The 72,089-nt window shown below is 39.0% G+C and overlaps 2 pseudogenes; both read right to left on the bottom strand.

The window, feature by feature from the left end:
• Positions 1-21,247: 21,247 nt before the first annotated feature.
• Positions 21,248-22,066, bottom strand: LOC148002595 (large ribosomal subunit protein eL8 pseudogene; annotated as a pseudogene).
• Positions 22,067-35,318: 13,252 nt separating this feature from the next.
• Positions 35,319-36,804, bottom strand: Pgd-ps1 (phosphogluconate dehydrogenase, pseudogene 1; annotated as a pseudogene).
• Between the last annotated feature and the right edge of the window lie 35,285 nt (positions 36,805-72,089).

Below are 72,089 nucleotides of genomic sequence, written 5' to 3'. Positions count from 1 at the left end.
TAGGTTCAGATTCAATGGAGTGACTACTTTGCAAGATCATTTCTCAAATGTGAGTTAGCCCCGTCACAAATGTGCATGTAGGTAGTACATTTTTGCTCACAAGGTAGACATCATAAGGGCTATGCGTGTGTATCACAAATTCTAAGTATTTACTATAGTATTCATAAAGTCTCCTACCCTGTTCATTGGAATCTTTGACAAAAGTGAATTGAATTTTTTGTTATTTAAAGCTTGTCCCAGGAGGCTTTTCCACTTATGACATATGTAGACACAGAGTTGCTAAGTATAGAGGGCATTCCTTGTCCCTCCAAAGGATTTGTTGTGTCTTCTGATGCCATGGTATCTCAGCTAAACACTGCTCAAGCATTACACGTGTAGCTACAGTTGTCGAGGGGTTTTATTATGACGATATTTTAATACCAGCTCCCAAAGGGGAACATTCCTCAGAGGAAAGCATTAAAAATAAACCCCTCTATATAATCACAGCTAAAAGGCGATACTGGATATGGTTTCATTGCTGAAGTATGAAATAGTTTTCCCTTGAGGTAGAGAGAGTGTGGCCTCAAGAAAGTTCCAGCAAATGATTCCTTTATGGGCACTCTTAGAATTTATTCAGTTGTAAAGCCATGCCTCATGCTGTTTCTCCTCTGGGGAAACCAATGTGTTTTTCTTAAGCATCTCTGAAAAGTGGCCCCAGTCCGCATGATCTTATTCTTGTTGGAAGGAACACCCTTACTCTTTTTGGCCTTTCAGTCTTTCTATGGTTAAAACTCATGTCTTGACTATGGGTTTCAGTTTAAAGCCAAGTACATGTGACTGCTGCAGTCATGTTAGTAAGACTCTAATGCAAGAATGAGGACCAGTACTCCTGAGATGGCATCCATGTCTGCTGTATGAACACCACTTTGAGGTTTACTTGTACGAATCTCAGTCATTTAATATTCATGAGTAGGGCAGAGAGAGTAGTGTGCTTAGCTCCATGGAAAGGCTGTGGAATAAATGCTGTTGGGAACTAGATTCTTTGGAACCTCAGTAGAAAGTTGTCCTGGAACTTCTCTGGTTCTTGGGGAAAGTATCCTGATAAACTGACATGCCATTAAGATTTCTATAGTCTGTGAACATTAGTACAGGACCCAAAGACAGAGATAGAGAAAGAGAGAGAAAGAGTGATAGAGAATTGAGAGAAAGAATCTTCTCCTGGAATAATGATAATAATGATAATGATAATGATAATAATAATAATAATAATAAATAATTATCATGGTTCAGCCTTGTAGGAAAGAGGTTATTAGGACTCATAAGCTAAAAGAGTCAATTAATATGCACTGTGACTGCTATAAGATATTTCCATTTTCAATACTTCCAGGCTACAAACTCATATGTTTGGTTCTAGTTCTTGATTATTTTTAGATACTTCCTTTGTGATTGTCTGAATGAATAGACATAAGAACATGGCTAAGTTTACTTGCCTAACAAGTATTAGTTGTACAATTACATTCTAGAAGCCATTATTCTGGCCATTTGAAATACAGGAGTGAACAAATAGAAAGTCCTTTACCCTTAACAGATTGGTATTCTTGTGGTAATTAATAAAACTACAATTGTAAAAACCAAAGTATATTTTATGAGATATTTAATATCATGGCTAACAACATCCATGGTGCTATGTAGTGTCATGAAAGTAGAATATGAATACAATCTCATGAAGAAAGGAACATCTGAATAAATGTTTCATTGTCATGAAAGCCATTGAGAAGACCGTCAGTGCAAAGGCCCTATTGTGGGAGAGCCTGGTGAATACAAAGCTGAAATTGAACCACAATGGCAAGAACAAGGAGGGATGTCATAAAATTTTTTCAAAATAAAAGTTAATTTCAGAAATGAAGAAATTATTGATACTGAAATTGTCCTTAGGTTGATAATAAAAATGAAATTGCACTAGTGAAACATATTTTCACATATAAAAAAGAGATGATTGACTTATTTTAATTTTAATGCTAATTAAAGTATTTCTTATATCTTAAAAGGCTGGAAGCTGCCTTGTCACTCTTCTCATGTGTGTAATCTAAATCTATGAAGGTAGGGAGGTAGGTAGATAGGTAGATAGATGGTAGATAGGACATTCCAACACATATGCATGTCTTCTGGTACATGGAAAGGGGAACTAGGCCATTCGAGCATGCAGCTTCTACAAACACTCCTAGCATCTTGCACAGAGGCTAAGTTATCTCATTATCTTATTTGTGTGAATATAGTCAGCTAAATGGAATAAAATTCACTTCGGGGATTAAATTACCTAGAGTACTGTCTGCAATGATTAGATCAACTCTGTAATTACCAAATAGTCACTTCATTTTAGGCTCCTTAAACACGATGTCGGCACCACATTCCATGAGTGAATCCCTTTAATGAAATCATTTATGTGGTTAAGAGCTGAAAAAATATCCTTGCAAACCTTTGTTTTGTAAGTAAGAAAATGAGGTTGGTAGGTAGGTATGACAATTTGATAAACAATTTTCATTCAAAATTCTTTTCTGTACTCTTCTGTGTTTCAATTAGTGGTGGAAGAGACTATGTCAAAGCAGAGGAAGTCAGAGTATTTGTATGCTGAAGGCTATTATGAATATGTTGGAAAGCAACAATATCCTCCATGGAATTGGGCTTGAGTCCTCCATGGAATTTGGCTTGAGAAGCAACAGGATGTAACTACCATCTCTGATGATCAAGAAGACTGGGAGTGATTGCCCTGGCTGGGAAGAAATGAAGAGTTCAGTTTTGATACATGAGTATGGGATGACTGTTATGATATTCCTGTGAAATGTCAGTAAACAATGAGTTTTACATTCTGGAAGGCAGAAAGAAGTTCTGAAAAAGAAAGAATTTGTAGGTACAGAGATGGAATTTTAAACTGTGAGATGTCCTGAAAGGCTAAGGATGGACTGTGTTTGTTTGCTGTAGTTGTCATAGCAAAGGATCACAAACAGTGTGGTTTAAACAGCAGAAATGGTTTGTCTCCTAGATGAGGAGCTTGTGAGTCCGAGATCAAACCATCGTAGTCAAAGTTGGCTCCTTTGAACCTCGTGAGGCAGAGTTGAGAACCTGCTCCATTCTTCTAGCTTCAGGGATTTGTTGGCAACTTCTAGGCTGCTAACTTGCATTTGTATCACACCAATATCTGCCTTCCTGCTCACAGGTCCCTCTCTGTGTATGCATATGTGCACGTGTGTGCGTTTTCTTTATACCTACACGTCTCCTTTGGCTAAGCACATGAGCCACACTGGAACAATCAACTTCCAACCTTCTTATGACTGGTTCTTGACTGGTTCTATTTGCAACAATGCATTTTCCAATAAGGACACATTCCTAGGTATGGGTAAATAAGTTTCTACATAAGAGTTCTGTCATGACGCAGATCTCAACCAACTTCAGACACTCGCTAATCACGGATGCTTAAAAGGACAAAGGAAAGAGTGTCAAGAATCCTGTGTGAGATGCTTGCTTCCCCTTTAGACAGTAACAAAAGAGTATAGTAATGATGAGTAGAAATGAGGAAATGAATAAGTGAAAAAGAGCTTTTGTCTTGGTATCAAGGGAAGACGCAGAGCTTCTATTCTTTTAGTATGAATGGTCCATTGCTCAGTGCTGGTTTATGTCCGTCAGACTGCAGACTCCAAGAGGGTCAGTTTTTCCAACTTAAACAGCTTAATCAGCATAGCAGAGCACGTGATGCGTGCGTCCAGCATGTCAACTGTGAGAACTAAAACTGAGAGGATTTCAATTCCATGTGCTTTACAGTTTGCTCCACAAGACACTTAAGTATACTAGGGTCTCTGGTTTTATTAGCAGTAGAACCATAATGTCCTGCAACATATATGTCTACATTCTTTATTCAAGTTTTAACCTTTTCTAATGAATCCATTTAATTCCTTACATGGAGATTTTGTCCCTTGCTTTGCCTTGCAGATGCTTTCTATCCTTTAATAGATTCCATGAACAATAAAATCAAGGACTCCATCCTTCTCACTATCCTGGGGGCATACAATTGAGTAGCTCTCTTCCTTCATCTCCTATGTTAGATTCATAATAATTGAAAATAATTATTTGACAATTCATTAGCACACGACTCACACATGCGTTTTAGAGAGAACCCAGCTGTCTTTTCTAACTTCATGGATGTACAAGTCTCTGGGATCATCCCCCGTGACTATAAGAAGTCAATATTTCCATTTAACCAGGTAAAATCCAAAGCATAGCCTTCAGGATCTTGTTGACAAATAACATCCAGAGAGGTCTCTTCAGATTCAGCCCACACATCTCTTTTAGAAGTCCAATGTTCATTGGGCGATCTGGGCTTGAGAGTCTTGTGGAATGTGGAAAAGGCAATAAGGATGGGGGCAGGCAGCCAGCAACTGCAGAAACCCTCTTCACAAGCAGTAGGGGATAGTGTGAGATGGTCAGGGCACGAAGTTAACATTTTCCTTTTTAATGGAGGTTAGTTGTTTTATCTATCAAAATGTGCCAGTGGAAATATCTGATGTTCTTCAAAGTACAACAGTAAAATACCAATTAATGGCTGTTTGCTCCAAATCTTGACAATAAAAGGAAAATATCACTGAATGACTTGGACTGGCAAACCCAGCCATACTTAGGAGAGAATGCCTCATACAGAAATTTTTTATTTGCTATGAAAGCCTCCTCCAAATCCATGACAACAGGTCTCACTGATTTGCAGAAATTCTTGTGCTAGAGTTTCACTGAGTTCTCTGTTGGCAGAGAGAAGTAATCATCTTCTTCCAAAAGCATTTACAAAAAAATTTTGGTGCTTTTGATAGACGTCTTTTTTTTTAACACCGTGGAAATGGGGTGTGTCTGACCACCTAGGAAGACTGTTTAATGTGATGTTTATGGTGTACACGTTTTTGGAGAGAACTATAGTAAAAAGAAAAATGTATGACAACAGGATAATTAGGGGACAAAATTAAAATGAACTCATGGTGATCTATTGAAAATTATATACACAATTAAATTTTTAGAAAAGGAGAGAAAAATGATGTAGAAAAATATTTAAAGAACTGATGGCTGGGCTAGGGAATGTGGCTCAGATGCTAGAGTACTTCCCAGGCATGCACAAGGCCATGGGTTCTAGTCCCAGTGCTGCATAAACCAAGCCTGATGTCTTAGCACTTGGGAGGGAATGACAGGAGAGCTGGGGGTGGGGTGGGGTTCAAGGTCATCTACAGTCACATCACAAGTTTGAGACTTACCCATGCAATCTAATGTACAAAATTTTTCTAAATTTGGTAAATATATTAACCTATAAATGCAAGAAACATGACACATAACAAGATATCTATATTGTTCCACATTGCATCCAAACTGTGCAGACTCAGGACAGTGGGAAAATAAATCAGGAAAATATCTAAGACAGAAAAACCACATACAGGTAACAGTAGCAAGAAAGATGTCTTTATTGATGGAGGGAAGGGAGACAGTAATCTGCTTGGACTATGCATTCAACTGAATACATCCTTTTAAATGAGGAAGAAATGCGTTTTGAGATAAAAGAAAGCCGCCAGCCCACTCACACTGCATGATGCTGCTTCAGTAGAGAGAAATGACAGCAGAGGGGAGTTCTGCACCACAGGAAGGGGCAAAGAATGGGGGAAATCACAAATACATCAGCAAATCCAAGCGACAATCTTATATTTTTCTTTCGTTGACAGCAGATGGTTAAAAACAGCAATAAAAATATTTTCACGCCATTTGTAATTTAGACACAAAGAAAATACAAGGCAACAGAAACACAAAGGATGGGAGAAAACAGAATCCTATTGTGTCTGCATGTCATAATCTCTAAACAGCCAGGTGAAATGATAATTAATATTGAAGACACGCATAGTGAACAAGTTAACAAAAAGACAATAAATCGGAAGACTGAAAATAAAAAGATTAAAAACAAAAGCAACTTTGATTTGTCCTGTGGTGGTCCTTTTTCTCTTTAACTCACAGCCAGTCTGGCCCAATTGTTTATGAGTCCTAGTTCCTTTATTTTCATATTATGCACAAAAGCTGACTGCTTTTCCCATTCCTGCCACCACCCTAGTCTGAGCTACTCTTCTCTCCACAGAGTCACAGAACTGTCCTCCTGCATCTGTCTTTGCTCCCACAGGGATCATACACTCCGCACACAGGAACACTGAGACAGACTAAACACCCAGGTCCTGCCATAGCCTTTTAGGGTTCTAAAAGGCATCCTGTGCTTTGGTCCAGGACTTCATTGCTGCCCTCATCTGCTAAATTTCTTTCTTCTCTTTCTTTTTGGTCACACAGCTCTCTTACCCATTCCCAGGGCAAGTCAAATGTGTCTCACATAAGGTTTTATGCACTATTTGCTCTTTCTGACTAAAGCCACTATATCTAGATGCCTACAAGGCTATTTCCCCACCTTCCACTCAGTCACTCAGAAAGACTGACACTAACTGACTTATTAAAAATCACAATATAAGCTGGATGGGTGTCTGTATTCCTACCTAGGAGGCTGAGACAGGAGATTCCAAAGTTCAAGCATACCTGGCCTCACTTAGCTAAACAAGACCCCCAGGAAAAGGAAATCAGAATTGAATTTGAGTCCTTCTCATCATGTCCTCCCTCCATCCTTGCTTCTTCCTCGTCTTTTCCCCTTTCCTTTCCTTCCTTCTTCTGTCCAAAACCCTCCCTCCACCCCCTTTCTTCCCCCTCCTTCCTTCTGTTCTTTACATTTCTTTTCATTCGTGCTCTGACTCTCAACACATAACGTCTTCTAACCTACTTCCCTTTAAGAGTCACGAGATGAAAGCATGCATTATTTTCCATTCATTCATTTTAATTGATTTATGTGCAGCATGTGGAAGAGTTTCTCAATGTATTACTGCTGCCAGATGAATGAATAAAGAAGCAAAACTCTTTCATTCATTTAGAATCTATAGTGTTTATTCTGAGTTCATAATATAATATCTGAACATAATAGCTATTTAACAAAAATAAAAAAATTTCCATATGGAAGGAAACTGGGTATTCTCAAAACAGAATGCAGTTCTGCAAGTGTTGTGAGCCAATTATGCGATATTACTTCCTCTATCCAATTTTAAATTTATGCATGACATGAATCAAAAATATGGTGAATTAAACTATTTTTTTTTGCTTTTATCACTGATATTGTTGAACTTGACTTTGACTGCAGGTTCTCTGTTTGCTAATAGAAAACCCACAAATGGACATAGTCACTTGTTTCTCTGTGATGAGGCAACCGTATCACATAGATGCATACATGCTAGAAGCCTGAAGAATTGCAGGAAGAAGGAGCATGTGTACTCTGTGCCCGAATTCGACAGAGAAAGAATATGCTCGCCCAAGCATTTCCAGGTGGTTCTTCTAAAGTTAGCATTTGACAATCTTTCCTTCTACGAGGATATAGATGTGGTGATGGAGTAGCTGGGGGATGTGTAGTACAAGTAAACATCTCTTTTCACAAGGAAGAAAGAAGAATGGGTGAGGAGTAGGTAAAATGTTTTCCTCATAGCTAACCAGAAACCACTTCAGAAAATCAGCATGATGATGGGAATCACATGTGAGCCATGACAATTTAAGGACACTAGGGGACCAGAAGAGCTTGGGAATGGTGTGAGAGGCCACCAGTGCCTCAGAGGAAGAGAAGGAGTTGCTAGCAGGAAGGGAGGACAGTTCAGGAACTCATAGTCAAAAGTATTTGAACAAGGACTGTTTTTAAAACCTTTCAATGTAGCTGAGAACCAAGCCAAGGAAAGAGTAACATGGGTGATTCTGCCGTATTGACTAGGAGACAGATCAGTGTGGAACTGAGACAAAGAATACAGACAACTGCTTCTAGTGGTTGATAGCTGAGCATTTGGGTAGTTAAAGGGGAAAGGAGAAAGGAAGAGCATAGCAGGAGGCTGCACAGTGAGCCCACAGCTGAGCAGCCTGAACAGAATAGAGACACAGACCCAGGACATGATAAGTATTAGAGTAGGGCCAGATTGCAGCCATTCTTGGAACTCAATAAGGGAACAGTAGAAGGAAATCGATGGCCAGGAGAGGCTTTGACAGTTTGATATGACATGTATGCATCAGCCACCACGGACATCTGGCAACTCAGCTATGACTGGTACATTGCTCTGTGAGGTAAATATGTTTAGCTGTTTTTATAAAATTGAGACACTGTGCATTTATATAGCTCAATTCCAAGTTATTCTCCATCATTCACGAGAATGCACTCAGATTAACTTACAGGAGGAGGTGTGTACTGCAGGGATTCATGTGCAGTTGTAGGGTAGACTTTCCCAGAAACATGAGAACTGCAAACAAACCCGTGCCCCAAATGCTCAGAGCTGACTCATTCGATCTCTGCTTCATGGTACTTCTTGGTAAAGAACCAGAGCGTTGACAAGCTCACTTTATATTTTCTGATAGCCAAAAGACTGAAATCATGGGAAGGCACTCCACTGGGGCTATGTTTACTTGCACAAGATGTGGGAGGCAGAGCAGTCAACCTCCTGCAGCTCTATCAAAGGGTGTTTTAGGCCTGCAGTTTATAGGAAGCTGCTCTCCATAAGCTTCTGCTCTGCAGGCTTCTCTCTGCTGCCAGGCAGATGTGTCTTCTTCCTTCAGGAAAAGCTCTATTTGTGGTCTCAGTGGCAGCACCCCTATGCCATGTTTTGGAAAGGTGTTCCCCAGAGGGACACAAGCTAAAGGTTTGATCTCCAGCTCATTGTATCATCAGGAGGTGTAGTTGAGGCCTAGTGGCAAACGTTAGGACACTAGGCACACCTCCTCATTCCCTTGATTCCAAGCCAACATGAAGTGAGCAGCTTCCTTTACTCATGCTTCTCCTATGATACACTGAGCCACCACAGACCCCAAAGCAATAGGGATAAGTGATTATGCACCAAAACCTCTTGATATTCAGAACGAAAACCCTTTTCTCATATTAAGCTGTTTGTCTCAGGTATTTTGTTATAGTAGTAGAAAGCAAACATACTTCTGTAGATGATTGGATCTCTGTCCTCTAGGAAGGCATTCAGGAATGCATATCTAGACCAAAGGTAAGGCAACATTTTTGTAAATGGAAGATAGTAAACAGGTTTTGTTGGCCATGTGGCCTGCTTTGCAATTCTTAAAATCATAGGTTTGAAACTAGCCATAGACAACAGATTAAAAATAATGGACATGGTAGTGTCTTAATAAAACTTTATTGACAGGAATAGGCGAAAGGGGTAATGCTGATCTGTAGAGCACACCTTATGCCCCACCCACACCATTCTCAAGCCTCTCAATGGTTTGAAGTACTTAGTTCGCTTTGTTGACAAACATTCCTGCTAAAATGATACACATATTGTTTTCTGATTTTGCTTCTGTTTCTGATTAATATGTCTGTGAGTCAGTCAGAGTAGGGTAGGGTAGGTTATATTGCAGTAACAACAGGCTCCAAACTACAGAGTCAGTCTGGCAAAATATTCCTTCTCTACACTAAATATCAGAATACCATGACATACCACCTCACATTGGGCTGTGGGCTGAACAAATTAATGATCACCATGATACAGATCGAAAGAGTCAATGGCAAACCACACACTTGTTCTTCAGGCTTTTGTGAGGAAATGACATGGCATCCATATTTTATCAGCTGTTATAACTCTTACTCAGGCCTAACTTGAAAGGGTAGAGAAGGGTATTCCTATTACATAAGAGAACAGGGACAATCATAAAAGTCCGAGTCCTAATCACTCTCCCACGTGGAAGCTACAAGCCACAGTAAGTTAGACAGAGACAGGGAAGCTAACACATTTCAAAGCAATGTTTGTGAAGTCATTGACAATGAATTCACAAGTTCTCAACAATGGCTTGCTCACAGTAGGAGTAGGAAAGCAATCTCAAGGCTGAGAAATGCGACTTAATCTTTGCAGAATTTAGTACTGATTCTCTGTTATTTCTATATTTTTTTATTATTGTCTTGTAAAACTAGTTACTCTTATTACATTTGGTTTTGGATTCTGAAAAATGCCCTAGGCTAAATTCTGCTTACAACCCTTTGAGGTAGAATGCCCTTAGATATATTATATATCCCCTATGACTTCCACATCTCTTGTAAAATGGGTTCAATGTGACTAGCTACCTTGTAGGTCAAGAGTAAAATGAGTGGAGCCCAAGCATATGGTATAGAAGCTCATGAAAACAGCTTGCGTGGCCTTTCTCCTATGTCTTTTTCTTCTTATCCCTATTCCATCCCATCGTGGTTACGTTTGATCAATATGAAAACTCTTCATTACTTCTAAGCACTTAATCAGTGACATTATTGAATGATAGACTTTATAGCTAGGAAAAATAACTTATTTCCTCAAGATCAAACAGATTTCAAAGTGGTGCAAAAACTGCAGACTTCCCTCCCTTACTCTATACTGTGTGTCCCTTACACAAAGCCTGGCCTCTTTGCAAGCAAATTGGAGCCTTGTTCCTCTAAGCATTGCAATGTTTTCATTGCCGATAGCTCAGTTTTAGTTTCCTTTCCTGTCTGTGCTCATTCCTACCCATCGTTACTTTGCTTCATCTCCCCACAGAACGGGCTGGCTTCTATAACTCCACGTTGTCTTCTGAGAAAGGTTTTTGCTTCTTCCCAATAATTTTTCCGATGTGTACTGAGAGGAGAGGGAGCAGGACTCCCCAGGATTAGTGACTATTCTAACCTGAGGCCTTAGGGGAGTTCACTTCAATGACAAGCTAACCGGTTCCCCCACCCCCACCCTACCCCCACCCTGACTCTGCCCAAGGTTTGACAGAGAACAGCCTGAGGCCCTCCATTGCAGTTCACAGCTGAGAAGAGTGCTCCAAGGTAGGGCGGCAACGGGGCTTTTTCCACAGGCACTAAAACTCCTAGTCTCTACAGAAGCACTTGGAGAAGAGTGGAATTGTGTCCTTATTCACTTTCTAGCTGTGATAAACACTGTGGCCAAAAACAACCGGGCAGGAGAAAGTTTATTTCGTTTTATACTTTCAAGTCACAGTCTTTCCTTTTTTGCGGGGAGGTGGGGGGGGGGGGACCAGGACAGGAACTTAAGGCAGGAACCTGGGGTCAGAAACTGGTGTGGAGATAATAAGGAATGCTGCTTACTGGCTTGCTCTCTGTGGCTTGCGCGCAGCCTGTCTTTATAATGGCACCACCCACGACGGATCGGGGCCTCCTTTATTACTTATTGATTAAGAAAATACCTCCAGACATAGCCACAGGCCAATCTGAAGGAGGCGCTGCCTCAGCCAAGCTTCCCTCTTCCCAGGCCAGCCTCATTTGTATTAAGTTGATAGAAACTAACTTGAACAAGCTGCTTCCTACATTTGAATGACACCTACCACAAGCCGTGACTTCACCTCAGAATAGTGCATAGTTCGTGAAGATATCTCAGTTATTAAGTACTGGCGGCAGCACCCAAAAGCAGCATGACATTCACGAGTATCCTATCCAAAGTGCTTAGCCTTAGGTGATGGGCAAAAATCAATATTTGCCTAAAAGAAGAGGATGAAATTTGTGGGTGGTTCTGTAATTCAAGATGTAATACAGAGGTGCTTCAGAGATGAATTGCAAATAAAAGGGCAGGAAGAATTTCATGAGTGTCATTTTAAAAGGCTTCATGCTAATAAGAGCCAAACTCATCCTTTGATATTTTCAAGCTTGCTGAGTAAATAACTCATAAAACTTCCCATAATGATTATATGTGTGCCACTGGTGTGCTTCCAAGTCTGACTTTTTTTTTTGTAGGTTTGTATCAGAACCTTAGAAAGCTGTGCCAGAGTCTCAGGGTCCCAGCTAGCTCCTTGACTCGCTACTCAGCCAGCAGAGGTGTCATTTGCATGAGGCAACACTGATACTCCTCCTGACGTCTGCTTGAATGGTATCGTTTTTCTTGTTTTTCTTTCCTATGAATATATCGTATACCTTTTCTTTCCTTAGGGACATAAAGGGAAAGGAGGTGTGGTGTATTAGATAATGCTCGTGGAATTCCTCGCCTCTCACAAAAGAGCTTACAGATGAGGTATAGAAAATACCTCAGTGATTTGAGACCGGATGACTTGGGAAATAAATGGGAGGCAGGTAAATAAACAGGTGTTGTAAAGTGCTAGTGTTGGGCTGGGGAGGTGGCCTTTTCTGTAAAGGTACTGGCTAAGCAAACCTGGCAACCTGATTTTCAAATGAAATACCACACACACACACACACACACACACACACACACACACACACACACAGAGAGAGAGAGAGAGAGAGAGAGAGAGAGAGAGAGAGAGAGAGAGAGAGAGAGGAGGGCGCGAGCACACACACACACAGAAGCACACACATGCACACACACACTAAAATTTAAAAAACCAAAAATAAGTAAATAAACGTGCTCATGTAATTACAGGGTGAATTTCTTTATTGCCTGCTTTTCTACCTGTTTTGAGCATCTTGCTCTGGTCAAGCACACATTATTAGTTGTAATTGATGTGTAGACAGACATGAGAGACAGGATAGGAAGGGCTTCTTAACAACAGGCCTAACAACAATGCCAGCCTCTGCCACAATGCTCCGAGTTTGCCTGGTTTGTTTCTCAGTGTGAAATTTTATGTATTCCAAGCAGCTGTACCATTTTAATTGCAACATTTCCTCGAGGTAGCATTTTATGTGAGGCTCGTTAAATTCTTTCTCAGAGTAGAAGCATGATGAATGTGGCTAGAGTCCTCAGTTCTACTTTCTACATCGATAATAAAACACTAATATTAAACTGTAATAAAGAATGATGGCACTAAAATCACCATTTAATAATCATATGACCAAGCCCATTGAAAACAATAATTTCACAGATGGAAGGCCAAATTAATTTCAACCAAATGCCTCTATGCAAGGTAGAAGTCTGTAAATGAGTATGCCATATATATTTTTACAAGATGCTTATTTTCATTTTAAATGTTACAGATAGACAGTCCTCTGTTCGTGGTGTCCAGGCCACCAAGGGCAAAGCTGTGGGGGAAGCCTAGAGTGTGCTCTTTGCTAGGTTGTTTTAGGGGCCCGACAGTGAGCTCCCACTTCCTTTTCGCAGTCTCTTATTTCAGTTTACACTTTGACCATCCTGTTTAGGAAAAGAAAATACCCCTATCTGAAGCTATAGTAAAAGTGTAGTTGCTTTGACACTTTTTGTCAGCTAACCCAGGGTCTACAGTTAGGGATACAGGACTTTGCCTGGAGCCGATAAACAAAGTGTGGCTTTGTGGCTAGGAGAAGTTTAGTTTCTGCATGAACTTTGGTGACTTCTTTTTAACAATTTTTGACCTGCCTAAGGGGTAGTCATGTTTTCAACTACAGATCATCTGTGGATTTCTCCTCCTCTTCTGGCTTTTCAACCTTGAATTGTAGAGACCCTACTTGATACATTGTCCCAGCTTCCGGTGTTTCTCATTACATTGAAACTACAGCTTTCCTTTGACTCTAGAAATGGTTTTCTGAATGAAATCTACATCTTAGGGAAGCCTTTTGGCATTTGATAAAATAACATTAGCACAGATATGTCAGTGAACCGTCCATCTCCAGTCATTTCATTTACTTTAAATTAACACAATATTTTTATTATTTGGAAATTCCACATAATGCATCCCAATCATCTTCACTTTTCAGTCCTGGAAGATCTACCTCTCACCTTTGGAACTGCCACCAAACATAAAAAGAAAAATTTCCTTTCTTCCTTCCTTCCTTCCTTCCTTCCTTCCTTCCTTCCTTCCTTCCTTCTTTTTTCTTCCCTTCTTTTTTCCCGTCTTCCTTTCTTTTATTGGCTAGAGGAGGTGCGGGGGGATTGTCACAAAACCTTTCTATTTCTCTTATTCTTAACTATGTGTCTGCCATCATTGATATGAGTACAAGAGAAGCTTTCTTGCCCTTCAGTCAGTGGCAACACAGAACATGGACTTCTATATGGTTTCTGGCTACAGCATGGGCCATGGATATCAACATGGCTTCAGGCAGCCTCACAGAACACCAACATCAATGTAGCCTTTGGTGGTAAATGGACCACGGACATTCACATGGCATATGGCCACAGCAGGATCAAGGATAGCAACATGGCCCTCAGTGGCAGCACTGGCCATGCACATCAATGTGGCCCTCATTGGTAACAGGGACCATAGACATAAGCATGCAAGCAGGTGGCGGTACAGACCATGGGCACTCCCATGGCCTTCAATGGTAAAACATCCCATTTGGTTATTAAAATTATTGTCCAAAGTTCACAAAGGACAAAACTTGGTTTCAGCCAAGTTGAATAACTTACTAAAGATAGGTAATTATTCGTATGATTGAGCTTAGACTCATGATATATGAAATGCTAGACTATAAGGTAATTAATAAATACCAGTATTCAAAATAGGATATAATTTACTCAGGTGTATGCAAATGACCCACCCTCTCTTTTATGTAGCCTCTACTTGCTAAATATTCTCATTTCTTTTTTTTTGGAAGATAATTTTGTAATTATATTTATGTACAGAAAACATAAGTGTACATTTAATCCAGTTTAGTGGCGAATTCTTTTTTTTTTTTTTAGGGATTTTAAAAGTTGTTGAGTTTTATTTGATACTTTTCTCTATCAGGTGAAATGGTCTTTAGTTATTACCTCCCCTCGTTTTGTTAATGTACACACTGAATTACGTAAGGTTATATTAATTTTTTTGAGGGTATGAGTCTTTTTTTTTTACTTTTTTTTTTTATTAACTTGAGTATTTCTTATATACATTTCAAGTGTTATTCCCTTTCCCGGTTTCCGGGCAAACATCCCCATCCCCCCTCCCCTTCCTTATGGGTGTTCCCCTCCCAACCCTCCCCCCATTGCCGCCCTCCCCCCATAGTCTGGTTCACTGGGGGTTCAGTCTTAGCAGGACCCAGGGCTTCCCCTTCCACTGGTGCTCTTACTAGGATATTCATTGCTACCTATGGGGTCAGAGTCCAGGGTCAGTCCATGTATAGTCTTTAGGTAGTGGCCCAGTCCCTGGAAGCTCTGGTTGCTTGACATTGTTGTACTTTTGGGGTCTCGAGCCCCTTCAAGCTCTTCCAGTTCTTTCTCTGATTCCTTCAACGGGGAACCTATTCTCAGTTCAGTGGTTTGCTGCTGGCATTCGCCTCTGTATTTGCTGTATTCTGGCTGTGTCTCTCAGGAGCGATCTACATCCGGCTCCTGTCGGTCTGCACTTCTTTGCTTCATCCATCTTGTCTAATTGGGTGGCTGTATATGTATGGGCCACATGTGGGGCAGGCTCTGAATGGGTGTTCCTTCAGTCTCTGTTTTAATCTTTGCCTCTCCCTTCCCTGCCAAGGGTATTCTTTTTCCTCATTTAAAGAAGGAGTGAAGCATTCACATTTTGATCATCCGTCTTGAGTTTCGTTTGTTCTAGGGATCTAGGGTAATTCAAGCATTTGGGCTAATAGCCACTTATCAATGAGTGCATACCATGTATGTCTTTCTGTGATTGGGTTACCTCACTCAGGATGATATTTTCCACTTCCAACCATTTGCCTACGAATTTCATAAACTCGTTGTTTTTGATAGCTGAGTAATATTCCATTGTGTAGATGTACCACATTTTCTGTATCCATTCCTCTGTTGAAGGGCATCTGGGTTCTTTCCAGTTTCTGGCTATTATAAATAAGGCTGCGATGAACATAGTGGAGCACGTGTCTCTTTTATATGTTGAGGCATCTTTTGGGTATATGCCCAAGAGAGGTATAGCTGGATCCTCAGGCAGTTCAATGTCCAATTTTCTGAGGAACCTCCAGACTGATTTCCAGAATGGTTGTACCAGTCTGCAATCCCACCAACAATGGAGGAGTGTTCCTCTTTCTCCACATCCTCGCCAGCATCTGCTGTCACCTGAGTTTTTGATCTTAGCCATTCTCACTGGTGTGAGGTGAAATCTCAGGGTTGTTTTGATTTGCATTTCCCTTATGACTAAAGATGTTGAACATTTCTTTAGGTGTTTCTCAGCCATTCGGCATTCCTCAGCTGTGAGTTCTTTGTTTAGCTCTGAACCCCATTTTTAATAGGGTTATTTGTTTCCCTGCGGTCTAACTTCTTGAGTTCTTTGTATATTTTGGATATAAGGCCTCCATCTGTTGTAGGATTGGTAAAGATCTTTTCCCAATCTGTTGGTTGCCGTTTTGTCCTAACCACAGTGTCCTTTGCCTTACAGAAGCTTTGCAGTTTTATGAGATCCCATTTGTCGATTCTTGATCTTAGAGCATAAGCCATTGGTGTTTTGTTCAGGAAATTTTTTTCAGTGCCCGTGTGTTCCAGATGCTTCCCTAGTTTTTCTTCTATTAGTTTGAGTGTGTCTGGTTTGATGTGGAGGTCCTTGATCCACTTTGACTTAAGCTTTGTACAGGGTGATAAGGATGAATCGATCTGCATTCTTCTACATGTTGCCCTCCAGTTGAACCAGCACCATTTGCTGAAAATGGTATCTTTTTTCCATTGGATGGTTTTGGCTCCTTTGTCAAAAATCAAGTGACCATAGGTGTGTGGGTTCATTTCTGGGTCTTCAATTCTATTCCATTGGTCTATCTGTCTGTCTCTGTACCAATACCATGCAGTTTTTATCACTATTGCTCTGTAATACTGCTTGAGTTCAGGGATAGTGATTCCCCCTGAAGTCCTTTTATTGTTGAGGATAGCTTTAGCTATCCTGGGTTTTTTGTTATTCCAGATGAATTTGCAAATTGTTCTGTCTAACTCTTTGAAGAATTGAATTGGTATTTTGATGGGGATTGCATTGATTCTGTAGATTGCTTTTGGTAAAATGGCCATTTTTACTATATTAATCCTGCCAATCCATGAGCATGGGAGATGTTTCCATCTTCTGAGGTCTTCTTCAATTTCTTTCCTCAGTGTCTTGAAGTTCTTATTGTACAGATCTTTTACTTGCTTGGTTAAAGTCACACCGAGGTACTTTATATTATTTGGGTCTATTATGAAGGGTGTCGTTTCCCTAATTTCTTTCTCGGCTTGTTTCTCTTTTGTATAGAGGAAGGCAACTGATTTATTTGAGTTAATTTTATACCCAGCCACTTTGCTGAAGTTGTTTATCAGCTTTAGTAGTTCTCTGGTGGAACTTTTGGGATCACTTAAATATACTATCATGTCATCTGCAAATAGTGATATTTTGACCTCTTCTTTTCCGATCTGTATCCCCTTGATCTCCTTTTGTTGTCTGATTGCTCTGGCTAGAACTTCAAGAACTATATTGAATAAGTAGGGAGAGAGTGGGCAGCCTTGTCTAGTCCCTGATTTTAGTGGGATTGCTTCAAGTTTCTCTCCATTTAGTTTAATGTTAGCAACTGGTTTGCTGTATATGGCTTTTACTATGTTTAGGTATGGGCCTTGAATTCCTATTCTTTCCAGGACTTTTATCATGAAGGGGTGTTGAATTTTGTCAAATGCTTTCTCAGCATCTAATGAAATGATCATGTGGTTCTGTTCTTTCAGTTTGTTTATATAATGGATCACCTTGATGGTTTTCCGTATATTAAACCATCCCTGCATGCCTGGGATGAAGCCTACTTGATCATGGTGGATGATTGTTTTGATGTGCTCTTGAATTCGGTTTGCCAGAATTTTATTGAGTATTTTTGCGTCGATATTCATAAGGGAAATTGGTCTGAAGTTCTCTTTCTTTGTTGTGTCTTTGTGTGGTTTAGGTATAAGAGTAATTGTGGCTTCGTAGAGGGAATTCGGTAGGGCTCCATCTGTTTCAATTTTGTGGAATAGTTTGGATAATATTGGTATGAGGTCTTCTATGAAGGTTTGATAGAATTCTGCACTAAACCCGTCTGGACCTGGGCTCTTTTTGGTTGGGAGACCATTAATGACTGCTTCTATTTCCTTAGGAGTTATGGGGTTGTTTAACTGGTTTATCTGTTCCTAATTTAACTTCGATACCTGGTATCTGTCTAGGAAATTGTCCATTTCCTGAAGATTTTCAAGTTTTGTTGAATATAGGTTTTTATAGTAAGATCTGATGATTTTTTGAATTTCCTCTGAATCTGTAGTTATGTGTCCCTTTTCATTTCTGATTTTGTTAATTTGGACGCACTCTCTGTGTCCTCTCGTTAGTCTGGCTAAGGGTTTATCTATCTTGTTGATTTTCTTAAAGAACCAACTTTTGGTTCTGTTGATTCTTTCTATGGTCCTTTTTGCTTCTACTTGGTTGATTTCAGCTCTGAGTTTGATTATTTCCTGCCTTCTACTCCTCCTGGGTTTATTTGCTTCTTTTTGCTCTAGAGCTTTTGGGTGTGCTGTCAAGCTGCTGACATATGCTCTTTCCTGTTTCTTTCTGCAGGCACTCAGCCCTATGAGTTTTCCTCTTAGCACAGCTTTCATTGTGTCCCATAAGTTTGGGTATGTTGTACCTTCATTTTCATTAAATTCTAAAAAGTTTTTAATTTCTTTCTTTATTTCTTCCTTGACCACGTTATCATTGAGTAGAGCATTGTTCAGTTTCCACGTATATGTGGGCATTCTTCCCTTATTGTTATTGAAGACCAGTTTTAGGCCGTGGTGGTCCGATAGCACGCATGGGATAATTTCTATCTTTCTGTACCTGTTGAGGCCCGTTTTTTGACCAATTATATGGTCAATTTTGGAGAAAGTACCATGAAGAGCTGAGAAGAAGGTATATCCTTTTGCTTTAGGATAGAATGTTCTATAAATATCCGTTAAGTCCATTTGGCTCATGACTTCTCTTAGTCTGTCGACATCACTGTTTAATTTCTTTTTCCATGATCTGTCCATTGATGAGAGTGGGGTGTTGAAATCTCCCACTATTATTGTGTGAGGTGCAATGTGTGTTTTGAGCTTTAGTAAGGTTTCTTTTACGTATGTAGGTGCCCTTGTATTTGGGGCATAGATATTTAGGATTGAGAGTTCATCTTGGTGGATTTTTCCTTTGATGAATATGAAGTGTCCTTCCTTATCTTTTTTGATGACTTTTAGTTGGAAATTGATTTTATTTGATATTAGAATGGCTACTCCAGCTTGCTTCTTCTGACCATTTGCTTGGAAAGTTGTTTTCCAGCCTTTCACTCTGAGGTAGTGTCTGTCTTTGTCTCTGAGGTGTGTTTCCTGTAGGCAGCAGAATGCAGGGTCCTCGTTGCGTATCCAGTTTGTTAATCTATGTCTTTTTATTGGGGAGTTGAGGCCATTGATATTGAGAGATATTAAGGAATAGTGATTATTGCTTCCCGTTATATTCATATTTGGAAGTGAGGTTATGTTTGTGTGCTTTCATTCTCTTTGTTTTGTTGCCAAGACGATTAGTTTCTTGCTTCTTCTAGGGTATAGCTTGCCTCCTTATGTTGGGCTTTACCATTTATTATCCTTTGTAGTGCTGGATTTGTAGAAAGATATTGTATAAATTTGGTTTTGTCATGGAATATCTTGGTTTCTCCATCAATGTTAATTGAGAGTTTTGCTGAATACAGTAACCTGGGCTGGCATTTGTGTTCTCTTAGGGTCTGTATGACATCAGTCCAGGATCTTCTGGCCTTCATAGTTTCTGGCGAGAAGTCTGGTGTGATTCTGATAGGTCTGCCTTTATATGTTACTTGACCTTTTTCCCTTACTGCTTTTAATATTCTGTCTTTATTTTGTGCGTTTGGTGTTTTGACAATTATGTGATGGGAGGTGTTTCTTTTCTGGTCCAATCCAATTTGGAGTTCTGTAGGCTTCTTGTACGTCTATGGGTATCTCTTTTTTTAGGTTAGGGAAGTTTTCTTCTATGATTTTGTTGAATATATTTACTGGTCCTTTGAGCTGGGAGTCTTCACTCTCTTCTATACCTATTATCCTTAGGTTTGATCTTCTCATTGAGTCCTGGATTTCCTGTATGTTTTGGACCAGTAGCTTTTTCCGCTTTACATTATCTTTGACAGTTGAGTCAATGATTTCTATGGAATCTTCTGCTCCTGAGATTCTCTCTTCCATCTCTTGTATTCTGTTGGTGAAGCTTGTATCTACAGCTCCTTGTCTCTTCTTTTGGTTTTCTATATCCAGGGTTGTTTCCATGTGTTCTTTCTTGATTGCTTCTATTTCCATTTTTAATTCCTTCAACTGTTTGATTGTGTTTTCCTGGAATTCTTTCAGGGATTTTTGTGTCTCCTCTCTATGGGTTTCTACTTGTTTATTTATGTTTTCCTGGAATTCTTTCAGGGATTTTTGTGTCTCCTCTCTATGGGCTTCTACTTGTTTATTTATGTTTTCCTGGAATTCTTTCAGGCATTTTTGCGATTCCTCTCTGTAGGCTTCTACTTGTTCTCTAAGGGAGTTCTTCACATCTTTCTTGAAGTCCTCCAGTATCATGATCAAAAATGATTTTGAAACTAGATCTTGCTTTTCTGGTGTGTTTGGATATTCCATGTTTGTTTTGATGGGAGAATTGGGCTCCGATGGTGCCATGTATTCTTGGTTTCTGTTGCTTGGGTTCCTGCGCTTGCCTCTCACCATCAGATTTTCTCTAGTGTTACTTTGTTCTGCTATTTCTGACAGTGGCTAGACTGTCCTATAAGCCTGTGTGTCAGGAGTGCTGTAGACCTGTTTTCCTCTCTTTCAGTCATTTATGGGGACAGAGTGTTCTGCTTTCGGGCGTGTAGTTTTTCCTCTCTACAGGTCTTCAGCTGTTCCTGTGGGCCTGTGTCTTGAGTTCACCAGGCAGTTTTCTTGCAGCAGAAAAGTTGGTCTTACCTGTGGTCCTGAGGCTCAAGTTCGCTCGTGCGGTGCTGCCCACGGGCTCTCTGCAGTGGCAGCAACCAGGAAGACCTGTGCCGCCCCTTTCGGGAGCTTCAGTGCACCAGGGTTCCAGATGGTCTTTGGCTTTTTCCTCTGGCGTCCGAGATGTGTGTGCAGAGAGCCGTCTCCTCTGGTTTCCCAGGCTTGTCTGCCTCTCTGAAGGTTTAGCTCTCCCTCCCATGGCATTTGGGTGCAGAGAACTGTTTATCCGGTCTGTTTCCTTCAGGTTCCGGCGGTGTCTCAGGCAGGGGTCCTGCCGCTCCTGGGCCCTCCCCCAAGGGAGCACAGAGGCCTTATACAGTTTCCTCTTGGGCCAGGGATGTGGGCAGGGGTGAGCAGTGTTGGTGGTCTCCTCCGCTCTGCAGCCTCAGGAGTGCCCACCTGACAAGGCGGTTGGGTCTCTCTCTCAGGGGGTCTGGGAGCAGAGAGCTGCTGCGGGCCGGGATCCGTGGGTAGTGGTGAATTCTTTAGCCTTTGCCTTTTCCAGCTTGGCAAGTCGAGCCACAGACTTAGGACCCAGGATGGTGCCTCCCGAGTGGCGGCAGATCTCGTAGTATCTGTCATTATAATTGGTCCTAATAGCTTCCACCAGCTTAGCCAGAGCACCCTTGTCTTCAGAGTTAACCTGTGTGAAGGCAACAGTGGTGCACATATTCCTGTAGACCCGGCGCCCCAGCCTGGCCTTTCCTTTGATGAAGCAGTAGGGCACCCCCATCTTTCAACAAAGGGCAGGCAGGAAAACCACCAGCTCAATGGGGTCTACATCATGGGCAATCACCGCCAGCTGAGCCTTCTTGTTCTCCACCAAGGTGGTGACTGTATTGACCTCTGCTCGGAGGGCAGGTGGTCTCTTAGTTGGGACGTCCCCTTTGCCAGCAGCTTTTTTCTCAGCATGAGCCAGCAGCCATTGCTTCTTCTCCTGCTTTGTCTCTGGCCTGTACTTGTGGGCAAGCTTAAGCTGGGTCGCTGTTTGCCTGTCCATGGTCTGGGTGAACTGGTTAATGGCAGGAAGTACTGTGAGTCTCTTATAGAGGATGGCTCTTTGCCGCTGCAGCCTGATGTAGCGGGGCCATTTGATCTCTTTTGGGCTGGATGTCTTGCACAATGCCAAAGTTCTTAGCCTTTTCTCAAACAAAAGATTGACCACCTTTTTGGCCTCCTGTTTCTTGACCACGTCAGGAGCTGGGGCCACCTTCTTCCCCTTGATCTTCTTTCCTTTGGGCATCTTGCTCGGCTGGAGGAGAGACAATATTCTGATTTCTAAACCCTAATTCTTCCTCCAATGCTTATTCACCTACAACAAAGACTTTCTGAGGATTCACAGTTTTGTCAAACCTAAAGACACTTTAATCTTTGAATTAGATAATCCCAACCCTTAATTGTACATTAGAGTCCTCTGGGAGCTTCAGAAAACATATATAGCTAACTCTGTCTCAAATCTAATTAGCATGTGGGGTCTTCACAGTTTTGGTAATGCCCTCACTAGTTCTAATACCATGTGAGTGTCATCATCATCAGTTTGAAACTTGTATGGTGCAATATCCATGCCTTACTAGATACACCTACAGGGATCCTTTCCAAGTCTCACATATACACACACTACCAAACAGTATCGCACTCACCGTGCATTTTGTGGAAACTACAAGTGTTCCTAAGAAACCAGTTTTCTAATCACCTTACAACCATATACGTATTCATTTCTGTGGCCCCTCAAAATTTTAAGGTCCATAAAGTATCTCAAGTTTTATCATAATGAATTTCTATTCTCAAGCTCCATAATAATGTTTGTCCCAATGAAACTCTTTCCAGAGACTTTTAACCACATCCACCAGAGACCTTCCTTAGTCATTGTTTCTGAAGACCTACAGTCTAACTGCAGGATCTGTTATTAGTTATTGATTAGAGTATCCATCACATGTAAGCCTTCCATCCTGCTATTTATACCACTCTTTCTCTGTTACATATCTATATCCAATACTTTCAGGATCTTATTTTCCAAGTTTTTGAATATGTTGTGATGATACAGACACAGTCAATTTCCTAAGGAGGCCACAATTAACTACTGCTAAAATATTAACATTCCAATCTATGCTCTAACTTTAATTGTCAAGCCTGGGATTACTGTACACATATTTTTTTTTGCCAAAATTACACTGCATAAAATGTGAATGGGTGATGCTATGTTTTAAGTCCATTCCTAAAGGAATGGTTCTGTGAGTAAGAAGTCTAGTGTGACTACTTTACTTCCACTTCTCAGCGTGTGGGTTAGCTTGGGCAATTCATATGCAATGTTTGCTGTGTTAGGTACATTGTGGGGAGCCTTTAAATACCGTGTTAAAAATTTAAAAGGATGTTAATGCATCTTTAGGTTGCTCGTGTGACATTTGTTCATCATTTTAAACAGCATATCACATTTATTGATTTTTATGTGTTAATTCATTCTTACACCAGAGGGATAGATCAGGATAAAAATAGTGGCACATGATCGTTTAGATGAAGTATTAAATTGGTATAGTTTTTTCTAAGAATGTTTTCCATCTGTGTTCATCAGGATCATTAAACGATGGCATCAAGAACTTCAATATCTATCAAAAGATTCTCATGTTGAAGGCTTGGTCCCTAGGTGACGGTGCTATTGGATGGTTATTGAAACTTGAAGAGTGGAGATAAGTTGGAGGAAGTCTCACTGGGACCATGCTCTTAAGGGTGTGTATTCAGACCCAGGCTTCTCTTTTCTGTATCGTGGCCATCTTGAGGGCGGCAGCTTCTCACTACCAGTTGTTTACAGTCATGGTGTTTCAACACACTGAAACGATGCTGATGGTGAATGCCAATCATGAGTCCAAGTGCATGTTTCTTCTCTGGTAGTTCTTTGGAATCTCACTTACGCTATCATAGAAACACAAGGATACAAGGATGACTTCCACACAATATTTGCTCTGTAAATTGAGATTGGCAGTTGTACTCCTTCAAGTTGTTTGTTTGTTTGTTTTTGAGAAAGAACAGTATGGAGTCTTTTGTAAAAACTTGGTAGAGGGCCATCAAAATGGCTCAGGGGATAGAAGAGCTTGTGCTAAGACTGAGTACCTGACTGAATCCTTTGAACACATGTAGTAAGAAGAGAACCAATTCCTGCAAGTTGTTCTCTGATTCAACACATGTGCTCTGACAGGAGCACCATGCCACATGCACATATAATGAAATGTAAAATATATAGATTTTTAAGATTGGAAGAATAAAACTATCTCTTTTAGTGAAATATTCAATGAGAATAAATGAAAATATCAACTCTTGGGCTTTTCTTTGATGCTAAGATTTTTAAATAAGTGGTTTAATTTCATTGTTATCCCGCAGGTCAGATTTCTTTTTCTTTCCTTTCTTTTTCTTTTTTTTTTAAATCTTTCATTATTCTCTCATACATTGCATTCTAACTGCAGTTTGCACCCCTGCAGATCTTCTGTCCCCTACCTACCCACCCAGATCAACTCCTTTCTCTGTTTCCCTTATAGAAAAATAATAACACATATGCTTAAAAAATTGTAGTAAGATTAGGCACAAATGCTCACAGCTTGATTTGGCAAACCAGTAGGAGGAAAAGGGTCCCAAGAACAGAAAAAGAGTCATAGACAACCCCATTCCCTCTGTTAGGAGTCCCACAAGAACACCAACCTATATAACCATAACATACATGCAGGGGACTTAGCTCATACCCATACAGGTCTGTTGCTTCACTTTCCATGAGCCCCTATGAGCCCTGTCTAGTTGACTGTGTGGGTCTTGTTTTTGTGGTGTTCTCAACTCCTCTGGCTCCCAAAATCCTCCCTCCCTCTTTCTGCAGGGCTCCCCTCGCCTTGCCTACTGTTTCGCTGTGAGTCTCTACTCCTACTCATTGATGGATGATGGCCCTCTCAACAATTGGGGTAGGCCAGGGTAGATTTTTCTATTCATGATTTATCCACTCTAATGTTAGAACTTTGTTTCTCTTGGAATTTCCAATTTGCTGGCATGGAATAGAACCAAATTAGGATGTAACAATTGAAAATAAACTTAAGCAAGGAAGTGAAAGCTCTCTACAGAGATAAATAAAATAAATAATTTAATAAAAAATAAGTACATAAAATTAATTAAAAATTGAAAAGAACATAAGTAAATAAAAACATGTGTTTTGGGGGTTGGAAGAATGGCTAAATTATTCTAATATCTATACTAAATAGCACAATTAATGGAACCCTATTAAAATAGCAATGTCACATACATATGCATACTAAAATTTGCATAGAACTGCAAAAGTTTTAAATAAACTGAAACAATTATGAGAATTAAGAACAATTTTGAAGGTAATTATTTTGCAGATCTCACATATTGTAAACTATCCTAATCAAAGCAGTATGGCATCATTACTTGTGCAAACACATAAATATGCCCAGGAAACAACAGGGAAAGGTCACATATGAACCAAGAAATATGGCACAAAAAGGAAGGAAACTATATTCAATATCTTATTCTTGAAAATGACATCGTGTAGAAGAAAAAAAAAAACCACATTTGATCCCTGTCTTGTATCAGTCACAAAAATCAACCCAAAATGGACTCAATATTTAACAGTAGTACCGGAAATGATGTAGTTTCTCAAGAAAACACAAGAAAAATTTCCACGATGGTGTTGTTGGTGAAAACAGCAGTAATCTGAGTCTAAGTATTAAATATGTGTCCTGAAAAATCTACAGATATAAAATACACACACACACACACACACACACAGAGAGAGAGAGAGAGAGAGACAGAGAGAGACAGAGAGAGAGACAGAGAGAGAGAGACAGAGAGAATTTTAGAATAAGAGATTAGTATTAATAGATGAAGAAAATTGAATAGATTAGAAAAGGTGCAATAGACATAAGATATATAGATAAACTGGGAAAAGTAATTCTGCAAATGATACCTTATATGGTTTGAGGAAATTATGATGCTGGCTGGGGAGATGGCTCAGTAAGCAACGTACCTACCACAGAAATATGAGGACTTTTGTTCAGGTATCCTGCACCCGCATTGAAGCTACATGTCAGGTGATCAGTCTTGGTTACCCTAGCACTGGGAGGTCAAAGACATGAGAATACTTAGAGCCAAGTTCAGACAAAAGAAGGTGGAAAACAACCGAGGAAGATCCCTGATGTCAGCTTATACATGTACCCACATATATTACATATATTTACATGCACATAACACTAGCCATATATAAACAATATAAATATAAATATAAAAGTGCAAAATTGAACAAGACATAGAATCATATTTTAAGAATGCTTTGCAGCACAAAACTCAGAAAACTATAATGAAAATCTTTAAATTTTTAAATAGTCAAAACTTCTGTATGATATCAGCAGCATAAGCTAAAATGGTTCTACTATTTAATAACCTTAAATTTGTTCTAGATAGTGAGTTTATTTATAATAAAAGTGAAAGTGGTTGAAGAGAAATAGCCAATTGAAAGAGAATAAAAAATAATGATTGATAAAAGTTGCCCTGTTTTACTCGTAATTGAAGTGAAAATTCAAAGCTCACAGTGCTAAATGTTAAATTTCTAATTTTGAGGGAAATCTAAAATAATTTTGTGTTGTTATGCATTTTGAAGAGGAGTATTAATTTTGCAAAACTCTAAAGGAGAATTTGAACATATTATTTCTGCATCATTTTTTAATAAGGAAATTATTAAATATTTTGTCCTTGCATGAGCATCACAGGGTGGGTAGAGCTTTCTAACCAACTATAAACACTATCACCAGGGCACTGCAGGAACCAGTAGTCATCACTGATCCAGATCCTCTTCCATAACACCCTCCTGAAATTGGAGAAATAATAAATACTGAAGAACTGATAACATCCCTGCATATCCTCCTTCTATTGATTATTTCTGTCCCAACACCAAAATATTGTCTCTTTGACCATGCAATACACCAAGAAATTATAGTCAATCTAAGAGGGATACTTAAGTTGTTGCTGTTACTTGGAAAATGCTGAGATGACTTAGGTGCATTTCTGAAGGGTTAGAACTTCTATGAGGTCACTGAAAACTTTCCCTGGGCTTGGCATGATATCACCATGATGAATAAATGAATGACATCTATAGATGGCATTCAAGTGGGATGCTTGTGACTTGGAGGGGTTTTCCAAAACTGAAAAGGTTACAAGAATCAGTCAAGCCATGTGTGAGAAAACAAACACGTTTAACCTACATGTGGAAATCTTCGGTGGTTCCTAGGAATTTGTTGAGATTTTGATTTCACAGCTGAAGAAAGAAGAAGAAAAAGGAAATCTCAGTAGAATTCAGTGAAAGCTTTAACAGATATTGTAGATCTCAACAAGTCTTAAGAAAACACAGGCCCCATCTGCAATGCTCCCCAACTCTGTTCATATTTGTGTGTGTTCATATATGTGTGTGTGACTGTATATGTGAATGTAAGTGTGTGTGTGTGTGTATGTGTGTATGTGTGCATGTGTTTATATACATGAGTGCTAGCACATATATGCCAGAAGTATGAGAATAACTTACAACCTTGCCTTCCACACTGGTTGATACAGTGTCTTGGTTGAGTACCCACTGTGTCTTCCAGGCTATCCGGAAGGCTATCTTCCGGATATTCACCTATTCCCACCGTCTCTCTCCTTTCAGAAGCGTTGGAGTTATAGACCCTCATGTGAACATCAGGCTCTTTACCATGAGTTCAGGAGATCTGAACAGCAAGTACTTTTACCCACATAGCCATTTCCCTATCTCCAAAAGTTTCTTATTAACAGAGAGAAATGTTCATGGTAGATTATATGGAGATACAAAACCACAATGAAATGAAGAAACAACCAGTGGATGTTACCTCTCCCACATAGCTTCCACTGAAAATGCAGCCAGGTGGGTGTGGAGGATGATAACGATGATGGCGATTCCTTGTGTAGGCTGAGGCTGAGGAAGGCTTTCGTTTAACCATAAAGTTTGTGTTGGAGGGAGAGAGAGAGAGAGAGAGAGAGAGAGAGAGAGAGAGAAAGAGAGAGAGAGAGAGAGAGAGGGGAGAGAGAGAAAGAAATGCAAAGAAAATATTGTGTATATTGTACAATTTATGCATTTGAAGCTATGTTTTTAAAGTAGAAAAGTAAAGATTGATTTATTATTACATAATGAAAAGATAATGAATGTACCATATCCCAAATTCATATTGCTTATGAAGTACACAGTCATGTGTAACAATGCCTTAACTTTACAGTCATTCATCACACAGTTCTTGACCAACCCATTGCCATTTCCCTTCAAGGTAAGCATCCTTTATATGTATATTACCTTTAAAAAGTCTTATATATATTCTTAGTGTAGTTTTTGGTGTTACTATGTGTTTAGATAAATAAACTGTGTTATAATGGCCTATAATATTAAATATAGTAATGGTTAGAATAGGTTTGTAGCCTTGAAGTAATATATTCTACCATATATATTAGGAATGGGTTAAGCCAAACCATTTGCCTGTGCTACAATGATAACATCCTCTAATGATGAATTTCTAGACTGTATCATTGAAGAAACACATTATTTTGCTATAAAACAGCCATACATTTGATTTAGAAAATTCTGTCCTAGGATTTTGCAAGATAAAATAAGTACCACAGAATTATTTTCTGTTGTCAGTATACAGATGTCATGTATTAAAAATAGTCTTATAATAAGTAGAGTCAGGGCTACATCATAAATGTTCTCTAAGATTGAACTTGATAATTTTATTAGATTAATTGAATGGAATATTGTATATCTGCTGTACATGATTTGAATGTGAAGAGGGTGTAAGGTGGCTGAATCAAAGTACAACTGCCTTTTCAACCATTATCAGAAGAATATCTGTGACAAAAGGAGCAGGTAAGACAATTGAGCCAATGAGGACAATTGTTGCCAAATCTCATGAGCTGAGTTTGATCTCCAAAACCCACATGGTAGAAAAAGACCTACATTTGTAAGCTACCACCATACATGCATCTAAACATGTGTACACATACACACAAGAATAAAATTTAACATATACAATTTATTTAAGCAATTAATTATTTAAGATAAAAGATATTTATAAACAAGTAATATAATATACTTAAGAATAGTTGTTAAAAGATGTTCCTGTTAGAAAATGGCTAACTGATATTGTATAACAGCCACACATGCTTGGGATTCTGGAGAGAAATGTGGTTAAATGTATGTCTTATGTGTTCTTTTCTGTTTGGAGATGATTTCCATCCTGAGCTGTTTTAGAGTCAACTTACACAGAGCTTGGGGAATTCCCTCAATTCATAAAACAGAACATATTATATGTCTATCAGTGGTCAGAATTTAGGTGTAAGACTGCCAGAGCTGCAGAAAGACAGATAATATTTCAGATCTCTTTAGTGAGAATCCTTGAAGTCCTTGGCTGAATACTAATCTATGCATACATGAGAGAATGACTACCAAGACTGGGGTGAAAATATCCAGAAAGAGGCAAGCTTAACGGATTCTAGAACTTAAGTGGGGGCAGGCAGACTTTGTGAGTCCAAAAGCGAAGTCCAAAGATCTGTCAACATGGAGAATCCTCTGAGACATTCAGTAAGTATTGCCTTATTACTCAGGCTGAACTAAGCTGGACTAAAAACTAAAGTCAGCTTGACTAGCAAGCCCTATAATCAACTTAGAAGTATTCACCTGACTATAAACAAGAGCACAAAAATTGGGAAGCACTATTTTAAAGAAAACAACAATATGGATGACTAACATAAACACAGCAATTCGAAACACAATGTTCAATAAAGTATTAGACAATATTTTAAAAAGCAGGAGAATATGACATGCCTTGAGATACATCAATCGACAGAACAGACACAACCAGAGTAGCACAGAGGAGGGAAACAGAAAATGAGATATTGCAAATAAATATTTAAAGCAAGTTTTATATGATCAGCAAATCAGAAGTAATACATAATGGCAAGACATAAAGAAACTTCTTAAAGGCTCCAATTTAACGTCATAGGAGAAAATATGTCACCTTAGGGGTGAAAAGGATTTGCTAATATATTAAATTTCTGGGACAAATTATAGGCTAGATGATTGAATGGCAGAAATATTTTCTCATTATCCTTGAACTTAGAAGTTCAAGACCAAGGTAATACTATGCTTGCTTTATTTAGGGATATCTCTCTTTTTGTTTTATCTGGCTATCTTCTGTGAGGGTTTCGTCTGTTTTTCCTTCTGTGTTCTGACCTATATAGTCTAAAGATTTATATGTTTACTTTCTTCTTTGTAAATTTTATGCGAATGAGAGTTTGATGCATATGTAGGTTAAGTATACTGTGAGAGTACCTGATGCATGGAGAGGCTAGAAGAGGGCATTGGGGTACAGATGGTTGTGAGCCACCATGAGAGTGGCGCTGAGAACCAAATCCATGCCATTTGCAAGAGCAGCTAATGCTTTTAAACAGTGAGCCATTTCTCCAGCCCCAAAGTTTCTACATCTTATAAAGATACCCCTCATACTGAATGCCATCATTTGGATTTTATGTCATTTATTCTTAATTATTTCTTTAGGGATCCTATCTCTAAATATGTCACCTTTTGAGATTCCACTGACGTAGTACTTTAACATATGAATTTTGAAGTTAATACTACCCATCCCTGGCAGGTGGTATTAGTAAGAGCTGAGACCCTGCAGAAGAAAAGATCAACGCACTCAAATATACAACAGTAGAAAGTCCTCAAAAATAATGCACACAGGAAAACTGGACAGAAATGGTGGACACAACTCAGGAGCAGAGGGATAGAACCAAACAACGGAAGATATGTGCCTGGGTGGCATGTAAAACTATTTGAAGAAATAGTGATTGTAAAATGGTACAAAGTAGTGACAATGATCAATTAAGATTTTGGAAAGCTCAGTGAACCCTACCAGAAGAAAACCATAGAGCTTTATAGCCAAATTGATGGAAACAAGTTATAAAGAAAACAACCAGAAGGCAGCCAGAAAGAAGAACTACTCCTAGCAACAAAACACTGCATGCGACTCCTTGATGGGAATTCCAAAAGCCAGGAGGCAAGATAATGCCACTTTTAAAATCCTGTAGGAAGTTAGTCTTTCAGGTAAGAGTTCTACCTTTGGGAAACACATCACTGAAGAATGGAGGCAGTGGAAGGCAAGATTTCATTAGTGGCAGATGTGAATGACAGCTAAGTTCCAGTAAACTGTGAAAAGAGATGGGATATTTGGATTGATACTTGTGACTGAATAACAACAGAACATGCTTGCTGTGTAATCTGGATGACCTTCTGTCCGAGTTCAGGTCCTTTTGAACCCACGAAGGGGCTGGATGGGATGTGGTGGTACATCGGTAATCCCACATGCTACCAAATAGGGGGAGTGAAGAACAAAAGATCACAGAGTCTTGTTGGTCAGCCAGCCTGAGTGCATGGCGAACCGGAAGAAACAGAAACCAACAGCCTCAAGAAGGCGGAAGGCAAGGGATGATATCTGAATGTCCAAACCCATTCACATTTCCACGGACACACCTTCTCCTCCACCACTCCCTGAAGTTTTAAAATCCCAATTTTAAGTTTCTTTACAGATAAATGTCTAAAATAAAAACGTCTTAGGTGAAAAAAAATATAATTGTATAATTGCAAAAACTGGACCTGGTAAAGGCACTATTGCTGTCACCATATAATAACAGTGCGTGTAGAACTCACACCTGAAACTTTACAAGCCTATATTTCTCTTGGAAGAAGACATTTGCTTCAAATTGTAATTGTTATATTAAGGGAAATTAGCTCTGAGTCAAGAGTGCAAAAATTACTTTTATTTTTCTTTATACACTTTTAATGTCCTAATGTAAATGTATCCATGTTAAATTTATTTGTTTATTAACATTTTATATGATGGTCATTGTGTGGGCTTAAGGGTTTTTTTTTCTTTATAGCTTTTTGACTTAAAACGAACAACTTGTTATTAAAAATATACACTAAAATATCTTCAGCTTGTATTTTTAAAGTTAGTATAATAACATCATAAATGTTATTCCACTCTGATTGTTAAAATCTATGCCAGTTAGGAATAAACTCACTTGAAAAGACTAATTTTTATTTTTAATTTTCTACAAACACTTTATTTTGAGTATACAGAAAAGAAAGTAAAGCCCAAAAGGAATACATGCATATAAAATTAAATTGTAAAATATTTGTTAATAATAACTTCCAAAGAATTGGTGGCTTAAGCCTGTAAAGCCAGCACTTGAGAAGTTAAGGCAGGAGGATAACTATGAAGCTACCCTGAGCTACAGAGTATGCTCCAGGCAAACCTGGGCTAACGTAGTTTATATAGTTAACACCCTCCAGCCACTCATGGATTTGAATACTTGGTCACCAGTTGGAGACCCTGTGGAACCTATAGGAGGTGAAGTCTTGCTGGAGAATATAATCCACTAAACTGAGGATTTAGAGCCTGTTCTTACTTCAGACAAATTTCCCCCGCTGCTTCTTGACTGCCAGGCTGGCCTCAAGTTGCTGCTGCTGTTTCATTTGCCCTGACTGTATGCACTCTGGAACTCGAGGTCAAACTAAACCTCTTCTTTCTTAGTTTTATTTTATTAGTATGTTCCGTCACAGTATTGGGAAAGTATCTAAGAGAGCTGCAGAGTTTAAAAAAACAAAAGAAATCATAACAAAATTTGCTGATTTAAAAAAACCCATTAGATTGCATTTGCCATTCTGAAGCCATAACTTACTGTAAAAGTACATTTTTTCCAAGATCAGATACACAGTGCTTTCCAAGAAATTTGCAGTGAACAGTGGTCTGCTCCATTCCAGTATCTATTGGTGAAGGAAAAGCCACCAAGGGGACTGTAGCATCCCAATGCCACTGTAACAGAAAGGATGTTTTCTTGGGTACACCTTCTGCTTTGATCCCACACTTGCCTTTGATAAAGACCTCTGTTTCAACTCCACAGAACTTGAAAACTAAGTGATGTGTTTATTTTGACATTCTGATGCATGTATTACAATAACTAGGTTTTCATGGCACAAGGTAACTTTCCAGACCACCTGTTTGCAGTTTGAAGCAAGGAAGTCCAGTGTACTTCATTCATTGTTCTTTTGAAAAAAAATCTTATGCGTATTGATGTTTGACCTGCATATATGTAAATGTACCACATGTAGACCTAGTGCCCACACAACCAGAAAAGGGCATTGGATGTCTTGGTTCTGGAGTTACAGATAGTTGTAAGTAGCCATGTAGGTGTTGGGGAATCAAGTTTGGACAATCAGAAATAGCATCCAGTGCTCTTAACCGATGAGCCAACTTTCCAGCCCTAGAGTATGTTTTTGATAGACCAAGAAGAACATGTCACATTATTAAATAGGTAGACAGTGATACAACATCCCTCATTGTTAGCTTTTGCACAGAAACTCAAAGTGTTACACTTCACATGAGTACACAGAGAATTATGAATGTTGAAAATATAGATTTACTTTAGGTCTAGTTTTATAGATTCTTCTCCAATCAAAATGTAGAGAAAAAAAATCAACTAACCAACTGAACAACAGCAACAAAAACCTAGAATGTTCATGAAGTTCAGAAAAATGTCAGAATTACTACAGAGCCAATTTTGCCTCAATGAAGACCTTCTTCAAGAACAGTGCCTCTTGGGTTGGGGATTTAGCTCAGTGGTAGAGCGCTTGCCTAGCAAGCGCAAGGCCCTGGGTTCGGTCCCCAGCTCCGAAAAAAAAAAAAAAAAGAAAAAAAAAAAAAAGAACAGTGCCTCTTAATCTTCCTAATGCTGTGACACTTTAATATAGCTTCCCATGTTGCAGGGATCCCAACCACAAAATCATTTCCATTGCTACTTCATAATTGCAACTTGCTACTACTATGAATTGTAATGTAAATATCTTTGTTTTCTGATGGTCTTTTTTAGTGTTATGGCCTAAAGGTCTAAGAACTATGGTTCTAGAAAGAGTTCTATGTTGTGATTTTAGCTCTCTCCTCTTGAAACATGGAGGAATATCAGGTTGGAGGTGACAGGTAGTATAAATAGCAACTTTTGAGTATTTCTGCCAATCCACCTTTGAAACATGGTGTGCTATTTTCTCAGGCATTTAAAATTCTTTATGAAGTATCTGTGTCAAGGAAAGACTCTACAAGCCATACAAAGAAGTCCCTACACAGGCTAGACAGTGCAGTATATTTGAAACAGGAGATTCATTCGGCCACCTTTGTCTCCCAATTGCTTATTCTGGGGTTGGCATGGGTATTTGTCCAGAGAAAGGCCATTCTAAATGATGAGAAGAAAAAGAGAAAATGGTAGTGTCTGGTGAAACAAAATGCAGGAGCAAGTGGACAACACCACTGGAGACAGGATGCAGGAAAAGCTACTCAGGAGGTTAAAGGAATGGGAAATTTGGAAAAGGTAGAGTCAAAAAGGTGGATATGCAATGGGGAGGAAGAAAGACAAATTAGTCTGGAAGGGATGAGGATCCTGGGTGAGCTAGGAGCCTTTCACTGCGAGATCAAAGATAAGGAGAGGAGAGACTTACGAGGCGTTCCCCCCGCCCCCTGTACAGTATACTCAGCTTCACGCTGATTCCCTTGTCTCCATATCCATTTCACCATAGCAGTGCTGGGCATAGGATTGTGCCACCACACCCAAACCTTTGCTTAGGTTCTTAGGCTTGAACTCAAGTCATCAGACTTTCAAAACAACACTTTTATGTACTGAACCTCAGACCAAATCGGGTTTCTAATAGAAAACATATAGTTATTCCTTTAAAATGTAAAGAATTTAATCAGAAAACCTGTCTTTTGATTAGTATGAGTCTTAGGTGGTTTTGTTCGTTTATTTTTTTTTTGTTTTTGCTTTTTATTTTTTCCATGCCAGTCAAAAAGTTTATTACAAGTGTGTGATTGGGTGGATGTTACGTGAACATCCAAGTACCTGCTGTGCCAGTAAGACCCAACAAGAAAGCCTCTGCCCACCTACTCCTTGGCTCCTCATCTACCTCTAGATTTACTCATTACTCTCAAATTAATGTGGCCTGTTTTAGTTGGAGTCTTAAAAAAATGTCAGAGTTAAAAATGAACAAAAAAACAAATCAATTCCCAATAGTGAACCTAGTGGCTATCTTTCTGCCAGGCACACCCAGAAGAGTGTAACCATACACTCTTTTATGGAGTGGAGGAGAGCAGAACCCACATGAATGATCCATGGTCCAGGCCGTTCAATCTCACACACCCATCCCCTCTCTGTGCTAAGAGCTACAGCCTGACTGACCCACGTGGCACAGCTGAGCCAGGGAGTGGTCACAGAGTAGCACACAAGGTCAATTTCTGGGCAGCACAAAGTTCGAGGTGGAGCAAGCACATGGTGGTTCAGAAACAAAAGACCTTGGTGACTTCTTCAGCAATCACAGTCAACACTTAGCTAAGAGATTTGACCAGGAACTAGAGAAAAGAAGGGTGCCGAGTGCCACAGGGTCTGACCTGTTGCTGGGCAAAACCACAAGCTTTGTATGAAGAGGACGATACACTGCCACTGTGGCCTGTCCAGTTGGTGTGGATGAATTCTCCTGTTCAGTTGGTGTGAATAAATTCTCCTGGTTTGGCTAAGAGTTCATAGGTATGAGCCCCAAAGTAATCCCATGGAGCCTGGATGAGGTTTGCTGGCAGCATCTCATGTCTGTACCCATCATAGAAGGAAGGGAAGTAGTGAAGCAGGGCATGGGTGATGTCTGCTTGTACCCTGGTGCTGATCACCTGGCGCCAGGAGTCCTGGCAGTTGGCAACTGCTGACTTAAAGAAGTCATCTAGCAGTAGGTGCTGAAGTTCTGGGTTTCTCTCAAATACATCTTTAATTTTTCCCAGAAATACACTTCTAGTGATGCAGCCCCGTCTCCACGTAAGGGCAATGCCTCCGTAATTGAGGGTCCAGCCAAACTCAGTGGCTGCCTGTCTGAGCAGCATAAAGCCTTGAGAATCGGAGATGATCTTGGAAGTGTAGAGGGCCTTATGGATATCTTCCAGGAATGACTTCTTACTGCCTTCTGGCTGGACCATCTTGGGACCTTTCAGCTTTTTGCTGGCCTGAACTCACTCCTCCTTCAGAGAGGATAAGCACTGAGCAAAGGCAAGGTTCTCCAATGAGTGTGACGGGCATGCTGTACTCCAGAGCTGAGATGGCAGTCCCTTCTGCCCAGCACTGAGACAGATCTTCGGTAATAGCTCTTTGCCATCAGTGTTCCAGAATTTGAGAACATTAGCAGTGATTTCAATCAGGGATGAGTCCAGCTCTGTTTTGTTCCATTGTCTTCAAATGCCTGAGCCAACTCCTCATGCCGCATGCCCAGAACATTCTTCATCAAGTGGTAAGTGCATGTCACCATATACTACCCCGTTGTGCACCATCTTCATAAAGTACCCTGCCCCCTCATCTTCTACCCAGTCACAGCAGAGTTCTCTGGTTTCTACTTTTGCAGCCTTAACTTGGAAGATCGTCTTGATGTGGGACCAAATCTCTTTGTTCCCTCCTGGCATGAGTTATGGCCCATACTGAGCCCCTTCCTCACCACCACTGACTCAGCTCCCCGCAAACAAGATGCCCTTGGCCTTGAAGTCCAGCATCCTCTTGTCATATCCCAGTATTCAGAATTTCCTCCATCAATGATGATGTTACCAGTATCTAACAAGGTTCTTAGTTTCTCATTGAAATCACCCACGGCTTGCCCAGCCTTCACGAGCAGTATGACCTGGCAGGATTTCCTTCGCTTGGAGACCATGTCCTTTAAGGACTGTGCACCAATCACTTTGTTTTCCTTCGCCTCAGTAGCCAAGAAGTCATTAACTTTGGAGATGGTCTATTGAAAGCACAGACCACAAACCCATGATCATTCATGTTCAAAATTAAGTTCTAGCCCATGGCAGCCAGTCCAATCAGGACAATGTCAGTTTTGGCCAGGGTGGCGGCAGACAGAGCTGAGCAGAGGAAGAAGAGACATGAAGGACGCCTTAGGTTTTTTTTTTTTTTAACTGTGATAAATACCATGACCAAAAGCAACCTGGGTAAGACAGGGTTTATTTGCCTCACACATTCCAGCCACAGATCATTTAGATAAATCAAGGCAGAAAGTCTAGCAGGAACCTGGAGGTAGGAAAGGAAGCAGAGACCATGGAGGAATGCTGTTTATTCGCTTACGTTTTAGGCTCAAGCCAACTTACCATTCTTAGACTTCCAAGGACCACATGCCCAGGAGTGGCATCACTTTGAGGCAATTTGGCTTTCCCACATCAATTATTAAACAAGAAAATGTCTCACAGACTTCCCAACAGCTCAATCTGATAGAAGCATTTTCACAGTTAAAGTTCCCAGATAGCTCTAGCTTGTAACAAGTTGATAAAGCAAGCAAGCAAACAAACAAACAGAAAAAAACCTAACCAGGACAGTGTACTTAGCCTGCTTATATTATATTTAAGATGGGTAGAATAAGCTCATCTGAATTAAATCACTGTCAATTTAGCAAAGTATGTCATCTATTAGGTCGAAGCATTTCACACTGAAAGACGTTTTGACTTTATCATAGAAGTGATATGATTTATATGCTGCAGTGACATTATCAGTTTTGTAGTTGAGACATAAAATGTGTGTGGCTATTAGCAGATGAAGCAAAGCAACAGTTACAGATATGAAGAACAGATCACAGCTCTCGGTGGCAGGAAGGCAGACGTCCGGACTACATCAGGAGTAGCCTGCGTTTGATTGACTCAGCAAGCAGGAGAGTGGGAGGTAGGAAGGAAGGAGAGTACAAAGAAGTGGTTCTGCCATAGGTTTCAGTCAGGCAGATAGAGAAATGGGATTTCCCAGGGCCGTTAAAACAATTGCCTGGAACACTGTGGGTCCTGGGCAGCAAGAAGTCAGAATCGCAAAGGAGAAAACAAAACGGTCCCTGGTGATTCAAATGTGGCAAGAAGTAGAAGAGGGACAGCATGTGAATGCAGCAGAAAACTTGGAAGTTGATAGAAATGAATGAGATGAGGATTGAGAAATCTGTAGTACTCAGCAGTCTCTGGTCAAGAGGGGTTTCCTGTGAATGCCAATCTGCTCTTCAGGCAACTGAAGGCCTCAGCGCGTCAGGAGGAAGTCTGCATTGTGTGAGGTCATTTATTTTGCCTCTGTGGAAGCAAGCTGCATCTTTCATAATCAACTAGGAATGACTTCTGCCTTCAGGAGTCCCCCCGCCCCGCACTGTGGAATCTGTGACCCCATCCACCGACTAAGCCTTCTTCACTCACAAACTCATCCAGAGAGCTTTTTCAGGAAAAACCGCCAACTCAAAAACCCCTCAGGGGCTTGCTCAGCCTCCCGCAGGTGAGTCTCGATAATCCTTGAGATGATGAGACTCGATATGATGAGCTCAAAGTTTCTTTGTGGCTCATTCTCTAATTATATGCTAGTTCGTCATAATCGTTTCTGTGAATCTGTTTTGTATACATTGGGAGAACATAAATAACGCAAACTGCTCAGGGAATGATTCATCCCTCTCTTGATCATGAAACCATTCCATTCCTCTTTATTACTAGATTAAGTAACATTTCCTAACACTAACTGTGAATGTTCAACAGATACGTGCGTGGGCCAACTGTGAGTTAGGAGTGTGGGAAAGTGTGCTGCCTCTTTTTTTGCCTTGCATTGTAATTACCAAGCTAATGACTTTGGCATTAGCAGATAATGGAACGTGTTTTTCAGCTGATAGTGAAACTCTGTTGTGAAGACAGGGAGAAAGAAATGTATTACCTACCGTGGAACAAGTCAAACATAGGCAGCATTGAGAAAGTGATTGTGTAATGAGTAAGTGGAAAAATAAAAATAACTATACTTTTAGAAATAAAGATAACTGGACTTCCAGAAAAAAAATACTAGGAAAGGTTTTATCTCACAATTGCTAGTTTATAATCCAACACTGAGGGAAGTCAGGGCAATGATTGAAACAGGAACAAGGGGTCATGATCTGAAGCAGAGAGCATGGAGGAACAATGCTTGCTGGCTCTCTTCCCTTGGCTTTCTTGCCTATGTTTCTCAGGCCCACCTGTGCCTAGTGGCACTGCCCACAGTTAGCTGTGCTATTGGATATCAATTATCAATTAAGACAATGTCTGTCACACCTACAAGACATTTGTTTTAGATGTGTCACATGGACAACCAAGATTAGCTATTGCAGTGACCTCTATGTCTTTGCGGTTGTCCTGACTGGGGTAGTGAGGGAAAGGACAGAAGACAGACACACAGACAGACACATGCAGAAAAGCAGGGATCAAGTTGGCCCTGGGTTCTGTGCTGCAGCATCTTGGAAACTCCACTTGTTTATTTTGTACATCAGAATCCAGGAGGTGGGATTACTGTATACAGCTCAACAGGCAGGGTTAACTAATTGCGTAGGAGATCTCTGTAGGGACAGAGTCTGTGGCCGAAAACATACAGGAGGAAAAGGCCTCATCTGACACTTTCTGCACAGCCTGTACATCTACATAGGGACAAGAAGAGGGTTTGCCATTACCCTGAGCCTGACCCCAGCAAGGCTTTGTCATTCGCATGAGTCTGAGGCATTGGCATCCTTGACATGTGTGTCAAGCACATGTTCCCTAAGGACTTCATTCAGTCCTTATGCATTAGTTCATGGTTTCTCCCACTGCCTGTAAGCCATCATACCATATGTCTACACAAGGCCTGGTATTTACATAGAACCATAGTCAATTCTTGATGTTCAGATGAGTTCAGTCTTCCTAAGTACCCCCTACTATCCTAATTATCTAGACATGTTGCTTGATACTCTCTGTATGTCCTCACAACTCACCAAACAAAGGAATACTGTGTGGTGTGTCATACTCTCACAAAATAAATGATGCTGATGTTTCCAGCTTATTCAGGTGATTGCATATTTTGACTATAACACCATCCTATGTTTAACATTAAAATACCATATTCCAGATCAAAATATTTTTTCCAAATCAAAATTAATTTCTTTCTTCCTTCCTTCCTTTCTTTTCCTCCCTTTCTTCCTTCCTTCCTTTCTTTCTTTCTTTCTTTCTTTCTTTCTTTCTTTCTTTCTAGCTTCCTTCCTTTCTTTGACTAATAATGATGAGATTAATGGATGGTCCTATAGGTTAGTTATCTGAAGCTCCCAGTATTTCCACATCAATACTACTCTAGTCTCTCACAGAAAGCAACAGTCCCTGTACTCAACTTACTTTATCTTCCTCACTCTCAGTATAAGAAGCCATAGCCTTTACTTTGCCTTGGAAATTTCCCATTTTTAAAAAAATATAATTCAATAATAGCTTTCTTGATTTCAAAATATGGCCTGGTGTAAAGGTGACCACTCTATGTAGAGAGACTGAATCTATTTTTTCTGGTACAAGGACAGGCTGCAATTAACTGTGAAAAATTATATCGATAAATGCTACTACTTTTTATTTTGGATACAGGTCTTATATAACAATGTTATAAACCTTCCCTACTTGTTAAGCCCTTAATTAGAGGCTATAGATAGAGTGAGATCAAGATGATACATGGTTTGTTTTCTTAAAAACGATGAGCTCTGTTGAAAGGAATAGACAATTATATAAGAATTAAAAGCTGATGACTAGTAATTTAGAGGAAAGTATGTAGGACCTAAACTTATAAAAAAAAAATCAAAGGGAGTCTTCCAGAAACAAACCAAAGAGCTGAAGAATGTAAAATTTCTCTCACGTTGTAGGGAAGTCAGGTAGGTTATGTGAAGGTCTCAGAGAGGAATGCCCAGGAAGGTGTCAAGATGGAGCATGGCAGTTTCAAAGAACGAAAAAAATCTCAAAGTCACTATCAAATACTTTGGCCAAGGAGAGCTAGATACATGATGCAGATGGTGGGAGAACTGGACATCTTTTGTAAGGGCAATGAGAACAGATTTTAGCAGGAATAAGTCACACACACACACACACACACACACACACACACACACACACATACATACATACACCAAGATTATTCCAGATCAAATGAGTATGGATGGAAAGTTTAGGAAGCAGTTGCAGTAATGCAGGCCTGCAGAAGATGCAGTATGTCTTGCAATAGATGCAATGTGAAGGAGGTAAATTGACAGATCTAGGAAACATTTAGGTAGCATATAGTAATTAATACAGAAGTTAAGGATCACAGAAAAAGAAAGGACAGTGTTTAGAACTCTGTCCTGGGAAGTAAAAAGGGCAGACTTCCTTTGAGATAGTGAAAACCAAAGGTAGACTTGGGAATGTGATGATTGATTTTTGGTCCTTTGTTGTTTATTTGTTGTTTGTGTCAACTTGAGTCATCGGAGAAGAGGAACCTCAAAAGAGATAAACGCATTTCAGAGGCTGGCCTGTAGGCAAGTCTGTGGGACAGTTTCTTGGTTGATGACTGATATGGGAAGGGCCAACTCTCTGGGTGGTGCTGCATCTGGGGAGGTGGGTCTAGATGGTATAAAAAGACAGGCTGAGCAAGTCGAAATTATTTCTCCTTGGCCTCTGCATTTGTTCCTGTCTCAGGCTTACTCCCTTAAGTTGCTTTTGGTCATGGTGTTTCTTACAGTAATATAAAGCAAACTAGAACAGAACCTGTAACAGAGAGTGGACTATTGCTGTCACTGACCTAACTATATTGTTGTTGAAAGGAGTGTAGAAGTGGTTTAAAGCTTTAGGCTGGAAAAGATACTGAGAGCGTGATGAGCTCTGTGTGTACATAGAAGAAGGGAAGACTGAAAGAGATGGAGGCTTGGTTTGTGATGTTTCAGAGAGAAGCAAGGACATCTTGACTCTTTCTGTAATACTTGGCAGTAATAATGTGTTGTTTCTAATCATCTGAGGTTAAAGGATCAGCTATGATTATCAAGAGACCAAAACCACTGACTTGAAACTTTTGTTTTACTGGGATAATCAAGGCTAGTTAGCTGGGATTGAAGATTCAGGTGGGATTACCTAGAGAGCAGCATCACTGAGGTAAAATCTTCTTGGAAGTTTTTTCTCAGGGTCAGCACGCAGAAGCTGTGGATGGGGGTGCGGGGAGGGTTGCAAGGCTGCATAGCAAGTTGGCATTTGAACTTGATTCTATGCAAGTGTCTTCCAAGTGGTAATGGTTGGAGGGGGCATGAAGAGTTCAGAATTGAAAAGGTCTGGAAAACTACTGACGTTGCTATTATGAGAGGCCGGGAGACACTGGACTGGTGAAATCACAGCCTCTGAGACAATGGATATTCTATATCATTGGAAATTCCCAGCCTGAAGGGTGAGTACCAAGGGCAGAGGTAGGTATGGACAGATGCGGCTATGAGCTTACCAGACAAGCTGTGTGGTGAAGATGGAGGTGCCGGAGAAGCATGGATGCCTAAGTCCTTTGGAGTTATTAAATACTGAGTGAGGACACAGTTACACAGTGCTGCTTTGACTGGACTGGAACTGTGCCCCAGTTCTTCCCTGTTAGAATGAGAAAATAGACAATTTATTTTGGGTTTTTACAGGATCTCAAAATTAAGAGACTTTAAATTTTTATTAATTTTTAATAATTATTTATTCATTTTATATATGTGAGTACATTGTCAATATCTTCAGACACATCAGAGGAGGGCATCAGATCCCATTGCAGATGGCCATGAGCCACCATGTGGTTGCTGGGAATTGAACTCAGGACATCTAGAAGAGCACTCAGTGATCTCAATTGCTGAGCTATCTCTCCAGGCCCTAAATTTTTATTCTTAAATTGTTAGAATTTTATGTTGTGATAATGACACAAGATTTCAGGAATAAACAAGGAAGAAAAACGTTATATTTTATTAGTGATATATTTATTTGTCAAGTTGACAAAGGGCCAACTCTTCTAGTTTTTTGTTTTGTTTTGTTTTGTTTTTTGTCAACTTGACACAAGGTAGAGACAAGAAGAGAAGAGGGGCACTCTCAAGTGAGAAAAATCTTCCAGCAGATTGCAAGTACGCAAGACCGTGAGCATTTTCCTGCATAATGATTGATTTTGGAAAGTCCAGCCAACTGTGGATAGATAGTAGTGCCACTTCTTGGAAGGAGCTCTTGGGTTGTCTCAAGAAGCAGGGTGAGCAAGCCATAGAGAGCAAGGTCAACAGCAGCACTTGTTCATGTTTTCTGTTTCAAATCCTGCATCCAGTTTCCTGCTTTAGTTCCTTTCCTGATTTCCCTAGGTGGTAGACACTTACCTAGAAATGTAAGATGAAATGTAATTAATTAATTAATTAATTAATTAATTAACTTTACATCTGAGTATCAGCCCTCCTTTCCTACCAGTCTCCTTTTGCAGCTCCTTTCCCCACTCACTCTCTACTTTTTCACTGAAAGAGGAACCCTCTTAAACCAGTCACTGCAGGACTAGTGTCATCCTCCCTCACTAAGGCCAGAGAAGGTAGACCAGTTGGGGGAATGGGATCCATAGGCGGGCACAGTCAGCCCCTGATCTAGTTGTTGGGGGACCCACATGAAGGCCAAGCTGATGATTTGCTACCTATATGCTGGGAGCCTAGGCCCACCATGTGCTGGCTTTTTGGTTGGTGGTTTAGTCTCTGAGAGCCCCCAAGGATCCAGGTTAGTTGACTCTATTGGTCTTCCTGCGGAGTTCCTGTCCCCTTTGAGGCCCTCAATCCTTCTCCTACTTGTCCATCTAATGTTTAGTTTTTGCATCTATCTGAGTCAGCTGCTAGGTGGATCCTTTCAGTGGACAGTTATTTTAGGCTCCTGTCTGAAAGAATAAAAGAGTATCATTATGAGTGTTTGGAGTTGGTTTTGCCGATAGAATGGGTCTCAATTTGGGCCAGTCATTGGTTAGTCATTCCCTTTGTCTCCCTTCTATCTTTGTCCCTGAACATTTTGTAGGCATGACACATTTTGGGTTATTTTGTTGGTGAATTGTTCTTATCCCTCCACTGCCAATATTCAAAATATATAAAGAACTCAAGAAGTTAGACCAACAACCCAAATAACCCAATTAAGAATTGGGTACAGAGCTAAGCATAGGAATTTATAGTATCTGAGAAATACTTAAAGAGTTGTTCATCATCTTTAGTCATCAGGAAAATGCCAATCAAAACAACTCTGAGATTTTACCTCAAAACTATCAGAATGGCTAAGATAAAAATTTCAAGGGACAGTGCATGCTGGTGAAGATGTGGAAGAAGGACACTCCTCCATTGCTGGTGGGAGTGTAAACTTCTACAACCACTTTGGAAATCAATTTGACAGTTTCTTTAAAAAACTGGGAATAGTTCTACCTCAAGACCCAGCTATTCCACTCCTGGGCATACACCCAAAAGATGGTTCACCATTCCACAAGGACACTTTCTCAATTATGTTCATAGCAGCTTTATTCATAATGGCTAGGAACTAGAAACATCTTAGATGTCCCTCAACTGAAACATGGATTGAAAAAAAAGTGTAGTTCACTTACTCCTCAGCTCTTAAAAGGAAGGATATAATGAATTTTGCAGGCAAGTGGTCAGAACTAAAAAATATCCTGAGATAATACAGACCCTAAAGAATATTCACGGTATGTACTCACTGATAAGTAGATATTAGCCATTAAGTACACGCTAACCACAATGAAGTCCTAAGAGAGGATAGTTGAATCTTTCTAAGAAAGGGGAATAAAATCTATATTGGAGGTGGATGGAGGCAGTGAACTCAGTGGGAAAGGTGGTGGGGATAGGATCAGGGTGTGGTGGTAGGGATCTGGTGTAGTGAGAGCAGGGGAGATAAGACAGAAATTGGAGGTGGGGAAAAGGGTAGCATCTCTAGGATGTGCCAGAGACCTAGGACAAGGGTGTTGGTGGGGGTGACTCTAGTTGAAACTCCTAGTAGTGGGGAATATGGAGCCTGAAGTCGCTATTTCCTGTAGGCAGGCAGGACCTTCTGCCTTTTTAAGGGATAGCTCTTCTTCAGGACAATCTGCTGCCTACGTTCTGTTCCTATCATGACATTTGGAATTCTTATTAATCCATTGTGTAGGTCCAACCCATACATGCTAAAGCTGTACAAATGAAGACATCTCTAAAAATGATGTTCCAGGATGCTGAGAAATAAAAGTTAAAAGTATCGATGACTTCTCTTCCTACTCAGGCACTGAAGTATGGCTTCATTTTTCTGGTGAGTAACAGAATCAACAAGCCAAAAATATCCAAGTAAAACAAGAATGCTAATGAAACAGAGATGATGTCACTCTGATTTTTAGCTACTTATTTCAGAGAACTCAAGGAAAAAAAACATGCATTACACATATTTTTTCTAGTATAGTGTTTTATAGCTAGGTCAAAGAACTGTGTGAATGGTATTGTGGTAAATATTAAAAAAAAAGGTTACATCTTTTATTCTGCCCTAGCACCTGTAGGGCCACATAGCACTGTGGGGGAACTTTTATCTCAGCAGCTCCATGCTGCTCCCAAGTACTCAGACCGAGGCGGTCTGCAAGCTGTTCCAGTGTGGCACCTTGCCACACTGGTCCTTAGAGTTAGTTCCAGGGCTGGAGGGCCATATGGAACTAACCATAATTTTTCTCTGATTAGTATCTCTCCCAGCGTCTCTCTACTAGCGGCGAACTCTCTGATTCCAGCTACCCAGTAAGATCAAGATTCAACAAACCACAAACCAACAATCAGATTTATATGTTAAATTTATACCCACAAAATAAACTCACAACCAATTGATAAAGACATAAACTGCTCACCTAGACAAGATAAATTGGCCTATAGAAATCCAACCCTTAAGAAATATTCATAGCAATCTGTATCTATGTAGAGGTGCATGGCAAGGATCTTTTTTATCTGCCTCCATGTTGCTTCTCCTCCTTTCTCTCTGCCTCTCCCTTTCCTTTTAGAACCTCTGTTCCTGCCTCCCTTCTTTCTTGTCTAATGACAGGCCCAGTTTTATCTTGTATCTGCATTCACCTACATAATGACATTAACCTACAGAATGGTTTTAAAAAGTTTCATCAGTAAAAACCTGGCAAGGCTTTTATGGTTTACTACTCTTTACAATTTCCCCAAAGTCTTTGCAAAGATTAATCGGATTATTTAAAATTGAATATTGATGAGCAATTGGAAAGTAGCAAAATTTTGTAATTTTCTCAGAGTGTCCTGAGATGGACATTCAAATATTTCCTATTTTCTGGAATAATCTCTTTTTATTTGATCTCTTATCCAGATCTTGTCCCTGATCTCTTCTCCAGAAAAGAATAACAGCAGACTCTTGAATCAGAGGAATGGATGTAAATGACATTTGCAGGTTGACAATTACAGTATCTCATTTTTTTTTGTTTTTTGTTTTTTTTAACCTTGTTTTAATTATTTCGTCTATAAAGTGTGAACTATTCTCTCCCACACAGTTGCCATGAACATTAAAAAGAACTGATACTCTTATCCAACCAATTACTGCCTGGTTTATGTGCACCAAATGAAAATTAACCCTTGAGATAATGCTTATTCTCTTCTTTGGGTGTTATTATATCTTGTGTTCTCCAGATAATCAGCATCCTTTGCATAGTTTCAAATCCACATCCCTTTTCTAACTCTGATTTTTAAAATATTTAATCTATTTGAGGGCATCTACATACAGAAAAATAGAGGATATTATTTTTAGGAAGCAGAGACGAGTGTATGAGAGTAATCACTTTCATCGTTCTAAAATTACTTTTGGTAGCAAGAGTTCAAGTTGTTATTAGGTTACTGGGGATCAGTATCTAAAAAGAAAAGTGTGGTTCAGAATTTAAACTTTAAACAATAATGTATGCAATAGCATGACGTTATGTTTCAGTGGCACAGAGTTTACAGTCTAGCAATTAAATTACATACTTAATATTTCAGAAGTAGATTTAAAATTTTTCCACACTTTCTTTAGCTATATTTTCTATCGAGAAGTATAATATTAATTGACAGAAATGCCTTTGAGGGTGTTTTTCAAATTTACAAAAAGATAGTTTTTGAAAAGTATTCTTTTTTCAGGCACATTGAAAGGTATTAATTTTATTTTTGAAATATAGATTAGTGAATCTGAGAAAAAGTGAATTTTGCTTGTTATAAACCAACTTTTGATTGAGTCACTTGAGAATTAGAGATAGGGTAGAAACTGGCCTAGTCTAACAACAATTTAATGTCCACTAGGAGGCTCATCACTGGTTATGAGCCACGCCAATTATCTCAGTTACCTCAGAATATTGAAGCCATGACACAGACATCTCGTTTTTGTAGACATATCAGCCTATTTAATCATATGTCCAACTCTCTAAGAAATGGGAAGAAGACAAGAAAAGGGAAGAAAGATTATTGGCAAAATCCTCCCTAGTTGTTTTCTATGTCCACAGACCTAATTCAATAGTACATCCTTAAGAATTCTTAAGTGTTAAGATAGCATTTTAAGATTATATGGTTTTATCCTGTCCTGGTGAATCTTCTAGAAAACACCCTAATTTGCATTGTTGGTGACTCTGTCATATTTCTTACCTATGTCCTTACTAGGGCATGAATCAAGGAAGACTTTTTGAAACTGCCCTCACTAATTTTGCACCAATTAAAAACTGCATGCATATAATTGGTAAATAAGTAGGTATAAGCATTATATAGATGGGCAATTGGAGGAAGACATCAGTTGTCTTGGTAGTGGGTATTTCCTTTCTGGTTGGAAGAATCCCCATGTGACACCTATCTCTTTTTGTCCACACTTTAACCCATTTAACCACATGTCCAATTCTCTAAGAAAAGGGAAGAAGGAAAGAAAGGGGAAGAAACATTACTGTTAAAAATCCCCCCTAATCTTTGTATGTGTAGAAGTTATCAGTTCTTCCTGTTGGCTTTTCCCAGGAGCTAAAGGGCAGTTTAAGGATGCTTAACACTAGTGGTAGTCATGGTTGACACTACGGGGTAGAAAAGTGGTACCTTTTGCCTTACACCTCCATATCCCCCCACTGTACTCGTTGGGTTTGTCCTAAACTAATTCTTCTGAGTAATCCATATCTTGAAAGCACATAAAAGTACCTATTATAGAATACGTTGACTGGGATTTTTTTAAGAAATAAACTTATAAGGCAGAGATTAAAAACCTGAACATTTATGTCTCAAATGATGGTATAGTGTAAAAATATGAGAAATTTGTAAGAACTGTTTGTAAGAATTAAAAAAATGCTTAGCTTAGCAATTAGTTTCAAATAACTACCCACTTAAGAAAACCTTGCTTTAATTGCATGTGAGCGAGCCTGTATATTCAGTGACTCAGGATATTGGTTATAGATAGCCTTGAGTGTTTACTGCAGCCTTTCTCAGGCAAATTGTCCTAGTAACCATCTCAGGATTTCACTAAATTAATATGGAACTGGAAAGAGAAATGTTCATGCTTTAATATTTATGTAATATGGATATCTGGATCTGTTTGTGCTAACTCATGCAAACATGTTCAGTCAAACGTGCTGCTCTTTCAGTGGTGTTAGAGTAACTGTATGTGCATGTTAAGTGTGTGAGTATGTATGTGTTGGTGAAGCTATATGTGTGCACACGTGTGTACATGTATGTGCATGTCTATATTAGTTTTTCAATTTAATAATTTGCTTTATTACAGATGTCACTTATTTATTCAAGTGACATGTCTGTTTTAAAGGCTGTAGTTTGTGGTTTTATATTCAAGTCCTTGTCCTAGAAATTTATCGACTGTATTTAAAGCCATTGTAATATAACTACTAGAGTTATACTAGGCTGAAGAATTGGGTCATATTTAAACATATTTTCTTTTCTCTATTTGTGATGGTATACATTTTCTTTAATATGTGTGATTCTATAATAAGGCATAATACGGTGCTATCTTTTAAATATTTATAAGCAAATTGCTTCTTTAACTTATAATAAAATAATGCTTACTGCAGCAATTCATAAGCTAATATAGGCAAAGGGGGTAAACAAAAATAAAATCCTTAATATGAGTCTAACCCTTTGCTTGAAATAGTTTAGTGTACACATTTCACCTTCTCTGTGTGACATTGCTACTAAATACAGTTTTTAAAAGTTATTTATTTATTTATTCATTTTATATCCCAATATCTGTCCCCCTCTCCTCCCAGTACCCTTCATTGCAGTGCTCCCCACATTCAACCTTCCTCAACCCTACCCTCCATACACAGATAGAGAGGATTTGGGATTAGGTCAAGTCTGGATAATAAAGGCAAAGAACTTAAATGAGTATTTATGAGAGGCAATAGGAATAGCCCATGGGCATATGAAAAGAAGTGTTGAAAATCCAGTATCACTCATCACTATGGAGATGCAAATCAACACCAGGTGAGCTGTCACTTCCCAGCCATGTGGATGGCTACTATCAAGAAGACAAGAGATAACCAGTGTCAGGCTGTGGAGAATAAAGAATGCTGGGGAAGCTTGGTGCAGATGTAAATTGATGAAGTCATTAGGAAATCACAGAGTAGAGAGTCCTAAAGAAAATAAAAAATAGGCCCTTTGACATGAGCCAGCGATCCCTCTGCTGTGAATATATACAAAGATAATGTCTTTCTGACTGAATAATTGATCATTAATAATTTCTTTTGCTAATCATTGCAAAGATATGGTGAAATTTGGGCTGTGGATAAATGCCAACTCCTATAATTTAATTGGGGAATTACCATTAGTCTGATTTCATTTTATGTTCGACGTTTTGAAATAAATGAAAAATGTGTTCTGGATTACAATGTAGATGGGCCTTGGGCTCTTGACTCTCTGTTATTCTAGATACATTACAGATAGTTTTTAAAAATCAAGTAGATGAACAATAAATTATGCATGCGTCTCTTTTCCCTTAAATTTGTGTTATTCATGGATGTCTAATCTGAACCTTATAAAAATCCCTGTCCATCTGCTCAAAACGATGATTGGTTTTGGGACTCTTGACATTAGTCAAATTCTGTGGAAGGCTGACACCAGGACATGATCTGAGGACACATCAAGTTACAACTGTGTCTTCAAATTCTTGTTTAGAGCCTTCCATAGGTAGGCATTGGGCTTGGCGTTAAACCCATGTCTTCCAGGTAGCCTTGTTTCTTAGAACCAGCCTGTGGAACTTCAGTGCTGCTAAATGAGGGGTTGTAATGATGGGAACCTTTGGATACAGAGTTTAAAGTATCCTAAATTTGGAAGAAAGGATGAAACTTGTCAGAAGGGCTTTACAAATTGTGGCTCAATAATTTTCATTTATACAGGACCATAAGATTTGGCAAGCTTGCAGAATGAACGTGAGAGGTGATATAGGATTGGGGATTACAGCAATACCTCTGTATCTGAGTGCAATGGCTTCCCAAAGAGTTAAAAGAAGAGTGAGACCATTACAATTCCTGGAATCTCAGCTGCAAACGTTATCTCTAAAGTGTGATTACTGGCAGATCTCTGGATTATCAAGATGAATGAGGCCATGTGGAGCAAAGCACAAGAGGCTCCATGATCTAGAAAACATGCAAGAGGAGACCCTCAGAGGAGCTCTGGGGAACGCTGTAAAGTTCAGCATCACAAAACACTTCCATTTTAATGAGACAAGTAGAAATGTGGTGACAGGAAAAATACAATCTGATTAAGGAGCTCACAATAGCTTTGTCTTGTCGTCCTTTAAAACATTAGGCTTGCACCTAAAAAAAAGAAAAAGCAAAATACAAATGTTTCTTGTTAACTAAGGTGCATCTTTGGAGTAGTTCAGTCTGCCAAAAAAAAAACTTAACTAGATCTGGAAAAAAGGTTGATGGCAAAATACCCAGAGATATGGAGGCATTATATCTGAAAACATATATCAGAAAACATACACACTGAAAATATTTCTTTAGGAGAATGGGCAGTTAAGAACAATAGGAAGATCTCTATTATTCCTAGATAATTCTACATTAAACACACATTGATGAGAAATAAAAAGCGGTCTTGCTTTTAATAGCTCTACTATGGAGCAATACAGCTGGGCTAGACTGGACAAGTAATGGCTTAGCCATTGGAAAGAGCTGTCACCACAGGTGTGTAAACCAGTGTTTCTTAGGTAATCAAGGTCATCTCTGCTCTGGTAATCATTTGGAGTTGCAATAATATAAAAATCAAAAAGTCATTGCAGTTCGATCCAGATCTCTCATATCTCCTGATGTAACACTAAAGTTGGACTTTCAAAAACCTTTCTGTCTGTCATTATTAACAAAGAGACACCAGAATCTCTCTTCTAATGATGAATAAAAATGTTTGAGGTGACAGCACATGGTTTGCTTAGCCCCAAGGCTGTCGTAGGCCATTGGCTCTGGAACCAAGTCAAGGTACCAGGAGCCTGTGCAGGCAGCCAACTTTATTTTTTATTTTCCATCTTTATTAACTTGAGTATTTCTTATTTACAGTTCAAATGTTATTCCCTTTCCCGGTTCCCCGGGCCAACATCCCCTTAGCGCCCCCTCCCCTTTTATATGGGCTTCCCTTCCCCATCCCCCCCATTACTGCCCTTCCCCCAACAATCACTTTTACTTGGGGTTCAGTCTTGGCAGGACCAAGGGCTTCCCCTTCCACTGGTGCTCTTACTAGGATATTCATTGCTACCTATGAGGTCAGAGTCCAGGGTCAGTCCATGTGTAGTCTTTAGGTAGTGGCTTAGTCCCTGGAAGCTCTGGTTGCTTGGCATTGTTGTTCATATGGGGTCTCAAGCCCCTTCAAGCTCTTTCAGACCTTTCTCTGATTCCTTCAACGCGGGTTCTGTTCTCAGTTCAGTGGTTTGCTGCTGGCATTCGCCTATGTATTTGCTGTATTCTGGCTGTTTGAGTTGCTTTTTTCATCCGCATTCTCTACTTAACACAGGCAAAGAAGAGTGAATTGTTTTTCTAAGGGTGAAGGGGAAACCAGTTGTTCACACCATCTCGAATTTTGGAGCTAGAAGAGTATTTGAAGTATGTGGGTCTTGAAATAAGTAAAGCTACTTGATAGAACATGGCCCAGTTTTCAATGGGATGCTGAGGTTCATCAACTTTATCCATCATTAGAAAGCTTCAAATCTTAAATTGACTGGAGATTGAAAGCAAGGTACAAACATTTCATCATTCTTCACCTTCAATGTTTGTTTTTCTGGGGCATGCAAACTTCTCATGGGTATTAAAAGTCCCTCAGTTTTTCTTCTTCTTTTGTCTTTTTTCTTGGCTTCTCCATCTCTATGTCACCCTACTGTAATGGTCTGTGTGACAGCTGGCAAGCTCTATTTCATGTGGAACCTTGCATGGCCAGATGAACAAACTGTTCACCACCCCTTTCCTTTGTCATTTTAAAATCCAGCGGTTTCATCAAAATATTTCTATGAGGTTTTGAATTTAAAGACATTCTCTGCACCAGGCGGGGGTGAGACAAGAAAGCTAAAGCTGGCGGAGACCTATGCAGCCCTTGCCTCCTTATCTCTTGGGCAGATAAGACAGTCTCTTCATGTTCAAATAGTAGTTTGTCTTTGCCACTTAGTGTCATTTCTGATCCCAGCAAACCATTGTGTCCTCTCTGTTCTCATGCTGTGTGGAAATAAAAATAATTCATCTCTGTCATTTATAAAGTGACTATTATAGAGAATGATACCCTGTAAATGTCACTCCCAATGGCGTGTTTCTATGAACACATTAATTATCCATAAATATTGCAACCAGGCTTTGTAAATAGCAGCAAAATATAAATTGTACAGCCAAGAGTGGGGCACTGGATGATCACTAGTTTTGTGGGTCCACAAATGTACTCAGGGGATAGTACCGTGATGGACTGTTGGAAGCCACTTGCAATTCCAACATAGTTCCCTTTCCTTAGTTGCTGATGAGATTAAGTGCCTGAGAACACTGCCATTATTCTTAAGTGGGTTGTTGCAAGGCTCTCTGTAGGCAGGCCATTTGCAGGAAAGAAACAGGATGTCCCAGGAAATGCTTAAGAAATGAAGTTACCAGAAACTGAGCTCTTAAGAGTTTACTGGCTTTCTCAGAAGAGAAAAATTATGCAAATATGTGCTATTTATTCAGGTGTTCAATTTATAATAAACTTTTTTAGCATTACTATGTAAGTTCCAGGAAATATATATATCATCATGTAGATATCCTATATGGAAGACTTTGTTGTCTTCCAGCTAGCTTTCATTCTTTCTTTGTCCTAAAACGATCCTTTAAAGGCTTTTTTTCAACTATTTACCTCTTCCTAAACTAGTTCTTTTCCTGTGGAAATCCTCCATAAAATCTACTAGCTTTATAACTTGTAGCTTCTGTGATGGATTCATAAATGAATGACCATCCTGTGATTCTTTGAGAAATATGGAGATGAATTAACATTGACCAGTGAAGCACAAGGACGGTCTTTTGGAAGCAGTGTTATGTTCAAGGAAATTGTAGAACAGGAAACAGCTACAGGTTATCATCCAATTGTAAAATGTTTCTGAAACTGCTGTGTCTAAAGATGGTGCCAAAGTTACCAGTGCCTGTCCCCAGAAGAGGAAACACGGGATTCTGAGGTTTGGTAGATAGATCAAGCTACCAAAGCAACCTACCCTTTACTATCCCCATCTCTAGACTCCTGTTGTGTGAGACAGATATTCTCAAGATCCAGTTACTTTCAAACAGGGTTGCAATTCCTTTCACCTGTAAAGATTTTACACTAATCAACATCTAAATGCAAAAATCAACTGAGCTTTTAGCTCACAATATATTTAATTTATTAGGAAAAAAATCTAAGAAATGTATTCATTTAATCAGTGTATGTTCAAGAAGGGAGTAGGCAAGAGTTTATGTGAGAAGATGTGGGCTTTTAGTGTGGCCCCTCCAGGCAAAGACTTTGAAAAGGGAATTTTCATCTGCCTTTTGGGCAAAAACTCTAGATCTAAATGCTTCATAGCTATTTGTGTAAGAAAATAAGAAGAGACATTCTCTGATAGCATGCTTTCTTTCCTTTTCCCTTTAAAAGATTGTGCCTTACAAAGTAAATATTGATTCTTTAAATACAAATGAAGGTTAGGGAAATAAATCATAGGCACTAATACTCCAAAATAACTGACTTTGACGTGAAGAATTCATTGTTCACTGTTTCTTGGACCAAGCTGGAGAGTACGTCTGTCCTGCTGCAGGATGTGGTCCAGCATTTCATACAGATACTGCCTCTCCTCGCGCACAGCTCCCACTTCTTTCTCTCTGTCTGTCTGTCCACAGCCCTTTACTGCATTCTTCTCTACTATTTCCAGATTTCCCTTTTCATCCTTTAAATTTATATTAAACATATACGAATATATAAATAAGGATAAATATACGAAATCTTGATATAAAGTCTATGGAAAGAAATACATGTGTACTTAAAGTCATGTTTTGAATATTGCTTTCTTAGTGTATCATGTTTGAATTTTATTACAAAATATTGAAATTTTTATTGAAAATTTAATTTTTTGTGAAAAAAAATATGACAGAAATGTGTAAGTCAGTGTGGAAAACTGAGCATTTTATTTCTCAGCGTAGCATTCCGCGCATCTATAGTGTTGTTCTCAGCCAGTTTTACAGGTTGTGTAGATGGTGCTCAGAGTTTGAGCCTGCATTGTCAATGAGTAGTGACCATGTCTGGTTGATGATATTCGAATTGAGCTTCAATGTCTACTTCTTACCAGGTGATGGAAAAGAATTCTTTGTTATTTTTAATTTATTTTACGTGATTGCTTTTATTTAGAATGCTAATAAAAATTTAAGAATCTTGAAACCCTGGTGTGTTTTCCTAGTTCTTGTGTATTTCTATTTTATGGTACTCCTTTTTCTTAGGCATTTTCTTTCTGAAGAATTTAACTTAAAAAAATCTCTTTAATTTCTCTAAAATGTAGACTTTCATACAAAATAATACTTAAAGAGAGACATTTTCTCTTTGAAGAATGTTTAGGGATATGGAAAAGAAATAGGGAAAGCTACAGTGTCTTCAAAATCATATTTCTTTCCAAACTCAAATATACATTGGCACTGAAGAATCTTCTAGTTTTAGTTCAGCAAATAAACAGCATTGATGTTTTATATCTTTTCCCCCATGTATTAAAATTCTGTTTCAATCAGACTAGAGGGTTTATTCTGTCTAGCACTTTAGGAAATGTCACATGCTGCCCTCCCCACCTGCTGACCACCCGTGTAGTCTTTCAAGGCCTGTAAAGACAGTTTATTTCACCTAGAGTTTACTAATCCTAGGCACATTTCTTCCTGTCATAGCTGGCAAGCACCTCCTGGAAACCATGTTTCATTTAACACACTTGGGGAGGTATCACCTTTAATCAGACCTCATCAATCCAAACAACCATTGGAGCTTTAATAGTTAAGACATAAATTTGTACAGTCACCGAACTCCTCTTTAGAAAACATTTTAATTGAGAAGTGTTTCCGTTTGTTAAGAGCATCCTTGTTGATAAAGAAGCACTTCTGCTGATGTCCCAGTGCCTAATTTCAGAAGGTAGGAGAGAGTTCAGTTTGCATTTTCTTTTACCTGTGTCAATTTAGCTGAGTGTTTCTCCTTTGAGTAGAGAATCGGCCAAATGAATAGTGTAAATTGAAATAGTAATGATCCTTAACAAAGCCAAGGTTTTTTGGTTTTGTTTTGTTTGTTGGTTTTTTTTTTTTTTTTTTTTTTGTTTGCCATGTGGCTCAAGGTAATTTTAAAGCATTTATTACTACAGGAGGAACCTTCTAAGCGTCTCTGTAGGAGGAAAACAGCGTTGTGCTTCATGCTGACCTTCCTGTAGCCTGAGGATTCTGAAGGTGGTGTCTAGTCTCAGGGGCTGTCACTGCATGGTCTGTTGCTTGATAAAGAAAGAGAGGCTGTACTCTCTGACCCCAATTCCTTCAAGCCTGGAACAAAGCTTCGTGTTAGAAATTGTAAATTGACTGTGTCAGCATTAACTTCCTACAGGTACACGGGAAACGTTTCTCAATTTATTTAAAATGCTTAGATGATCAGGTGTCTTTCTCACCTCAAAACATACCATGCAGTTTGCTCCTTTTAAGGCTCCTCCTCACACTTCTCTGAAGTTACCATTCCTTGAAATAATAGTAAGAGGTATTGTTTGTGACGTTTTTTTTGGTTGTTGTTGTTTGTTTGTTTTTTTTTTGTTTTTGTTTTTTATCAAAAGTTACAGGGAAACGAAGAACTAAGGTAGTGAAAGAGCGTACCCCAAAATGGGGAGCCGCGTCTCTCGCTACGATCGCGGGGTGGGGTGCCCCCAGGAATCACGAGTAGCTGGTCTTGATGTAACAGCAAGAGGTAGCTTTTATTAATGAGATCGATACATATCTCACACAGGAGACAGGAATCGACCCCGAGCCTCCAAACTCGGGGGTTTATATAGGGGAGGTTAGGGGCATTCGAGCGGTTACACATGATTGGTCAATTCAAATGGTGCACAGTTACTTTCGGTGCGAAATTACATCAGTAAGGAGTATGTGCTATCTAGCAGCTCAGCAGCGCAGGTAGGTTGGCTCATCTCACTCAGGGGGATGACTCACTTCTGGGGAGTGAAGGAAGGGGAGGGGGTGGCTACAGATGGTCAATGTCCTTGGGGCTGATAGCTGGTTTGGCAAGTCCTATCTCTTGCTCTCCCTCAGGCACGTCCGGCCCTGCACATCCGGACTCTGACAATGAGTAACCTTTTTAAAACTCTAGTTCTACAGTAGCATGCCTTTCTATTCAGGTTATAGATGTCTGGATTTCAAAGACATGCTTTGGAGTGAATCTAGTCAACACAAATGCATATTAGAAAGTGCATTTTCTGTTTTAACTTTTCCGCAATAATTTTATCAGTAACCTTAGAGATAAGAAAATGGAGGTGGGGGCTGGAGAGGCGGCTCAGCGGTTAAGAGCACTGACTGCTTTTCCTGAGGTCCTGAGTTCAATTCCCAGCACCCACATGGTGGCTCACAACCATCTGTAATGGTAACTGATTCTCTTTTCTGGTGTGTCTGAAGACAGCTACAGTGTACTCATATGAATAAAATAAGTCTTAAAAAAAAAAGAACGAAAATGGAGGTGGAAGGAATTGAACTTAAAGGGAAAATTTGATTTTATCAGTGGTTGTTCTAATGATTTAGAAGTATGGCTGCCACTGTGATATGCTGACCCCAGGGTACATGAATTCACAGGTATCTATAGAGTAGTGAATTTCTCAAGTGCACATTCTGCATTGAGTGGGTAGATGGGCTCCCTGTCTTATGACTTTCAACCCCCCCCCCCACTTCTGTCACTGCATCTGTCCCTAAGTGTTTGTTGGTGTTGTGCCTTTATACTGAAAGCCTAGTCTCTTACAGAAGGAAAGGCATGATGGGGAGGGCAGCTCAAAGACCCCCATTTAGGGATTCTGGGCTGCTTCTCTTTAGGGCTCATGGTCTTTCTTCAGAATTCCTATAGTGATTCAGGTCACATAATTTCTTAGGTAATTGCATAAAGCCTCATATAACCTGTAAAATTTTTGTTTTCTGGATGTATTCTTGCATTATGAGGTCATAGGCTAGTTCTTAGTTCTCTAATGTATTCCACAGCATGGACACGAAGTAGGTGCTGACATGCTCATTTATAAATTTTACTTTATGGTGATGTGAGAAGATATTCTTTAAGAAAATGTGATAGGATAATTGGATGATCTAGCCTAGAAACACACCCCTGAATGTATTTGTTGTGACCATTGGGTAAATTGTGTAAATTGATATGTCTGCTTGCTAAATGAGAATGAAATGCCTTCTTCTCTGTGTTGCATAGTTCTCTGAGGTAATTAAACAGCATAGTTTGTGTAAAATATATAAGCTAGAGGAACTTGAAACTCAAGTTGTTTTATTATTAATTTAGCTAAAGGTTTCTTTTAATTTAAAATACAGTTGTTGAAGAATAGTAGTATACAAAAATTGGGAGTAGGGAAAGAAATGGGAACCTTTCATTAACATTTTCTTTTAAAATCAATTTTACATTTATTTATTTATTTGTCTGGTGTGTGTGTGTGTATGTATGTATGTATGTATGTATGTATGTATGTACAGTCTGAATGTGGAAGTCAGAGACAATTTGCACAAGTCAGTGCTCTCCTGTCTCCAAATCATGTAGATTTTGAAAGTCAAGCTCAAGTCATCAGACATGGTGCCTTTCCTCACTTAGTTATTGCATCAGGCCCTAAATCTATACTTTAAATAAATCTCTAATCTTCCTTTAATATTTGTCCCATAATCTGAGTAATTCAGCTGTCTATCAAAAAATCTAAAAAACAAATCCCTTCTATTTCTTTACCATGTGCATCTACCATATGTGTTTATGTGAGTGCTTATACTGAGACCCACAGTCTGATTTAGAACATTCATCTAATATGTTTCAATAGCTTTGTCTATCATTTAATCTTATATAACTAGAAGCCTTCACCAAATTCCCCTTTATGGGACTGGAGACTTCATAATCAAAATTAATAGACTGAATAGCTATAAAAAAGTAATATTTGTTTTTCTCTCTCATGAGAAGCAAATGGATTAAAACACATTAAATCACACCAAGATTTTATGCCCTTCCCTTGGTGTTCATGAACGGCAGAGGATTTATGATATTGGGATAGCTGCCATGCAAGATCTTCATTGTCCAGACGTGCTTATTTGTAGCTTTATAACCACACTAGACAGTAAAGATCAGTTGCCCTTTGATTAGCTGGGGTTAGGAGGTGTGTTCATACGTCAATTAAATCTGTGTCCAGGGCAGCAAGGATGTATCATCACTGAACAAACCATTTCACCAACTAGGTGACCCTGGACTCTGAAATTTAGGGTTAGAAGCAATGTTAAAATTTATGTGTATTTGTAAAGAGGAAGAAGAAAAGGAAAATAATATTTTTTTCATCTCATGGCAGCCTGGAACTTTAATTGTTGCCACTTTAAATATAAGAGCCAATCCTAACTAAAACAAGATATAACTACTCACTTTGGGAAGTTTGTGAAATGCCTTAATCTTTTCCCCCCACAGAATGAATCCATCATTTCTCTCAACCAGGTTATTGATATTATCCTTGAATGCAAACATAACCTGTTTGGAAATTTGGACTTTGGATTAAACTGTGGATCTGAGTTGATAATACCAGGAGGCTGCTTTCAAAGTTGGCTAAACGACTGTAGTCCTCTCATCTGGTTTGAAAAGTTTGTTCAGCTATCTCCTTTTTGACACATCGGGTTGGCTGATCTACGAAACCATCCAAAGAAGTGAGCTGAAGTTGAAGACTTTATTTACCTTGCCGTTCGATAAAGAAATGTGAAACCCAACTTTGGGGATCGAGCATTGGCAGAGTGTACCAAGGAAATACATGCTTTTACACAGCTAATTCTGTGTATTCTAGTTTCTGTTAAATAATGAGCTATTTACTTCTGTAGCATCATGTCTGATTGAGATGACAGTGAACAAGCCAGAAGGAAATTCTCATAGGGTCGATTTCCAGTCCACAGGAGTGTGTGCTGAACAGCACGTTGCTCTATCATAGTGTGGTCTGTGTTGCTCACCTCCATCCCGGTCACATCCCAGGCTTCCTTTGTGACAGGAGAAAAAAGATGCTCTCAGAACTAAAATCTCTGAATTTCATTAGGTTCTTCTAACGCAGCTGCAGCCCCACCAGCACAGCAGACTCACATTACTTTGAGAGAGCAAACGATTAATCTTGAGAAAAAAGACATTGCATGAATAAGATAGTTGGAAAATCTTTGTCAATTGTCCTATTTGTCTGACATATAAATGAATAAATAAATAAATAAATCATAAAGACATAAAATCGTTCTCAACTTTTACTATGGCCATCTCTCTCTTTTACTTAAACTCCTTTCATCTGACAGTAATAAAAATCTGTACTTGGCATTTGAACAGGATTTTTTTTTTGTGACTTTTTACAGATGGCATGGTTCTGTTACCATAGATCATTAAAGACGGAAGCGAGATCTCGGATCATGAAGTTCTCAGATGTAACCCCTGTGGGCAGCGATCCTGTCACTTGAGAAGCTTGTTAAAAATGCAGAGTCACAGGCTCCAAGTCTCTTTAGCAACCTCAGAATCCTTGGGAGGTGGGCCTGACAAGGAATGCTGTTCTGAGTCCCGGAATGGTTCTGAAGCATACTGAAGTTTGAGACATGCTAGTCGGGCCCCATCATTTTACTTCATTGTAATAACATTGAGGCGAGAGCTAACTGGGATTAGACTAATCTTATTCTAATCTTATCAGATCCCACATGGCTTCATAGTCTGTTGATCAGCAGTATTTCTAGACCTTTTCCTAAGACTCATTTATCCAACTGCCTACTTGACACCTCCACCTGGGTGTTTCATGGGAACCTTGAATTTACAGGTACAGGTCAACCTGTCATCTTGGTCTCTGGTGTTGAACATCTCAGCAAACATGTATTCTTTCATCAGCAATTCAAACCACAAATGCAGGAGTTTCCACCCTGTGTTGTATACTGCTTCCCCTTATGCAATTCAGCCATCACGGGGCTCACTCTGGAAATACTGTAAAAATTATCCATCTCCCTGTGCAGTTGTCACTCTCTTTCACTTTGCTTATCTTTAGTTCCTCCAGTGACCCTCCTCAGCCCAGTGCCTGAGCTAACCCATTCCCTACCGCCTCCGTTTTATTTCTCAAATGTGAAAAGCTCACTCTGGTGCATAGCAAAGGTGATACTTCTGACTTGAAAACACCTCCCTCTGCTTCGTACTAAACTCCTTCTGACCTTTGAGATCATCTAAAACCAATGACCCTTGGTACAGGCTTTAAATAATGATGTGGAAAAAATTTTCATAAATAGTATTATTTGGATTATTATAAACTAATGTTAATGTTATAAGTACTATTTCCACTACTACTGTTATTATTATTATTATTATTATTATTATTATTATTATTTATATTATTATTTTTCAGCTTCAGTGATTTGGTATAGGATCAGCTGTTCATAATTTTGAAGCTTCAAGGTGATTTACTATGCAAATCTCAGAGCGCCTGGGTTCAGTGTTACATCCTTAGGCTCTGGTTAGCATCTGCACTTGGCTACTTTTCATTTACAGTATTTATTTGTAAATATTATGATAGTATTTGTTTCTTCTAGGATTACAGAGTTCATGAAAGTGGGCACATTTAACTTTGCTCATCTCTGATGCCAGTCATTACATGAAAAGGAACAGAGTTTGTATCCCAGGAATTATTGTGAAATAAATTAATAAATAAAATAAAAGATTTTAAAGCCAGATCCTGGTAGAAGTCAGATTAAAACCAGGTCTTCTGACCTTTGATTTTGTTATGTCAGATAGAGATAATCAGAGAATTTTTGAGTCTTACTTGGCCAAATTAGAACAGTTCTAATATAATTCAGAATGCTTTGGACAATTAAATCTACTCCTTTTACTAGGACCCTTATACCAGATGGCTATGTTTTGCTTCATTTCTGAATCCTAAACTCCAGATTACTTCTAATGTCTCTTGAGGGTATCTGGGAGCTTCTTAAAAAGTATTGCTAACTTTGTATGAGATTTGCCTGAACGTTAGTTCTTATGGTCAAGACATATCAGGAGAGGAGCAAGAGTTGAATGATCAGTGGTTTATGTTTATATCAATATGTTTATATCAATATGTTCTTATCAATATGTTTATATTGGATGATTGTCTTCATCCAATGTGCCCCTTTATATTAAAATTCATTTATGGGTCATTTGTATGCATAGATATGAATAAAGAGGAAAGCAAAATTACCAGTCAGATATTTGTGACAATTTGTGGTTTAGGGGGAAAATGCTGGAGGCAAGGAAGCTAAAATTATATATTTCTAACAAAGTCCAACAGGCTTGGTAACGGCTCAACAGGGCTCCTCTTGTCTCTTAGATCCACCCAGACCTTTGTCTGGGTGGCAAGGGATGTCTTCCCACCTGAGGAGACGTTTATTGTATCTTCACAGCATGGAGCTTGTCAAGATTCCTTATTTTTGATTGTGTAAGTTTTGGCAAACTCTATCAATTGGAACAAAGACTTAAATATGGCCATAGTTTGAATATGAGTTGTTTTCAATTTAACTCATGCTGACATTTTGTCCCTGCACAGCAGCACCAAGAAGTGATAGAATCCTTAAGAGATAAGTAGGTCATTGGATGGGCTACACTCTCATGGGGTAAATGGTATATTTCCAATCAGGGCTGGGTATAATTTTCCTTCAGTGTATTCTTACTTCTTAGAATACACATTACATAACAATAGCTTAAAACTCACTGATGCCCAGTCATACCATAAGCACACAAGGAGGACCAATTGCAGGCATGCACACTTGCATAATCTAATTACCTCAAAACTTTTATGGAAGTGCTTGCAGCTAGTCTTGGTATAATTTACTGCAATAGCCACATGAGGATTTTTCCTTGTATAGAAAATTAGAGTATTCATATTTCAAAAATAATCATCTGCTCCTCCTAAAATCTCATATTTATTTAATAATAGTTCACCGGCAGATAAGTACTAATAATAAATATTAATCATTATTCAAGGAGCAATGCTGTCTCTGAGAAAGGAGTCTTAGCTCATTGGTCATTCTGGGGCATTGTCAACTGTCCCCCCAGAATATTTCCATATAAACTCTTATATGTTTATTAATTCGTGGTTGTGTTTTTTAATCAGAATCACCAACATTACAGGAAAGTCTTGATTTTAGAATCCTACTTGATTAGTGTCTCAAACTATCAAATAGGCTAGCAAGATAGCTCGACAGCTTAGGATTGCCAGGGTCCATGTATCACGTGTAGTCATCACAGTGCTAATACAGCTAGTCCCTAAAGAAATACGTTCTAGCATTTTGGGCTCAGAAGACAGCATCGATACAGAAGCAGGCTGAGACCAGAGATGGGTTGAGGGTAAACTTCTACATAGTAGTCTTTAAACACCCAGAAATTGTCTCCTGATGGAATTGGAAAATGTTGTGAGCTTCAGCAGAGGGTCTAGTCTTTTCCCATTTTCCCATCTTTACCCAATTGGCAGTGCAAGGTGGTTATCCCATATCACATTGAAGAGGAGCCTTTTCTTGACATTTACTGAGCATCTATTATGTGCTTGGTGTGGGCAATTCAGGCCAGCAGTGCCTGAGGATCAGGTCCTATTCTGGCAGCCACTTAGAGACAGGAACCCCAAGACACTTTTTAACCCTGCACCATCAATATATGCCTGAGGAGTATGGACAGCCCCCTCCCTCTTTTTGAGATAGGATCACATGCAGCACAGTCTGGTCTCAATTTCAATTGCTGGCCAAACCTCTTAACCCAAGTTCAAACCTAGGGAAATGCATGACTCAAGTCAGAGATGAAGGAAAGCAATGCTCACAGAAACAGGGATAGGAACTGACTTCCCAGTTATGTTGCCTACAAGCATTTCCTGGGCATCGCCACGCAGCACATCAATTACTACCTTTGCCTGAGCAAGGCAAAGCTGAGTCACTGATTCAAGTGATAAGGGGAAGATATTTCCACACGTAATTGGAGGCAGTAATTTTCCCTACAACACTGGTGTGCTTTGAAGTGTGTTCAAAAGAAATTGTATTTCATTTTAACATCAAAATGAATCTAAAAAAGAAAAAAAGAAATCAAGAAAACATGTGCTTTCAAGTCAACTGTGTGAAAGGAATGCTCCATTTAAAAAAAGCAGCCAATAATCACAAGTGATATTGTGCACATTGTAGAAAGGAGATACATCTTGCCTCATTGGGAACTTGATACGTCTTTATGCACTCCACGAATCTGTTCACTTTAGGCCCTATTAACTTGTCAGTTTCTAAAAAGAATTTTTTTCTTCTTGCAAATTCAAAGAGGGTTTATTACCTTTTAAGGAAATGATCTTTTAAATAAACACCTTCTTAGATTGCATTTTAATGAGAGAGTTGTAAGTAGAATGAACCAGGGGAGAGACTACAAATCTCAAAGGCTACAGGGTGTGAGATTGTTTGCCACAACGATCCTGGAATTCCAAACACAGGGAAATTGTGTGAACTTGCTGCTTTCTTACAAATAGATACGATGGGAGAAAGGGCAACTTTCCTAATTAGAATTTTTACACAAAAGAAACACATATTCCTGGAAATATTTGTAGTCCAAGTGACAGGCATACGATTTTCTAACATTTATAGATTAAAAATAAACCAGTTTAAAAAAGACTAGCATCTTTCAATCTAGCAGACATTGATTTCTTTAATAGTAAAATAACTAAAATTTCAAACTAATTTTAAGTATCGCTCTATTGAACTTGGTGTTACATTTCATAGCAGTCTGCTCAGAAAAAAAAAACATTTATTCATGTGGTTGGTAAAGTTTCCTATAACTTTAAATATTATTTTACAGATTACAAAAATAATACTTAGCAATGGGAGCCAAATTTTGTCATAAAACATGATTGATAATACGTAACCATTTCACCTTATGACCCAATTCTGCATTAGAGTAACTGATATCATTTATTTAGAAGTTCTCTTTTATTAAAGAGAACTCAGTCCATGGTACCTGCTCATTAGCTGCGGGTTGATATGCCCTTAGCGCTGGGATTTTGCAGTTCTATTGTTAAGAGGTATTTGCTACACAGTCAAGGATTGTAAATACTGGGCATATAGAAAGTTCTAGAAGATGGTTCTGGGACAGAGATACCTCATGTAATAAGAGGGCAGGTGTGAAGATAGTACAGTTGAGTAAGGTACAGGGTGGTGCTGTGGTTTGAATGAGAAAGACTCATAAGCTCTTATATTTAAATGTTTTGTCTTCAGTCAGTGTCCTGTTTGGGGAGATTAGGAAGCATGGCTTTTCTAGAGGAGATATGTCACCGGCTATGGGCTTTGCAAAAAGCTTTTGTCATTCCATTCTTCCTTCTCTCTCCCCTACTTACTCCTACTTGCAAATAAGGATGTGAGCTCTGAACTATTGCTCCAGTGCCATGCCTACCTGTCTGACACCATGTTCCCAGCAATGAGGATAAATGACTCTAACCCTCTCAAACAGAGAGCTCCAATAAAGTGTTTCTTTTGTAAGCTGTCTGTCATGGTGATTTTGCATGGCAATAGAAAAAATAAGACAGCCACGGATATTGAGCAATATAGAACTAAATGTGAGAGTAGGGCAAAGGTGATTTTGACCACCAGTAGGTACTTAAGCCTATGTATATCCAAATGCCATACATGAACATTCGCTCTTCCTTCTCTGTCTAGAAGAATGGCTTGAGCTGAACAATTGTGGGACTAATACATGTCAGCGCATACACTGCTCATCTTACTGTAAAGAGTGATCCAGAAAATTGTGACCTTAGTTTTTTGGGATATTAAATCATATAATAAATTAGGCGTAAATGCCTAAAAGGGCAATTGCATTTTTAGTTTTCAAATGCATCCTTACAGTAACCTTTGTTTAATGTCCATCAATAGATAGATGTAGATCATAAAATGACATTAGTGAGAGTTGAGAGGAACTACAAGCATCAACATTATTCTTCTATATTTTTTGCATATTTTGTTGTAAGGAATGATATCTCTTTTTAAATCCTTTTTACTTAACTTTTTACACAGTATATTCTGATTACACTCCCCACCCCCAAATCAGGTCTGCCCAGGTCTTTTCCTTTTCATTCACCCAGATTAACATCTTTTATTGCTCTCTTTCATTAGAAAACAAAGACACATCTAAAAAGTAAAATAAAAACACACCGGAATATTACAAAACAAACAGATAAAAGTATAAAAGAAAAAGCACAAGAATCACATAGATATAGAGACACATGTGTTTGCACATGCATGAATCCCATAAAGACACACAATTGGAAACCATAATATCTAAGTATGAAGCCTTTAAAGGTATGGAATACAGATGAAGTATTATGAGATTAAAAAACAACAAGAGGACAAAATAATAACAACAAAAACCAAAATTAACCAAAACAAAAAATAGAAACAAAGAAAAAATAACCCACTAAAAACATAACTAAACAAATACAGAACACACTAAAAATCATCCACAAACCACAACAACAATAACAACAACAAAAACTCCCAAAGAAACAGAAAATCAAAACCAAAAAAAACTTTGCATCCATAGATATGTATTCTATCTTCCTCCTGGGCAGATCTTTCCTTCCTCCCATAGTCTCTTTTTTTTCTTTCTTTCTCTCTTTTTTTTTTCCGGAGCTGGGGACCAAACCCAGGGCCTTGCGCTTGCTAGGCAAGCACTCTACCACTGAGCTAAATCCCCAACACCCACTCCCATAGTCTCTTACTCTACACTTAACCTATGTATTTATGTGGACTCTAGCCTGCTTGTTAAACTATCAGCCAGCATCCACATAAGAGCAAACATATATCATATTTGTCTTTCTTGGTCTTACTCAGGATGATTTTTTTTTCTAGTTCCATTTATTTACCTGAGAATTTCATGATTTTTATTAATAGCTGAGTTAATCCTCCATTGTGTAAATGTATCATATTTTCTTTAAACTTTTGTCCATTGATAGGATTCTTCTCCATTTAAAATTTCTGCCTATTACAAATAGAGTAGCAATAAACATGTTTAAACAAACATCTTTGTGGTAGGATGACACATCTTTTGCGTATATGCCCAAGAGTGGTATACTGAAGTATACCATGTGAAGTGTATCATTTCCCATCTTCCAGAAGAACCACTACATCAATTTTCATGATGACAGTACACAGTTTCACTCTCGCCAGCAATGGAAGAGTATTTCCCTTACCCCATGTTCTTGCCGCCATTAACTGTCATGATTTCAGCCATCCTAACTGGGGTAAGTAATTTTGAATTGCATTTCTCTGAAGACTAGGATATTGAACATTTCTTTAAGTGTTTCTTAACCATTTGTATTTCCTCTTTTAAGAACTCTATTTTTAGATCTCTAACTTTATTTCTTTTTAAAAAGAGTTGTTTCTGTGTTTTCCAGTTTCTGAGTTCTTTATGTATTTTATATATTATCCCTGTCTCACACATTTATTTGATAACAATCACTTCCCTTTGTCTGAAAATGAGAATCCTTTGCTATGCAGAAGCTCTTCAGCTCCATGAGATACCATTTATTAAATTTTGTTCCTAGAACTTGTGTTCTCAGTGTTCTGTTTAGAAAGTCACTTTCTGTGCTGAGTTCAAAACTATTTCTCACTTTCTCTTTTATCAATTTCACAGTATTTGACCTTACGTTGAGGTCCTTGATTATTTGGAAATAATTTTTGTGCATGCAGCTATGCAGTTTGACTTTACTATTTGTTGAAAATTCAGTCTTATTTGCTCCCCCTTCTTCCTGCAATGTGAACATACAGCTACTTTTTTTTTGTTTAAATCAGGTGTTCATAACTGTGTGGATTTCTGGATCTTTAATTAGATTACGTTGCTCAATGTATCTGGTCTGTTTTATGTCACTTCTATGCTGTTTTATGAATGTATTTACATTTCAAATGTTATCCTCTTCCCCCCTCTCCCATATCTCCTCCCCCTTTTCCTGGTTCTACAAGGATACTCACCCACCCACTCCAACTTCAACACCCTGACATTACCCTACACTGGGGAAACAAACTGTCACAGGACCAAGGGCTTTCCCTCCTATTGAAGCTGGACAATGCCATCCTCTGTCACATATGTGGCTACAGTCATGAGTCCCTCCATGTGTACTCACTGGTTGGTGATTTAGTCCCTGGGAGCTCTGGTGGGTCTGGTTGTTAGATATTGTTGTTCTTCCTATGGTGATGCAAACCACTTCAGCTCCTTCCGTTCTTTCTCTGACTCCTCCATTGGGGTCCCTTTGATCAATCCAATGGTTAGCTATAACCATCCTCATCTGTATCAGTAGGGCTCTGGCAGAGTCTCTCAGGAGACACCCATATTTGGCTCCTGTCAGCAAGCACTTTTTGGCATCACCAATAGTGACTGGGTCTGGTGGCTGCTTATGGGATGGATCCTCAGGTGGAGTAGTCTCAGGACGAACTTTTCTTTAATCCCTGCTCTACTCTTTGTCCCTGTATTTCCTCACACGAATATTATGTTCTCCCTTCTAAGAAGGAATGAAGAATCCACATTTTGGTCTTCCTTCTTGGACTTCATAATATCTGTGAATTTTTTCTTAGGTATTCCAAGCTTTTGGGCTAATATCCACTTAACTGTTAATGCATACGATAGGTGTTCTTTTGTGATTGGGTTACCTCACTCAGGATATTTTCTAGTTCCATCCATTTGCCTAAGGATTTCAGGAAGTTCTTGTCATACAGATCTTTCACTTGCTTGGTTAGAGTCACACCGAGGTATTTTATGTTATTTGTGACTATCGTGAAGGGTGTTGTTTCCATAATTTCTCTCTCAGCCTGTTTATCCTTTGAGTAGAGGAAGGCTACTGATTTGTTTGACTTAATTTTATACCCAGTCACTTTGCTGAAGTTGTTTATCAGGCTTAGCAGTTCTCTGGTAGAATTTTTTGGGGTCACTTAAGTATACTATCATATCATCTGCAAATAGTGATATTTTGACTTCTTCCTTTCCAATTTGTATCACTTTGACCTCCTTTTGTTATCTGATTGCTCTGGCTATGACTTAGAGTACTATATTGAATAAGTAGGGAGAGAGTGGGCAGCCTTGTCTAATCCCTGATTTTGTGAGATTGTTTTCTCTCATTTAGTTTGATGTTGGCTACTGGTTTGCTGTATATTGCCTTTACTATGTTTAGGTATGGACTTGAATTACTGACCTTTCCAAGACTTTTAACTTTATCTGTCAAGATGTTGAATCTTGACAGATGCTTTCTCTGTATCTAATAAGATGATCATGTGGATTTTTTCTTTGAGTATTTATATAGTGCATTATGTTGATGAATTTCCAGATATTGAACCATCCCTGCATCCCTGGGATGAAGCCTATTTGATCATGATGGATAATCACTTTGATGTATTCTTGGATTTGATTCGTGAGAATTTTATTGAGTATTCTTGCGTCAATATTAATAAGAGAAAGTGATCTAAGGTTCTCTGATTTTGTAGGGTCTTTGTGTGGTTTAAGTATAAGCATAATTGTGGTTTCATAGAAGGAATTTGGTAGTGTTCCTTCTGTTTCTATTTTGTGGAATAATTTGGACAGTATTGATATTAGGTTTTCTATGAAGGCCTGATAGAATTCTCCACTAAACCCATCTGGTCCTGGGCTGTTTTTGGTTGCGAGTTAATAACTGCTCTTTAGGAGTTATTGGATGGTTTAGATGGTTTAACGGATCCTGATTTAGATTTGGTTCCTGGTATTTGTCTAGAAAATTGTCCGTTTCATCCAGTTTTGTTGAATGTAGGTTTTTGTAGTAGAATCTGATGATTTTTTTGAATTTCCTCTGATTCTGTTGTTATGTCTCCCTTTTCATTTCTGATTTTGTTAATTTGGATACAATCTCTGTGCTCTCTGATTAGTCTCATTAAAAGTTTATCTTGTTGATTTTCTCAAAGTACCAGATCCTGGTTTTGTTGATTCTTTGTATAGTTCTTTTTCTTTCTACTTGGTTGATTTCAGCCCTGAGTTTGATTATTTCCTGCCTTCTACTCTTCTTTTCTTCTTTTTGTTCTAGAACTTTTAGGTGTGTTGTCAAGCTGCTAATGTATGCTCTCTCCAGCTTCTTTCTGGAGGTGCTCATAGGTATGAGTTTTCCTCTTAGCACTGCTTTCATTGTGTCCCATAAGTTTGGGTATGTTGTGTTTTCATTGTCATTAAATTCTAAAATGTCTTTAATTTCTTTATTTCTTCCTTGTCCAAGTTATCATTGAGTAGAGCATTGTTCAACTTCCATGTATATGAGGGCTTTCTGTTGTTTTTGTTGTTACTGAAGACTGGTAGGATGCATGGGAGTATTTCAGTGTTCTTGTATCTGTTGAAGCCTGTTTTGTTAGCAATTACATGCTTAATTTTGGAGAAGGTACCATGAGGTGTTGTGAAGAAGGTATATTCTTGTGTTTTAGGATGAAATGTTCTCTAAGTATCTGTTAAGTCCATTTGGGTCATAATTTTTGTTAGTTTCTCTATTTCTCTATTTAGTTTCTGTTTCCATGGTCTGTCCATTGATGAGAATGGGATGTTGAAATCTTCCACTCTTATTGTTTGAAGTGCAATGTGTACTTTGAGGTTTAGCAAAGTTTCTTTTATGAATGTAGGTGCCCTTGCATTTGGAGTACATATCTTCAGGATTGAATGTTCATTGTGGTGGATTTTTCCTTTGATGAATATAAAGTGTCCTTCCTTATCTTTTTTGACATCTTTTGGTTGAAAGTTGATTTTATTTGATATTGCACTGGCTACTCCAGCTTTTTTTCTTAGGACCATTTGTTTGGAAAATTGTTTTTCTTCCTTTTACTCTGAGGTAGTGCCTGTCTATGGCACTGTTTTCTACATGCAGCAAAATGCTGGGTCCTCTTTAAGTATCTAATCTGCTAGTCCATGTCTTTTTTGGGGGGAATTGATTTTGTTGATGTTAAGAGATATTAAGGAATAGTCATTGTTGTTTCCTGTTATTTTTGTTGTTAGATCTGGAATTATGTTTGTGTGGCTCTCTTCTTTTGTGTTTGTTTCAAGGAGATTGCTTTCTTGCTTCTTGTAAGGTGTAGTTTCCCTCCGTGTGTTGGAATTTTCCATCTATTATCCTTTGTAGGGCTGTATTTGTAGAAAGATATTGTATAAGTTTGGTTTTGGCATGGAATATTTTAGTTTCTCCATCTATGTTAATTGAGAATTTTGTTGGATATAGTAGCCTGGACTGGCATTTGTATTCTTTTAGTTTCTGTACGATGTCTGCCCAGGATGTTCTGACTTTCATAGTCTCTGGTGAGAAGTCTGGTGTCATCCTGATGGGTCTGCCTTTATATGTTACTTGACTGTTTCTTTTACTGCTTTTAAAATTCTTTCTTTGTTTTGTGCATTTGGTGTTTTGACTATTATGTGATGGAGGAATTTCTTTTCTGGTCAATCTATTTGGAGTTCTGTAGGCTTAATGTGCGTTTATGGGCATCTCATTAGGTTAGGGAAGTGTTATATATAATCTTTTAAAGATATTTACTTGTCCTTTAACTTGGGAATCTTCGCTCTATTTTATACCTATTATCATTAGGTTTGATCTTCTTATTCTGTCCTGGATTTCTTGGATGTTTTTGGTTAGGAGCTTTTTGCATTTTACATTTTCTTTGACCATTTTGTCAATGTTTTCTATGGTATCTTCTGCCCCTGAGATTTTCCCTTCTATGTCTTGTATTCTGTTGGTGATGCTTGTGTCTTATGACTCCTGATCTCTTTCCTAGATTTGCTATCTCCAGTGTTATCTCCTTTTGTGATTTCTTTATTGTTTCTATTTCTATTTTTAGATCCTGGATGGTTTTGTCCTATTACTTCACATGCTTGGTTGTGTTTTCCTGTAATTCTTTAAGGGATTTTTGTGTTTTCTCTTTAAGGGGTTCTACTTGTTTACGTGTGTTGTTCTTTATTTATTTAAGGGAGTTATTTATGTCCTTCTTAAAGTCCTCTATTATTATCATGAGATGTCATTTTAAAATCCAAATCTTGCCTTTCTGGTGTGTTGGGATATCCAGTATTTGCTGTGGTAGGAGAACTAGGTTCTGATTATTCCAAGTAGTCTTGGTTTTTGTAGCTTATGTTCTTGTGCTTGCCTCTTGCCATCTGGTTATCTCTGATGTTAGCTAGTCTTGCTTTCTCTGACTGGAGCGTGCTTCTCTTGTGTGCCTGTGAGGCTGTGAGCTTGTGATCTTTGAAGTGAGGGCACTCCTGGCCTACCAACTTTTTCAGGGAAGGTCTTGTGTCTCTGGGCACAGATAGGTACTGGAAGGGTCCTGTCCCTGGTTGCCCTGTAGCTCCCAGCCCTGTGCACTTCAGGTGGGTTTCTCTTTGGAGAGTCAATGGATAGAAAGTTGGGTTCCACTGTGGGCTGCAGACTTAGGAGGGAGAGTGTTCCAGGCAGACCATCTGTGTGCAGGCAGGTTTTGTGTCTGAGGGCTGTGGTACAGCCCCAGCTCTGGGTGATAGTATACATTTATATTACTTTAGCTTCTTATACCTCCAGCATGTTTTAACATTCAGGACTGTTTTAGTTATCCTAGGATTTTTGTGTTTCCACATGGAGCTGAAATTTGTTGATTTCAAGTTTTGTGATAATCATGTTGAAATTTGTGTT

This window comes from Rattus norvegicus, chromosome 11 (assembly GCF_021556685.1).
Source record: "Rattus norvegicus strain SHRSP/BbbUtx chromosome 11, alternate assembly SHRSP_T2T, whole genome shotgun sequence".
Lineage (NCBI taxonomy): Eukaryota > Metazoa > Chordata > Mammalia > Rodentia > Muridae > Rattus > Rattus norvegicus.
This window is presented reverse-complemented; position numbering and strand designations above follow the sequence as displayed.